This window comes from Alosa sapidissima, chromosome 16, assembly GCF_018492685.1.
Source record: "Alosa sapidissima isolate fAloSap1 chromosome 16, fAloSap1.pri, whole genome shotgun sequence".
NCBI classification, from domain to species: domain Eukaryota; kingdom Metazoa; phylum Chordata; class Actinopteri; order Clupeiformes; family Clupeidae; genus Alosa; species Alosa sapidissima.
This window is the reverse complement of record NC_055972.1, coordinates 13,424,526-13,496,614: the sequence shown is the minus strand read 5'-3', so window position 1 is coordinate 13,496,614 and position 72,089 is coordinate 13,424,526.

The window sequence follows — 72,089 nt, the reverse complement described above, 5'->3', positions numbered from 1 at the left end:
GTTGTCCCTGGCGCCCCCTGTACACCTCAATTAGCGCTCTCCCCCTCCCCTGTCTGATCTGGAGCTGAGTCTAAACAAAGATGTGACCTCTGCGAGACAAATAGGTGGAGGGAGCCTTTGACCTAATTATGCTGCGAGTCGCCATCTCAGGGGGGACTGCGTAACGGTGACCCTGTGGCGGAGGAGAAATGTACTTTCTGTGAGATGCGGTGTGTTGCCTTTTTCTGTCTCAAGGTGGATGCATAACTTGAGATGAGAACAGTGACCCAGTTAAACAAGCCTTACAAAACAAAGGCAAAAAGTGTTTGTTAGTATTGGTTGGTATATTCCAAAAACAGACATGATGTGAGAATAGGAAGATAGAACTGAAGATGAAGTGACACAAAGAGGAGGAGAAAGAGGAGATGAAGTCCTCAGTGTGGACCACCGACATTTTAAGGTAACATGATGTTCTCACAACCACTCCACCCTCTTTTCAACCCACGGTATCTCACTTTGATTTATCAGCCCATAATAACTAAAGAAGTCCGGCTCGCTGGAGGCTACTATTCATGTGCAGGCCAGGACAACTAGCATGCCAGTAGCATGATGATTCTCGATCACTCAGAGCTACATTGTGCCATTACTGTGGACAAGTCAAGGCCATTAACGTGACGCTGAACTGAATTATGGGTCATCTGTCATGGGGGCCCGGGTGTTTCGGCTCCTGTGATGGTGAGGGATGAAGGTCCCCTGCTCTCTCCAATGAGGCGTCCAGAGAGATGCCCCGAGACAAACGACCCGTAAGCACAGACGCACCTTTCATGTCTGACAGCGAGGACTGACCCGAGGTATCACTGACCCATCCTCCCTCTACAGATTGATCCATATTTCTCCCCATGAAGGGGGGTGTAGGGAGGGGTAAACACAGAAGGGTCTGGAGAGCCAAGGGCATTTCCTACCCTCCCCTGGCTTAATGAACATAATTAGAGGGGTCCAATGTGATGTGAGATAAGACATCAGACACACACAAATGGAAAAGACTCTCGTTATGACACAATGACACAAGGGTAAGGACATGCTCATTGTATTGAACTCACAACAAGAATTATAGGTTTTTGATGAGAGTGTTTACCCGCTTTACCTGCATGTCTGCTCAGGGTGTCTACCCCCATAATTATTCTAATGATAATGGAAGCCTGAGACTGTGTTAGTGAATGCTTTTGAATAAAACAAACTTGTCATAGTATCCAAGGAAAAAAGACATGGTTTAAAAGAAAAAAGAAAGAAAAAAAGAGATTTTTTTGGACATATTACATTTTGTAATGCGGGAGAATGAAAGGGCATTATCTGCCTAAAACGCTCATGTTTGATTTATTAATTTATTTACAGATTTTTCCCAGGTATCATTTTTCATCCTGTCAGTACGGGCGTTTGGCATGAAAATATTCCACGGCGTTCCGGGCCCCCTTGGCGCAGGCCTTGGGAAACCTGATTGCGCAGGAAGCCACATTAACTAATGCGCTTGCTTCCCTGGAAAAGAACAGCAGCTCCTATATGTCCCAGAGGTTTGGCCGGACCCCATGCTGTCGCTGGTTTCCATTAGTCTGCTGGCCGGCTCACCCTGACGCGGTCTTGGCACCTTCGGGCCTGACGCAAAGTCAGAAATGGCCAGATGTTGATGGCAAGGGCCCAGGTGAAACGCACGACGAAGCAAAAGAGCTGGACCCAAAACATATCTGACCCACGATACAGTACATCTCCCCACCCCACCCACCGTCCAAAAAACAAAACAAAAACACTCCTGCTCTTTTTCAGTCCCGTGGAGCCTGTTTTGCTCTGAGGTGTTCTGAACAGTCCTCCTGCTCAGGCCTTTTAAAAGAACCCATCATGCAAATTTGGCGGCTGTCTTCTCCTCCTGTTTCTTCCCTTCTTCCCCTTTTTTTCTCTCTCTCTTTCTTTTCCTACCTCCCTTCCTCTCCCTTCCTCCCTCTATCTCTCTCTCCCCCCCCCCCCATCTCTCTTTCTACTGTGGTGATGACGGCCTTCCAGCTCCAGGCAGGGAAAGTAGGCCAGAATTACTTTTGCTTGGTTATCCCCAATGAAGCGTGTCTGGGAGATTCTCTGTGCAGGAGCGCACAGTCTGCACAAGCATGGGTCCAAGAGCAGGCCAGATGGAGCGGCAGTTTTGGGCCAGCAGGTATTTTTCTACTTTTGCTTTCGCCTTTTGTCTAATTCCTGTACCGTGTTCTGGGCTTGAATTAATGCTTGAGTTGCCAACATGAGAGTGTCTACTCTAATAAGTAGCACATGAAAGGAGGAAAAATGGATAAACAAGATAAATTCTATAAGTACGGTTGTCAACAGGAGCAAACGAACATACTTGATGCACGGTAGACAGAAATCATGTTCAGTAGCATGCATTCCAATCACTTTAAACAAACAATGGCTGGCTGCTACTGTGCTACTGTTGGCCATTGTTCTACTGTCATATGCCCTTTCAGACACTTTTATGTTTGTGTTTCTCTTTGTCTTTCTGCTGAGATGACTCTACAGCATATTGAACCAATGTCTTGCGTTCCCATGACGGTAAAACCGTGTCCTGCCGATTCTCCCTGCCAATACCCCCCCCCTTCTCTCCAAACGTCATGGCTGAGGGACTTGTTACAATTAAAGCCCAAACTGCCTGATGGTTATTTTTCTATTGGTCGGGGAGATGCTGTTGTCCCTGTGTCATTTTCTGAATGAGTTGATGGGGTTCGACCCAATGGGGGATGGCACGTCTTCAAGCTGAAGGGTACAACACTGATCGCCTTAGTCTTAATTGTTGTCTTAATTAGTTTGCAGAGGTGCTTACAGCTGGCGGCAAAGGCTGTGTGTGTGTGTGTGTGTTGCCTCTGCGATTTGTTTTCCCTGCCTGGAGTGGAGACCACAGTGAGATGTGAGCTTTGAAAGGCATCCACAGAGACGTGGTCATGCCAAGTTTCTGCCAGCCTGATCCCGCCCCTCCCTCTCAGTTCAACCCCCTGCCTCTCTCCCTCTTTTTCTCTCTTTCTCTATACACCTCCTCTTCCATCCACCACCCATTCCTCCCTCTCTCTCTTCTCTCTCTCTCTCTATCTCTTTCTCTACACACCTCCTCTTCCATCCACCACCCATTCCTCCCTCTCTCTCTTCTCCCTCTCTCTCTCTCTCTCTCTCTCTCTCTCTTTCTCTACACACCTCCTCTTCCATCCACCACCCATTCCTCCCTCTCCCTCTCTTTCTCTCTCCTCTCTGCTGTCAGCTCAGACCTTTTTCTCTGCACTTCTATCTTGCCCATCTAATTCCTTCTGTCTTCCACCCTGTCTTCGATCATCTCTCCTCTGCCTGTGATCTCCACTCACTTTCTTTTCTCGTCTTTTTAGCAGACGCATTCTTCAAAAAACCCATTTCCAAAATATCCTTTGATGACCCAAAAGTAATTTTGAAGCCAAACCCGAAGAAAATGAAAATCTTCAGGAAATCGCTACTTTGCAATCCAAAAATACCAAATACCGAAAAACTCTCACCAAATGCAACTCCTGGGAACTCTTCGGATGTTGTCCAGAGGCTCTTGCATTCTCTGCTTTAGCAGTGGTTCTGCACAACCGCCTCATGTTAAAGGTTGGCTATGATGATGTTTGCCTGAGTGAACCTCGTATGATTAGGCCTGAGAGAACAGAGAGAGAGGGAGAGAGAGAGAGAGAGAGAAGAGAGAAAGAGAGACTCTTTCGTGCCCCACTCTCTGCAGCTGTCCCTCATTATGCTTTGCAGCAGCTCTGATTGTTTCCCTGTGTGAGAACAGGTTCAACCAGGAGAGGAAACATTATCCCTTCCCATCCCCTTCGCTACAATCACCTCCAGCCCCCCCCCCCCCCCCCCTTCCCTCCTATCCCACGAAATAATCATTAAAGTCATGGAGCTGAGATATTTTCCCCCTTGTTGCAAACAGAGCCTGTCCGGCATACTGTGTTTCAGCTCTCCAGGACTACTGGACTTGGCTCAGAGTGATAGCAACCCAACAACACACCGGTCCGACTGCAGTAATCAATCATCATATTCGCTGGCAGACTCGTGTAGCTCAGCATGTTTAAATATCGCTTTCAACACAGAACAATAACAATAGCTGTGTGCACACAATATTTTTTAACGCAGGGAGGGAAATATTTGCGGAACAAAAACCCCAAGAGGGGGTTACCTCCAGGCGAGCACACCAGCGCAGCCCACACCACAGCAGCTGAGCCGTGGGGGATTGCATACTGAGCCAATTTGGGTTGCTTTGCATCGCATCCAGCCCCATGCCAGTGCATATCTCCTGTTCCTTTTCCTTTCCTGCACAATTATTAGAAATGACAGAGAAGCTGATTGCTGGCTCTTGAGGTTTACAGGGCAAGCAGGGGCAGTGGGGGGAAGTTAGGAGGGCGGTGGGGTTGGGGTTGGGGTGGTTGTGGGGGAGACGGATCTAACTCTCTGTGGTTCCCCAAGCTGCTGCGCAGACCTGTAACCTGACACAGCAGAGGGAAGAGGATGAGGAGGGACGAGGAGACGAGAGGGTGGGTTGGTGAGGAAGAGTGGTTACATCAGCCGTAGCAATGCGTTTTCTTTTCTTCCTCTTTTATTCCTCCCTCGCTTTCTCTCTCTGCGGTGATTAATTAGCCGTTGTTTTTTACCCCATCTTTTTTTGTTGCATGCCTGTTTGCATGAGGATGATCGCCCCCACCCCCCCACCTTTACCCTTCTGCTCGCTCGGATGAGGCGAAGGCAAGCATGGCGGGGTGTAATCACGGCCGCAAGTGGGGCGGAAAACACCTGTTCCAGAGAGAACAGGTGAACAGTCCAGCACATGGCAGCTCTTATGCTGGTGGTGGGGGCCTATGATTCAACTTCCACTATCCATCGAGGCCTCCTCCCATGCCCTCTCTAACCTCCCCTACACACACACATATACACACACACACACACACACACACACACACACACACACACACACACACAGACACCACCTTTTAGTCTCTGCAGCAATCACTAGCATTACTCACTCTCATCCACTCTTCCTCCTCTGATCTCAACATCATCTACCTCCGTCGGGTCCACCCCTCACTCAGCTCTCCCTCTCTCTTTTTCTCTCTCTCTCTCTCCATCCTTCTCTCTCTATCTCTCCATCCTTCTCTCTCTCTCTCCATCCTTCTCTCTATCTCTCGCTGTCGTCACCATTGCACCGCTGCCCAGAAATCAGCCCACAGGCCTGCCTTGAATTAAAGACTAATAGTGGGGGATCTACCTGGCCATCTCCTCACGTCTCCTCTGCCTGTGTTTGTGTTTGCGTGGCCCAGGCGCTCCTCTCCTCAGCGTCGAGGCCAGCAGAGCATGGGTAATGCAGTTAGGATGTTACTGATGCATGAAGCGCCGTGTCTGCTTCTTGTCAAAACCTTGCCACCAAAGTTAATTTGCTTGGACTCAACAGAATTTAGCATTTCTGTAATCAGATAAACAAGGAAGTAGCGTCGTTGCCGGCCGCATTGATACGAGGAAGCAATTACACTTGGCTGGGAATAATTTTACCCTCGCCGCATTACAGTAAACTCCATAAAACAGCCAGCCACTCCCATCCTCTCTCTCTCTTTCTATCTCTCTCTCAACCTCCCTTTCTGTCTTTCTCTTTCTATTTATTGGTGCAGCGATAAGGGGTCGAGTAATAGGAAAGACAGAGACAAACAGACTGAATGAGGGAGATATAGAGGGAGAGGTCACTGTGGACTCCATTAATGAATGTCTGTTTTTGCTTCCATCTTTCAGCATGTGCCATGACTGGCCCTGGCTCCAGCGATAGAGAGGCGTCTGCGGAAAGGGAGAGGAGACGACGGGAGCGAGCGAAGCGCCGAGAGACGGTCGCCAGGTCACCGAGGACACACAGGTACATTCCCCAGGGAGTGTCGCCGCCCAGCATGAGACTGACCAGCAGGTCACAGAAATTTACCAGATGGTCTCAAACAGCGTCGAAATACCAATTCACAGCAAAACAAACACACAAATATGTGTATATAAAAAACAACAACAAAATACAACAAAAAACCGCTAGTCTAGCCGCCGGGGAGAATGCAATCGTATGGCTGTAGGTAAGAGATGACGCATTGTTCTACATGGTGGAGAGGAAGGGCTAAAGATGGTGTGGCCTAGCTCTCCGGTCCTGGCGCTGTATAACATTGTTAGCTGTGACATTCTCAAATGAATCCAGACCCCTGCTCGGCGTAATGAGCCTTTATTGAATCTCGGTATGGGGGAGATTGAACCCACCTGGGTCACAGCCACGGGCCTCCAAACACCTCTTGCCCAGCTCCCCGTGCCTGCCCCCATGGCGTGCAAGGTGGTGGGGGTGGGGGGTGATGTCAATGCCACCCATTCCCGCTATCAGCACAACCCCCGACCCCTGCCAGTCAAGGTCAGAGACAGGCAGAGTTGAGTGATGGTCAGAGAGTGTACCTTTCAAGCAAAAAAAAAAAGCAAGGCCAAAAAGAGGAAGACAAGAAATAAAATAAAAAACAGCAAAAGGAAAAAAAAGTATTTCATTTTCACTCATTTTTTTTTTTTGTGGTGGTGGGGTTCCTGCTGCCTGTCCATCATGTGTGAAGGTGACCTCACCGCTATCAAGCTCAACCCCAGGGACTGTCCGCGTGCTCACCGCTGCTGTGTTGTGGAATTAGAGCACAATATGGCCTGATCAGCACTAAATGAAAGATGAATATATCAGGCAGTAAATGCGCAGTTTCAGCCCTGTGTAATTATTTAGACTCCATTTTGGGTTAATTATTGTCATTAGTATTATGTGTTATAAGTGAGTGGATAATTTAGAGCGGAAAACGGGAGATGTGGGGGGAAAGAGTGCGTATGAGCGCTCTAGGATGAACAGGATGATCATTTAGTTTCTCTTTTTTTGTGTAGTGGAAATTGATGGAATTGATGGGAGAAAACAGCAGGGAAACAGCTGAAGAGGGAACAATTATTTTAATGATCTGACAGACACTGATGCTGTAAATTAGATTTAGGTTTTTGCAGCTCCCCTACTGTTTCTGGGAGAGAAAGAGGGAGAGAGAGAAAAAAAACTATTAGCAGCAAAGGTGTCGGGCCTCAGATCAGATAACTTATCCCTGCTGAGAAGCGAAGTGCTTCACAACTTCACATCTCATGTCACGTGAGAACCAAACGGGTGTGAACTCTGAGTTCTTTTGTAGTCCGACTGCAATTTGTTTGTGTTTTTTTCTCTCTCTTTACTGCACTTTTGCTGCTAAGTCTTAATCAGTTTCAGTCTGGTGGTTATTGTGTGGTGTATAGTAAATATCTAATATGAGGCAGTAAATATAATGATTGTGCGCCGAGAACCCTGCGTATAAAGAGAGCCACGAGGTAATAACAACATCACAAAAACAACCCTGAATATTCACAGAAATGACTTCCAGGCCTGCACAGCTCACAGTAAGTTATTGTTAGGGGGGTCTCGAATTTTGGGCAACTGGGGCTGCTGTTTTTTTTTTTTTTTTTTTTCCCCCTTTGCTTCTTGGAGTAGCATGTAGCGTGTTGCGTTGCATTGCGTTGTAGGATTCCTGCAGGGAACAGGTTAGTCATCGTTCCCCCCTCTGTTCTCGATAGTCTTCGACTAGCAACCACATCACCTGGTCTCAATCGGGCCTGGGCCCCTTCTGTGCTGCATGTGGACCTGCCGCTGTTTTCACACCCGCTAGGTGGTAGAGAAAACCCAGGCCAATGACAAAGAGCGAGGGAGAGAGATGGAGGAACATCTGGAGCAGCCTGGCTGGAGGCGGCCCCAGTCAGATCATATGCCCTTTACCCAGTTCACCTGGCAGCACTCCCAGTGGGATGTGGTGTGTGTGTGTGTGTGTGCACGCGTGCGTGTGTGTGTGCGTACTTTCACTTGTTCGTGCGTGTGTGCAGGGGGGCTGGGGAGGGGGCGGCTTTACTTAAGATGCTGAAAGATTCATTCCATAACATCCTCCCAGTATAAAACAGCGAGAGGAATCTCACAGACCCCAGAGAACAATGACATCAATGGCTCTGAGGCAGCTGTTAAGGGTGCTCTTTGGAGAATGTATGCCTGTCCAAATGTTAAGATTGGTCATCATGTGTCCTGTGGTCAGACATAAAATCCACCACATCAATTTTAAAAATGAAAATTGAAATTTATATTTCTAATGTACCCTATGACCTTTGACATGAGAAGTTACATGTGGTTCTGCTTTGCAATAGTGGTTCCCTCCACTGTGAATCCCCAACTTGCTCCAGTCTTACAAAGCTCATAAACAGCCCTAAAGAAATGAGTTCCTTCACTAAGTTCACAAAGTTCCCCTCCTTTGAACTTCACTTTTTATATACCCAGCCTTTTGCCCTTCCTCAATAAGACCCTTGGTATAAAGCTATGCATACAAAGCATAAATACACTCAAACAATAACACGCTACATTGGCTGTGCAAGTGAGCAGAGTGCCATGGTGTAAAACAGCACGGCTGGCTCTGTTGTTTGACTGAGTGGAGATCAAAAAGTGCATCAGGCGTGGATGCGAGCCTTACAAGAGAGGTGGTGAAGAGAGAGAGAGAGAGAGAGAGAGATCGAAAGAGACAGAGAGAAAGAGAGACAGAGCAAGTGAATGTAAGAGAGATATGAGGGGTGGATGTGAGAGGAACAAGTGAGAGAGTCAAAAGGAATGGAGGGGAAAAGGAGAGAGTAAGTGAGGGAGTTAGGGTGAGCGAGAAAGTTAGAGAAAGAATGAGAGAGTGTGTGTGTGTGTGTGTGTGTGTGTGTGTGTATGAGAGAGAGAGAGAGAGAGAATGGTTAAGGGAGAGAGGGGCTTTGGCCTTTGTGCTCTTCTCTGTCCTCTGGTGCATGTTAGCGTGAGGAAAAGCTTGTTAAAATCCTAATAGGAGCTATCAAAGGCTATTGATTAGCCTTCCCGCTCGGTTTGGGTGACAAAGTGAGCATTAGGGTGTGTGTGTGTGTGTGTATGTGTGTGTTTGTGTGTGTGTGTGTGCCTGCCGTGCACTCCTTCAGGGCAGTGTTTCCTCAAGAGTGCCCAGCACCGTTCCCCCCGAGGGAGGGTGCGTCTGTGTGATGCTCTGCCTGAAGGACCTACTCAGCACCACACACACACACACACACAAACACACACACACGCCAGATAATCCATTTTACAATGGTACAAAGGCAGATCAAACGGCCAGCCCGAGGCCTGCTGTCCTATTGCAGGCCGCTCACCTTCAAATGGTCAGCATGGAGTACCGCCAAAACACACATGGCCACTGTCAGCACACAGACGCACACAGACACATGCACATTCACACGTGTGCACACACACACACACACATACACATGCACACACACATGCATGCACACACACACCCACACACCCACACACACACACACACACAGGTGGATCAATGTCATGTTTTACTTTCTGAATAAGTGTTTTCACCACTAGAGACATACATAGAGAGATACAGTATAGAGATCCAGAAAATATATATAGAGAGACATACATCACTAACCCTAGTGTGAGTGTGTGTGTGTGTGTGTGTGTGTGTGTGTGTATGTGTGTATGTTTGTGTGTATTCATGTGTCCTGAGCACACACTGAAATATAATGCCATTTCTTTAATTATGAATTTTTCTCCCATGGTGGCGATCATTGATCACAGCCTCTGAAAGGGCACCTTGCACTTTCATACAGCAGAAATATTCTTCTTTTATCTGCCAACTCTCCATCTCTGTCAGAGAGGCGACTAAAGCACGCACTGTGGTAATTACATTAAAGGTTACTCTGCAGCAGCAAGGCTAAATCAGATCATCTCGAGTGCATTCTTGAACTGCTCTCTCCTCACTGTGAGAACTTTCTGAGAGTCCGGTGCTAGAGTTCTCTCAGAGTGTCCACCAACCATTCCTACTTGTTTTCCGAACTATAATCTTTTTTTTTTTTTTTAATACAGCATATTTTCATTTGGATGCATAAAAAATGTAAGGCTCGAACAACAAACGTCCTGAGAGGCATGGAGAAAACGAAGAGCAAATCCGGGCAAAGACGAGTGTGTCTAGTACGCCAGGCAGGGCCAATAGAGTACACGAGGAGCTGAATAGCAGATGAAGTTTCCCCCCCTGGTTTAAGTGCATTGCACTCCGAGCAATTTCTTATTTCACTGAATGCCTAAGAAATGCAATAAAGCACGATAGGGTGGAGAACAGGTTATAAAAAGCAAGCTATACATAAAGCATGATAACAACCAAATTAATGGAAGTCCTCATCAAATATTCATGTGATAAACCTCTGTATTGGGCCGCGATACATGGAAATTCACATTCAGAATAGGGTGTTTATGCCTCCATTGTGCAGCTGATCTGAACAGTGTAATTGTACACACAGGGAGGTTTTTGTTGCCCCAGTCCAACTGTTTTGGCTATTTGGAGTCAAAATGCAAAAGCTCCAATCCATACTCACAGACTGCAAATACATACTGCAGTCTGTTGGACTTTTGTGTTGCTGGAGTTTGTGTTATTGTGAGGAAAGGCAGGGTTTTTGCTCTACGTTTGTGAACTCACCGTGCTTGTAGTGAGCACCATTTTTTGATACAAAGACCCATTCATAGCATAAAGTTTTGCAACAATGATATCTGGAGGAGTGACAGGCCACAGAGCAATGTTTGTGAATCAAATTGTTGTGTGATTGAATTTGTTCCTCGTCATTGTGCAATACAGCAGACTTTCCCTTCCCATGTGTCAATGCCACACTGCTGCCTGTGTTTATGGGACTGCTTCCGCCTGCAAGCCTGTGGCCTGTGGGTGTGTGCTGTGTGCATGGTGCTGTGTTAGGGGCATGTGAGTTAATGCTACTCAGGCTCAGAAGACCCGAAACTTCAGAAACACATGAGACATTTATTTATGTTGGTTTAAGTATAATTAAGTCTTTTATGGATTAATAGTATTTACTGTCTATTTGTGTTGTTTTAGTGTGCATTCATTATGGCAAGAATGTGTCTTCCATAGGAGAAGCAGAGATAAAATATATTTAAGATTCACTTAAAGTTAATTCTATTTTGTAAAGATATTCAAGAAGACAGTGAACAAAAACACATTTTCCTTCTAATTACACCATAACCAATATACTTTTTTGTCAATGGGGAAATCACTAAGATTGCTATCTCCCCCTATAAGTAAATCCCTGGGATTGTGGGTGCGAAATAACCCCACCAGTTTCTATTGGCTGCAAGTGTTTTGTGTGAGTGGGTGCAGACTCTGTATTTGTTTTCAGTTTATGGAGCCAGAGCTGTGTTGGAAACCCAGAGTTTTTTTTTTTAGTTCACAGACAGAACGGACCACCAGCAGATCATGGGGAGATATTTGCTGGATGTGTATTGTCTTAGAATTGCTTACTATTCCTTAATCCATCTCATCCCCAGCAAATATGAGCATTCTGATTCTCCCCTCTCTGTTGGTGAGCAGACACTGGAGCCCTAAATCATCACCACACCACACCTCACATCACCTCACTGAAGAAGTTTAGCCGGTTTGGTCTGAGGTGGTTCAAGACGGTTCAGCTAACATTAGTGTGTGTAGTCCCTAAATATGAGTCTGCACTCATTCTGCACTGTCTATTTATCAAATGAGATGTTATGTTATAATTGCAGTGTGGATTCTTTTGAAGATGCCACAGGAATATCGTGCTCCTGTAAAATGTGTCAGTATTAGACATGCAGTTTTTAAACACATCAAAGTGAATTGCTGATGGCCTGAGTGTGCTGTGGTTTAACTGGAGTCCCAGGGGGGCTGCTGAGGAGTACGCGAGTAGGCTCTCACTTGGTGTCGTGACATCACGACCCCTGCGCCACTTTGGAGGATATTCAATTTATTCATGATTTTAACCTTGAATGTGGGGATGATGGTGGTAGGGGTGGGGGGTAAATGGGGTCTGAGCGAGCGTGTGGACACATACAGTACATACACATACACTCACACATGCACTCACACATACACACGCACACATACTCACACACGCACGCATACACGCACACACACGCACACACACACACACACACACACACACACACACACACACACTCACACACACACACACAGTCACACACACATACACACACACACACACACACACACACACAGTCACACACACACACACACACACACACACACACACACACACACACACACACACACAGTCATTTAAATATATTCAAACCACTCAAGTGTTTATTTCCTTTATAGAGGCCATTTTACACCGTTGAGGTGTAGTGGTGCTTACTGAGTTTGCAAGAGTCTAGTCACACTGTTTAGAAGGGATTGATGCAATCTTGACAACATATCATAGCTGTCATATTTACACAGGAAAAGTGAGCTCCATTCCCCGAAGACGGTGTCTTCCAAAACTCAGCTTGCTGTGAGCCTCTGAGCTCGAGCTTGTCGCAACACCCAGGCCGATGTGGGAATAACAGCCGCCAAAGACTCTTTTTGTCATGCATTAAACATATCCAAAATGGCTGGTGTAGATGTCCTGCATTATAAACGGTCAATTCTGGCTGTGAACTAGTTTCATAACAGCCATGCTAAGAGATGGCACTCTGCACCAGACCCCAGCATTGGTAATGCATGGCCAACCTTTATGCACATTCATGCAATGTTTTATATATGATATGGGCCCTTTGCAGTCTGATGAGCAAAATTTAGTTATTAATGATATGCATTGCTCTTAGGGTGTTACATTTTGGCAAACAGCCATAAAATATTTAATTAAGTTTGTTTATGCATTTTGATTTTGCCACCATCTTATTAAGCTTTCAGGGTTGCATGTTTATCAGGGTTGTCCGTCACTAATTGATTATCTGCATGTTGTTTACATGGGGAGATTGGCGGAGGAAGCCCTTAAGGATGCAACCTAAACTATGGGGAAGGTGAGTGATCTGACCATACAGGCAGGAGTCCAGATTTCCAAGTCACTGATAAATAATGATAGACAAACATGATTTGTTATTTGTATTGGCCTGTGGGTGAAAGAGACTGCCTCAGAGATTCTGCCTTCATTTTAGAAGAAGCAAGCGGTGACTATTTTTCACACGGGTCTTCAAAGTCATACAAAGAACCACCCACCCCCGAAACCTGCTGAAAAACATTTAGACTGAGTGATGTCACAATTTTAGTGAACTTCTGACAAGACCAAAGCCTGTAAATTATTTAATGGTGGCTCTACTTTTGTAGAATTATTTAAAGTATCATAATTGCGGCGCAGCTTCCCAGGCCTGAATCCAGGAGAGGGGATTTCTACTGGGACCGATCACAATCACTGACTGGTGTCGTCTTACGGCCTGTGTGTAAAAATACTGCCTTAATGACTGGCAAATTGGTGAAAGGCATTGACCCGAATCAAGAACAAACACAAGACGATATTTTGGTTGAGGGCGAGAGAGACACCCCTGCTAAATTGTCACCATATTGGCCCCTGAACCGTTCGACTTCACAGACAGAGCAAACACGAGAAGGCGGGCGAGGGGAATCAAACGCTACAGAAATGTACCCGCTGGCCTTTACAGCAGTCTTAATTTCCTCACACTTGTTTTTCTCACCATGGGGTTCACTATGCTCAACCCATATTTCATATTTTTCTGCTCTGCCTTAATAAAGATGTCAAACAGTTTCCCCTTAATTTAGCATTACCATAAAACATATTTTAGTTTCACAGTAATGGAAACTTCTTTGTTGTTATGGAAGTGTTGGTTATGATATCTTACAGACCGGCCCGTTACAGTACTTGATTATACAGTTTTCATTTAGTGGTAAACAAAGGACAGTTTTGTACTGTTGAGGTAATGTAATATGGTTGTGCTACTGTAGTTATTGACTTAACATCACAGTTTGCCTACAGTACTTGTCACTTCATAACTAATGTTCATACCTCATCCCCATCATGTTTTTTTTGTCAAAAAATACAATAACATTGTTTGTGCATTTGTCATTGATTGAAGGAAGGGTTGTTACAAGAGTTGTTACAGATGCAACCCTCAGTCTGAAGTGTAGTGAAGGGGATTTCTGTGAGGGAGAGTTATTGACGTTTATGAAATAGGATGGAGACTGTCTGTCTTACACAAAGCATTGGGCCTAACACGTCCCATCCAAAATGCCCATCCAGTGAGGTATCACCCTGGGGGTGGGGGTGGGGTGGGGAGCTGTTTCATGTTCCCCCTATGGGACGAGAGATGGGATTAATTTGTCATCAGCTTGACTGAAGGACTTCACACAGTGGAGATGGAGCCAGAGCCTGCGTTCACTCACTTGCTAATATTGACAAGCTCGCTAATCCGCTCCTGCAGCGACTTGCTGCAAGAGGCAGAACCTTGCGGGTGAAACAGGGTGTGCCAGCTTGCCTCCTGCCAAGGACAACACAGAAATGGGGAACATGAACATCCTCCATACCCCCCCCCCCCCCCCCATCACCCTCACCCCCGTTACCCAAACCTCTTCACCAACACGCACAGCCGACTGCCAGCCAAGCCTGTCAGAGCTCATTAGCCATGTTTTGGAACGTCAGAGATGCTTCATACCTGTCGATCGCACACAACAAGGCGTTCTCTGACATGTCTGCCCATTTCTGTGTTTACCCTCACTCACCCTCTTTACCCTTTTGTTGCCATAGTCACCTTTTTCCCCAGCAGATCCCTCTCATTAGTTCCAGCATTTAAAGACAGCAGGGGGAAAATCCAGATTGAGTGCTCTGTGAGCCCTCATATAAAAACTGTTTACTGAGCCTCCCTTTGCTGAGATGAAGCTGGCGTTAAAAAACGTTAGGTTGCATGCTTGGCCTGGCATGCCGCTTCTTCAGACTGTAATGATTAATGCCTGAAGTGGATAATTGTGTGGGCTTGTTGAAATCACCGCTATATTGTGTTGCTGAAATGTAAATTGCAGTGATTAATACTAGCATGTCTGCTCCGCTATGCTTACATAGGTGCAAATATAGCCTGGGTTTTTGAAAATGCCAAACACGAGAAAATCAGAGGATCACTTTGTATCTCAGAAAAAACTAAGTATTTTCTGTTTGTATTTTGATTGTGTACAGTATTTACAATTAGTTGTTTGTACAGAACAGCGTATGGAGTAATACAATGGAGTTTAATGGTGCAACAGCAGCCAAGAAAACAATCATTTATGTCGTTCTATATCACAACATTTATGTATGAGATGTGACACTTTATGAATGATGGCTTTTAAAGGTGTTTGTACACATTTGTTCAAACAGCATTGTTGGAGTTTCCCTCGGTGGCTGTTCAGAGTTCTCCAGTTTCCCGTGCTTAAGAGGCATGTTTTGTCTGAGGAGCTTTTTAGGAAGTCAAAACAAGGCTCTACTATGAGTTTCTATTGCACAAAAAGTCTTCTGTGGACAGAGCTTCATGGCTGGATGTTCCACGGCTCTCCCTTCTCTTCTCTCATGTTACAGGTTATTCGTAAAGTTGGAAAGAAATCACTTTGGCAGATGCACATAGAAGTTCCAGATATCCTACAGTGGCTTGCCAAGAATCACTGATAAGATTAGCATGTGACATTCAGTAATGCTGCTGTCATAGATGCATTCCTCTCATGAGATCCCTCTCTCTCTCTCTCTCTCTCTCTCTCTCTCTACTCTCTCTTTATTTCTCTCTAAATCTCTCTGCTTGTTCTAATCTCCTTGCCATAGGTGTTTCTGAGCAGGTTGGCACGATGATGAATGATAGCGTGCTAATCAGCAAATCAATTAGAGTGTGACCCAGAAATGGTGGGAGACTGAAGTAATTTCTGCGGATCCGCTCCTCTCCGCGCAGCCCCTGGCGTAAGAAAGCCCGGGCTGAAGTCCTGTGGGGTTTGTGGACGAGCGCGAGCCGTAATAGACCAGAGAGAGCCGGGGACCGAGGAACCACATCAGCTCCCCAGCCAAGAGTCCTAATTATTCACTCAGACTAACCACAGAGGTTTAAGAAAAAAGAGAGAGAAAAACACACACATACTGTACATGAGTGACTGCTACTCTCTTCTCTATCTTTAATGTTAATGCCAGTTTTTATTAACGTAGACATACAGTGTCATGACATGTACACATTAGGTATTAAAGAGGCAATAAAGCATCTGACTGTATTCATTGTATGTATTATATGTGCATTATTACACGGCTCTTCAGAGTGCTGCAGAAAGTTCCATTCACATGAATGGGCCTTCCCAACGTTCGGGCCTATGTTAAATCTATATAAATCACCGGCAAAGTATATAATCACCGCTGTCAATGGCAACAGGTTGAATAACGTCTTTCATATCCCTCCGCAAGAATTCCGTTCACTTATTGCAATGGAATTTCATTGAAAGGGAAAGTAAGCTAGTAAGACGTTGCCACGCAACACCTGAAACTGTCAAGTTCTATCTGTGGCGAACTATTTATTTTGTCAGCGGAAGACACGAAACGGTAGCAAAATCATTTTTAAAGATTCATTGTGTTAGGTTTCTTTTCTCGTTTTGGCAAGTAGCCGTGTAATAAATGGGATAATGTATTGTCCGCTGGTAATTATCAGAAAATAAGTCCCTTCAGGTCGAAGCAAAACCCCTCCCCGCGTTGGGGTTCTGTTCTCCCTGTCGGGACTTATTTTCTGATATTGAAAAGAGTTACTAAAAATGTCTGTCTTTGGTATATTTATGTTCAGCTGTGGGGTTTCCTCAGCTGCTGCTCTCGGTCACTTTGCCACTTTCTCTCTGTCACTCTCTAAAGCGTTTTCCCACTTGAGTGGAGGCATTGAGTTGTATTGTTGCCTGTCTTACTGTATTACCCTCAGCAGTCTTCCCTCTAGGTTGTTGGAGGTGGGTCCTGTTGAGTCATAGCTGCCTTTGTTTAAAGCGCTCTTGGCTTGTTTTGTTATTGTAGTGATTTAATCCATGGTTACCTCTGAGGGTCTAAATGTTTCAACCTAAGACATGCGTGACAGTCCTTTGGAACGGCATTACACATGCCCAGTCAGACCTCTGGCATTGGTTCAATTGGTGAACCTGTAAATACTGGAAACCTAGCAAACCTTTCTCACACACAAATACACACACACACACACACACACACACACACACACACACACACACACACAAATACACACACGCACACACAAATACACACAAATACACACACACACACACACACACACACACACACAAATACACACACGCACACACAAATACACACACACACACACAAATACACACAAATACACACACACACACACACACACACACACACATGCACACACATACAAACATGGACACACACACGCACACACACACACACACACACACACACACAAACACGTATTTCTCCATTTCTCTCCTCAGTATGTTTGCTGTCTCAGTTTCAAGATGATCCACAGACATGCTTCTTTTCTTGTGAAGTCAGCTGTCCATTCTCTCCTTAATTGTACGTGTCAGCCCTCGAGCCTCCTGTAGCATCCATGTAGACTGTGCATGGAAATGTGATGTGTCATTTTTGTCCTATTTAAAAGGTCTTTGACTGTCCAAATCATTGATTCCTGACTTCAGACATAGATTTTTAGGGGGGATTTGGGAGTTGTGCACCTTCCAAATACAAACTGACTGCCTTTACAAAGAACTCGCACACAAGAAAAGAGTTCTTTGTAAAAAAGGGGATAGCCCGAACAGAAGGTGCAGCAAATTGTCAAAAGTTATTGTTGGGTTGTGTTATTATTCTCCCCTAAAAAAGTGAATATGCCACATTGTGGTGTATGAAATTATATTCGAAGAAATAAATGATTAGCCTCAAAAGCCGATTAACAAGGAATGGGCTGCCCATTTGAAGGTGGATATTGTAACAAACGATTTCAATGCACTTGGCCCCACAATGCAATGGAATTCTTTCGCTTTACAGAGAGAGATTCCAAAACAGGGAGGTTTGATCCTCTTTAGTTCTTCTTCCCCTTTGCAGCTACTGTAGCACGGAAGGATTGTCCGTACCATTGTTACCCTCTGGGGAGAGAATCTATTTTTTTTCCCCTCGCAGGGGATGGAAATCCATCCTTGCACAATGCCGCCGACACACTGTCATTAGAGGTGCGAATTCTGGAAGCTTCCGCATTGTCTGGGAGATAATTTAATTGGAAAAGCAAGACAGCGCTGTGCGGCCCCGGTCATCACATTCAAAAACACCCCAGAGCTGGCTGTCCCGAGCTGCCTCTGGCTCTTCCCCAGATTTATCTCACAGCAGGTCCATTTCACACCCCCCCCCCACCACCCCCCCCCCCACACACACCTCCAACCAATCCTGCCCCCCTCCCAACTTTGTTTGCCCCCCTCCTCACCCCAGTCCCCTCAATGGCCCCTTTGTGAGGTGCAGGGGCCAAGGGTAGGCCAAGCCGACCGCGTGGTACCTCTTGTTGTCCTGTGCGGCAGCGCCTGAGCATAGGCCCCCGTACTCGATTACCTGCATGGGCCGCCAACGCAATTAGTCAGCAGAAAATTAAAGGGGGTTGGGGGGATGGTGTGTGTATGGGGGGGTGAGTGTCGGAGGAGTGGACCAATGAGAGGAGAGAGGAGAGAGTATGGACCAATGAGAAGTGAGAGCAGAGAGGCATTCCTTCAGAGTTTGGGCCCATCGTCAAGGAACGCTCTGTTCCCTCCCAGGAGAGCCAGGCACAGTTTGAGTTTGAAAGATACATGTGATGTGGAGGGGGGAAAAATGCATGAAATGTCTGTGCACATTCCTCTGTGATGGCTGTGCCAGGTAACTAGAACAACTCTAGCTGGAAATTAATGCTTTTACCCACACACAAACACACGCACGCACAGACACACACACACACACACACAGACACACACACACACACACACACATACACACTCACACAAACACGGCTGGAAATTAGGTTGGTTTGACAAGCACTTGCATGTCGACAACACACTAGGTTTTGCCTGAAATTTTATTGGGAATTTCCCCAGGTTATAATCCCAAAACATTCTGAACTTCACAACCTCTACTTTTAGCCTTAGAGGGCTGAGCTGTGTGTCTGCACCATCTTGAATTACAGGTCTTTAGAAATGAACACACCTCAAATGATCTGTGTGTGGAAGTTAACAAATATTGGTTTGCCAAACTGCTTTCATTACATGACCAATGTACATTTTTATGGAGTATTAAGGCAAAAGAAAAAAGTTACTAAGAATGAATTACTAGGAAAAGAACAGTGGGCAAATATAAAATAGAGGGCAACATTCCGACGCTCATCTTTGTGTCTTGTTCCAGTGTTGCTGACAGCAGGTGGCTCCTCTACTGCTCCCCAACCCCCCCATAGCCCAATCACCAGGAACGCCACGGCTGTGCTGCAAAGACTGTGTTGTCACGACAACCTGTGAGCTCCGCTCATGGCCACTCTCCAAGCCTGGACAAAAGGCGAAGCTGGTGTGTGTGTTTGTGTGTGAGTGTGTGTATGTGTGTGGGGGGGGGGGGGGGAGTACCCCCCCCCCCCACCACCCCAGTTGCTCTGCTCGAAAAAACGTCCCGCCACCTTTTTGTGCCATCCTCGCCGAGGAGGAGGAAGTGGCTTTCATCTCCATTTCAAGGTGCCCCACCACAAAACGGCCCCCCCGCCCAGGCGAGCCCCTCACACCCAGCGGGGTGTTCCTCCGTCGGCCGACTTGTTTTCCGCTGACAGTCTGAGATGGTATTTGTCACATGCCAGAGGATGTCAAAGTGCCAGTGTGTAATTCAGCTGCGCTTCTCAGAGCGTGGGACCAGACACTGGGGATGCACCAAGAGAGAGAGAGAGAGAGAGGGAGACAGAAAGAGCAAGAGAGAGAGAGGGGGAGAGAGAGAGAGAGAGAGAGAGAGAGAGAGAGAGAGAGAAAGAAGCCTGTCAGTGCAAGCAGTACTGATATGGAGTCTGATTGTGACTGTTATTCCTGGAAGCAGCGTTTACCTGTTTGAACATGTTGTGTTTTACTGACTGCCTAATTTTATATTCGTTATTACATAGTTACATTTACTTCTTATTACAATGTACTTACACAATACATATATGTCATGTAACTTCACTATACTAACTATTAATATGTTTTGACACATACTAAATAAAGAAGTGCTAATGTCATGTCATTGGGTGCCATCAATTCAGTTACAATACAGCTCTTCAGCTCTAGGTGTATTTTAGATCAAAGCCCACAAGCTGAATGGTGATTTTGGAAAAACAAAAATGTCAATAGTGTTTGGAAGTCAACTGCATCACTAAACATCAAAAGCCTCTCTCTCTCTCTCTTGTGGCCCTTTTGTCAGTTTGTCTGACAAAGACCTCAGCCAGTGAAATAGGAGTCTCTGGTGCCATGCTGCTCCGTGGTCCAGGGCTGGCCAATCACAGCCCAGCACCACCACCAGCAGCAGCGGCGGCACTCCGCTCGCCTCTCAGTAGCCGCTGTTGGCGCGCAGACTCAATCAGAGCGGCGCTGGGGCCTTTCAGAGGTGAGCGTGGCACTGACAGACGCCGTGAGAGGGGAACTGGTCTGTGACGCCGGCTCAAAGCCCCCTGCGCAAGCACCCATGAATCATTATCTAACCCGAACCATGTCATTAGGTGGATGAATAGAGAAATATGAGGTCGTGTTTTTTTCCCTTTCCTTTTTAAAGAGAGGTGGAGTGTGTGTGTGTGTGTGTGTTTGTGTGTGTGTGTGTGTGTGTGTGTGTGGAGAGAAGCTGGGGTGGGTGGGGTCTTAAAACATTTAATGAAAATTGGGCGCTCATGATTCCCCTGGTCCTCATTGCACCCTCTCTCTCTCTCTCTTGAAGAAGAAAAAAGAAACAGGGAGGAGGGAAAAAGGAAGGAGTGTTTAATGATTCCAAGTACTCCGGTGTGTTCCAGCTTTAATCAATGAGCTGCACCAACGGGGCGCCAGATCTGCGTGCGGCGGCGTTGCCAGGGCAGTCCTGTACGGCTACCGAGAGTCACCATGGTGAGCGCTCCCATTAGAATGGCCGCTCTCTCAATGTTGAATGTCTGGCTGTAGACACACAGGGCCATTATATAAATCTCCTTTTCAGAATGTCGGGCTTTTTCAGCCAAGGCCCTTTCTGTATGTTTGAAAAAAAGTGAAAATGAAAAAAAAAAAGAAAGAAAACAAAAAGAGAAAGAGAGAGAGAGAGAGAGAGAGAGAGAGAGAGAGAGAGAGAGAGAGAGAGAGAGAGAGGGAGAGAGAGAGAGAGAGAGATCATGGAAGAGTTGTGCCCAGTCCAAATATCACATCTGCTAAAGCACTGAGAAGGAAAGACAAAAAAGACTGGTCAGGAAATGGAGATATCTTTATTGTTTGAGTGGTTTCTGTGTTTTTTTTGCCGTGAGTTTTCATGGGTAGCTTCTGGGAAAGCTTGTGATTGGTCAGTAGCTTTCAGTCGTCTGTCGTCTTACTGGCCGGACTAATGAGGCCTCATGTGATCATATGCGGCAAATGGATGACTGTGATCTCCACTCTCCCTGTTTATGTGATGTGCTTACATTTTTAATGGTCAGTTTAATCCACATAGAATGAGTCTGACCATAAACTTTAGTCATAACCCAGAATAAAATTTGTTCTTTTTAAATGCATGATTAAAAAAATGATGGAATTTGTTGGAACATGAAATGTAGTAAAACAAAAATTGGGGTCTCACTGACGCTCTTTGAAGGTTTTTGCTATTTCAACACCATGGAATATGGAATTTAAGCCAATCAAGGACAGACCGTGTTTCCCTGCTTTCTGAAAGATCGTATTGTGACATTGTATACCAGTATATTGATTAGTTACAGCAAAGGAGCATTTGTTTATTGAATATCAGTCATACATGATATCAGTCAAAATATTCAGCTTTTCCTGAGTCTGGTTTCAATTCTGGATAGTCAAAAAAAAAAAAAAATGTCAGAACTAAAACTGGCTGCATTGTCCAGCAGGGACAATCCAAGCATAATACACTATAAATTCCTGATTTATTGCTTGCTTATAAATGTAGGGTTATAGCTTTGTTTTCTGGTCATCAGACAGAAGTTCTTTTTGGAGAAAAATAATGTTTTTTTAAGAGAGATTTTGAAGGGATTGGTATTTAAAAAAACGGCATGAAGAGCCTCTTTATCTGTCTCTATCTCTCCCTCCCCTGGCTCTTGTTCTCAGAGAGAAAGGGCCAAAGTAAAAGGCGAAGAGCTTTTTCCACTCCTCTACTCATTGATAAAATGTTTCTTCTCCTCATTAAATAATTCAGATAGTTTTCATTGGAGAAGTCCCAGTGGCACCCAGTGAGATTTGCATCCTGATTTATTTGTCATATATCCTTTATATCTTTAAATTCTTTATACATCTCCAGTGGCAGTATGCATCATTTATAGCACCTCTCCATTGGTGTTCGTAGCCGGATCCAAACACATTTTACACTTCTTAGTGCTGCGGTACCTCACTTTATTTCACCTTGAGTGTGTGGGACAGATAAAAAATGCAAGTGCTGTTGTTAATTTTTTTTTCTTTCTCACACTCAAGAATTGTCCCGTCTGTAACTCAGAAAACCAAAGTCTGTGGATCAGAGAGACCAATTACCAGGGCAATAGAAAGAGCGAGCGTCTGTTGGAGAATTTCCTCTGGTCCGGTTCAGTTTAGCTCTGAGCAGAACGTGATCATGGTAATATGCGTAATGTATTCAAACATAACTTTGCCAAAGCAAAAACGACCTCTCATAAAATTGTTTCCTTCTCAAATTGCAGATGATATTTTATACAGTAAGACTCTATCTTGTGGTGAAATTTTACACAGTGATGAGACAATGGTGGAAAGAATCCTCTGGGATAAGGTTGTTACATGGTGAATGCTACAATGCTTTGAACTTGTGTCACACAAAAATCAAGCCATAAGCACTGGGAGGAAGGGTTTGAGATAAATATGTTTGTAATGGTATAGATTTAATATCCAACTTTGGCCAAGGGATTTTTCTCCCTCTCTCTCTCTCTCTCTCTCTCTCTCACTCACTCTTTCTTTTCATTTTTATCTCTTGCCTTCACAGGCAGGGAGTGTGGCATTCCAAAAACCCCCTCACCATTCCGGTACCCTCCAACACTTCTTCTACTCTTCCTCCACCAAATTTTATTGATGTCCCATAAGTCTCTTGGACACTGCAGGGCTTTCCCTCATCCCAACACAGGTTCAAGCTAAAGCACCACACATCTATATGTTTGTGTGTGTGTGTGTGTGTGTGTGTGTGTGTGTGTGTGCGCTGCAATGTGTATGGCATTTTAGCTTCTTCCTTGGATTTGATCATGGGCTTGTGGAGACAGATTGTGGCAGTGGAATGTGCCATTGAGCCTTACAAACCCCATCTGCCTGAGCAACCCAACAGAGGGAGGGAGAGAGGGAGGCATGGAGTGGAGGGAGAGAGAGGGAGAGAGGGAGGCATGGAGTGGAGGGAGAGAGGGAGGTAGGGCGGGCAGTGGGGGTGAAGGCAGTGGGCTGGATGATCGAGTAGCTATTAAAAATAAAGCAGGCAGCGGTGGTGGGCCACCTTACAGATTGTTGTGTGATCAGAGACTTTGGTGGGAGAGCATTTTCAATGTATTGCTCCTTTGTGGTCTACTCTATATTTGTACTGATTATTTTTATATATATATATAGTATTGTGTTATTCTTTTTTCTCACTTCGTATTCAAATTTGTTCACATTTTTCCAACTGCTGACAGTATTCACAAATAGCACCATTCTGTCTTAGATACTTGTTTTTAAAATGACATCTTTTGACAAGTGCACAGAAAGTCATATCACAGCTTTAAATTGAGATATCTGTGTCCATGAATGTGTGTGTGTATGCCCGTGTGTGTGTGTGTATGTATGCCCGCAGTTGTGAATTTTTTGACATCATGCACACTCCACACTAGCATACTCATGTGAATTGGTGCTGCGTGAACCTGATGTAGATTCTCCCCTTGCCTAAAAGTCATGTTGAGCGCCGCCGTGGTGACAGCCTGATAACTAGACTCGGATGGAGGTGTTTCCCTCCCCCCTACACACACACACACACACACACACACACACACACACACACAGACACACACACACACATTTCCCCCATTTGCCATCTCATTCTCACATCACAGGCGCTCGCACTCGCGACAGCGGTGGTAAAACACGGGGAAAACAGTGTCTGGCCACGGCGCACACCAGCACAGCAGCATCCCCAGAGCGGCCGTGCGCCGCTGTAACCGGAGCTGTTGCTATAGCAGACGACAGTAAGGATCTGACAGGACAGGTCACAGATCCTGAAGATCAGGCACATCTCAGAAATTCTGCTCAGCGTGAGAGAGAGAGAGAGAGAGAGAGAGAGAGAGAGAGATGGAGAAAGGGAGAGAGTGAGATAAGTAAAAGTAGAGTGAGAGAGAGAGAGAGAGAGAGAGAGAGAGAGAGAGAGAGAGAGAGAGAGAGAGAGAGAGAGAAAGGAGATGGAGCACAGGGTCCTTCTGTCACGGAACACTGCAGCAGGCAGGAACTAGGTCTGACTGGAGTGTCTTGTTCGGTTATTTTTAATTCATGTGCTACCACCTGGTTAATGGAATTTTTTGGTCTGCCCACTCTGTCAGCCTGAAACACGCCGTGTTTCAAATGATCCTGCCTCCACCAAATGCACAAAAATTATTCATGGGCCCTACATTACCGCCCGCTTATAATATAATAGGAATATTAAAGAAGGCAAATGTCAGAAAACATTAGAATGCATTGACTGCAACAAAAACATATAATGTAAGTTATTGGAGAAAAGTTCAGATTTTAAGAAGGCTGACTAGTTCTAGAGATTCTTGTTATGGTTCTCTTCCCCAAAGTCAAGAAAAAATCACTTCACTCATTCTTCAGTTTCCCATTATATTGTCTTCCCTAAATAGGTTTATGATGTTCAAGATGGGTGTTGCGCTTTGATCCTTTTAAAATGTATCAACATAACAGTGCACATTTTTCATGACATTTTTGGAAATGCCTTATGTTCTACTGATTGTGCTGTGTTGCCAAGTTGGTTTGTAAACTCTAAAAAAGTGGTACACAATAGATATCTTTAAACTCATTTAGATATCACCGTTAGTTATCATACATTACATGACACAAATATGTTGGTTAATTATGTAAACATTTCCTATTTCAGTGTAATCACAGCTATCATTTCCTGGATAATTGGAGACAGCCAGTACATCCTGTGGATACTCCAAGGGGTAACCCAGGTGAAGTCTGTTGCCAGCTACCTCTAACTGTCTGTTACAAGGCCTTACATGCTGTTAACAGATTGCTTGTAGAAGTAATCACTTTGTTGTCGGTTTGAGTGATCCTATCATATTAAGATTTGGTTCAGGCATATTAAACAAAAGAGCTCTTTTTTATCTTTAATATATCTCCTGTGCGATCCGCACCAGATTTGAATAAATCAAGTGGCATGTTAATGGGTGCAGTCTGACATCACGCTTGGCATTTTTTTGGAGTGCTCGCCAAGCTTTAGATCAGAGACGCCAGGGATCCTAATCATCAGCCGTAAATTAAAAAGATTTTAATAGCGATAGCTCGCATAGGCCCCCCACTCACCGATCCAAGATCAAGGTCTCACTCATGACAGGACAGTGTTTCACCACATTATTACTGAAGGAATGAGCTGTTTTGGAGGGTTGGGGGAGGGAGGATGGGGTTTGATGTGTGTGTATTTGTGTGTGTGTGTGTGTGTGTGTGTGTGTGTGTGTGTGTGTGTGTGTGTGTGTGCGTGCGTGTGGAGGCAAGCAGGGCTTAATCGATAAACTTAACTGAGATGTAGTGTTATCTTGATCAAGACCGAAAATGAGCGGGAAATCTGAGCGCCGGTGAGATAAACTTATCTGTCCAAGCAATTAAAAAGCAATCTCATCTCGATCGGGTGATCAGGCCTGAACGCACGCTCCACTCCTCAACACAGCACAAAAAAACAGACATGCAGAGAAAACACCAGCATCCCTCAAAAGTGAGTGTGACTTTGAATGCGGAAAATTACTGCGTCAGTCATGCTCAGATGAGGGGACAGATCCACACCTACAGAACGCTCAGGAACTTTGGCTCTTTTTAACAAGCCCCTTGACAAAAGATTTGTTTGTTGAAGGGAGTAAAATCTGTTTCAGAGATTAAACACTAATACATGTTTGGTGGATTGGTCTTTTGATGAAAGCTCTGTGCCCCAGATCCTTACACAAAGCCAAGGGAAAGGAGGGCAAGCTTTCAACTTACCCGCTCAAATGGAAGACAAGTTCAATGTAATATTAAAATCGAAAAGTCAACAAACTTGACACGGCTATTTACAAATAAAACCCCCGTAAAGTCTTCTGAGGAATGCAAGTAAGAGGATTATACAGAGTTTAGTCGGCGAGGTGACTCGCTTGAAACATTTACATCTAATTGTCATTGTTCCCTCTTTCACGTGTGGAAGACTAGTCATGTTAGCCTGAATGAGTCAAGACACCAACTATAAAAACATATTCCATGATCCTGTGTTTTAGATTCAAGCAGCTTATCTGGATAATTGTTCATTCACCATCACCACCAAGAAAAAAAAAACACCTTTTCTTTCAATCAAGTAATGACACACATGAGATTGTAGCCCCCTTGATAAAATGTGAAATAAAAACACCCCAAAGAAAAGCATTTGATTAAAAAACAGTGTCCTCCAGCACTTTAATAGGCGCATGTGTACTGGGGGAAGTGAGGCATAGCATGGCATAGAGAGTGGCGATGAGAGATGGAGGAGGGAGATGGAGGTGATTAGCCGACACACTGTCAGGTAGGCTCCAACAGACCCAGCTCAACAGATTGGGCTCAGCAGGGATGGGCCACTGGGCCACCGGTTGGCATAGCACGCTGAATACCCACCGCAGTGCCAGGGACTGCAGTATGCAAGGAAGACTTCAGGTGCAGTGCAGTGTGCTTATGTGTAAGTGTTTGGTTGAAAGGTGTTCTGATATCGCAATGTTATACAGTATGGTGCTATTATATGTAGAAGGGTCATGGGAGGATAGAGGTTCTACTGTATGTGTATTGGAGAGTTCGGTTTGTGCTACTTGGCTTTTGGGTGTTGTGTGAGCATGCGAGGGGTTTTATCTTGTGTCTGAGTGAGTGCAAGTATGTGTGTGTGTATGTGCTTGTGTGTGGCAGAGAAACATGCTGTGTAGCAGCCCTGGCCCCAAGATGTCTACCTCTTGTCTGCAGTGGCAGCTATGGAGGCTAGGAGGAAGGTTGTGAGGAGGGGTGGATGAGTGTATATGTATGTGGGTGTGTGTATGTTTATGTGTGTGTGTGTTGGGGGGGGGGGGGGGGGGTGAAGAAAAGATGGCAGATTTTTTACCTGAAGGCAAACACGGGCGGAGGAACCCATGGGTTCGTCGGGGGAAGCGCGCGGCTTGCCGCAGTTCCAGGAAGCACATCTCCACCGATATTCATTATTCATCGGCCCTCACAATTAACTCCTGTAATGCTATTTCTGTGCACGCCCGGGCCGGGATGGCACTTGTGTCAGAGAATACACAAACTGCTTCTCCGCTTTATTTATTTATTTGCCTATTTATTCATTCCGTTAAGCTCGGAAACTATGTAATGCACAGAAAATCTTACTGTTGTAGCTCTTTCATGCACTTAATTATTTAGCTAGGGTTTAAGGGGAAATTCATCAGCGACTTTGTTGTGAGCTAATGCATAGAATGGATACATTCGCTACTGCACAACGTGTACACCATCAGAGCATCCTGACTCATGACAGTGTGCAACCTTCACTCAAATGTCTGCCTGTAATTTAACTGAAGTAGAGTTGCATGCACCTGAGGGAGTTAGAGAGTATCATTTTCAAAGCAACTAGAGTGCTATGGCCTCTTTCAGTGCTTTTGAGGCAGATTGTGGTGCACAAGCTCCAAGTAGAAGCCAGCTGAAGACTGAATCTGGATCAGTTCAAGTGACTCCGGGACAGATGAGGGCTCTATGTGTCCTGGTGTTTGTCTACTGCTGGTTGGGTGTCACTCGGCCAATGCTTTCCCTGGATGGATTTTTACCATTGACAGGCTCATGCCCACGGCTTTTAAACCATTCACATCCCTGTCTGTGTGTCTGTCTGAAGAGAGAGAGAGAGAGAGCGAGCGAGAGAGAGAGAGATAGTGAAATAGTGGCTTGATCTTGTTTTATTTCTGTTTCAGACAGGCACTGGACGCTGGCCAGACCCCCACCCCCCCTCCTCCTCTCTGAGGCTCCCATGTGTGCTGAGCTGAGTGTGCCTATCCACCGTACACACTCTCCGCCTGTCACCGAGCCCAAACACATCGCGGCACAAGCACCTAGCCGTTACTTTAGACAGCGCTGCTCAGATTTGTCTCTCCCCCTCCTCTCTCTATTTCCCTTTCTTTCTTTCCTTTCTTCATTTCTTTTTTTTCTTTACTGGCGAGTTGTTCTTTCGGTTTTGCTAACGTCCAGGCCCCCCCTCCCCCTCCCCGTCTTGCGTCTTTACAAGATTCTGGACTTTTGAGTGTTCACCGGTTATGACGCGATCTTCATATAATCCTCCATTTTCTTTGCTGCTCATAAAGTGGTCTGTAATGGTAATAGCTGATGAAACAGCTCAGTACTTTCCTCTCCTGTCTTACTGATGCTGCCGGCTCAGGAACGTTACACAGCCTTAAAGCCACCTTGCTTGAAAGGACAGTTTTCTCATTACGCCCCCCCCCCCCCCCCCCCCCCAAAAAAAAAGAAAAAGAAAAACGGTGTGTGTAAAAATATTTTTAGTCCACTCAGACGGGCGGAGAAACACAAGCTCTCCCAGCAAGTATCGTGTTTCCCTTCCTCGTGTGCAAATCCTGAAGTTATGGGAATGACATAATTCACTGCAAATTGGCAAAGCTGCCATCTTCAAAAGAAGGAAGGTCTGTAGTCTGGTTGACTTAATTCACTGCCAGATGACTCGCCTCTGCAGTGTTTCTTTCCTTCATTCTTTTTTCCTTCTTCTATTTTTTTTTTTTTATCCCAGAGATCAATACTTCTTAGAAAACTTCTTCATGGAGTTTGTGTGCCTTGAGGCCACTGGTGTTTTTCTCCATGGAGGCAAAGAGAAAATTTTGTTTTTGCACTCAGCCCCCATTTCCTGTTTTTTTTCCCCTCATCACTTTTTTCATCCCGGGATTGTTTTATCTTAATAAAGGCTAATTTAATGCAATGGCAATTTGTGTCTGCTATCTCCGATCTTCTTTGATATCCTGGATGTCTGGCAGCAAAATAGATTTCCTTGATATAGACAAATATGATGCACTATTTCCTGCATGCACAGTGACTTCTCAATGAATATGACAAAGTGGTTTGTGTCCTGCTCTTTGTAACACTAAACTGTTACAAAAAAACGTAGCCTTGCTGGTTGTCCTAATTACATGAACACAAGCTGTTTTTTTTCAGTTGATTTAAAAATGTAAACCTTCATCTGCTTGCTAATTTAAAGAGATCATTTCTCATTAGGCAGGGTAGTGAGTCACATTCAAATACAGAACATGCTAACCAAACAATTGATAAATCTACTCTTTTAATTATTCTGTCTCTTAACAGTGGATGTGAGGAGTACTTTAAATCAATGTGAGAAACTTTGATAAAACCACAAATCCATTATCAAATGAATTTAGAATCTCAAGTATTTTTCTGTATATAATATATAAAAGCCTCTGTTCTTTTTCTTCTCATTGGACTCGGACCGGTCAGATCCTGTCGGAGCGTAAATGTTCTGCATATACAGTACATGTTGCTTTACAAGTTTTGCACTTGTGTAGAACATGTTCGCCTTGCAGCGTCCGAGCGTCTGCCCGGCCTTATTAGTATGGACAAACACACCATCACCTGAGTGAGCTCACCGCTGGCGTTACGGGTAACGAGCGCATCACAGAGCACACCTAGTTAAAGGTGGCCTTCAGGCTCAGGTTATCAGAGTAATTGGGGAGATCTACTCAGCGTATGTGTGTGTGTGTGTAGTAGTGGTGGTTGTATTCAGCCTCCACTGATATCTAGTGAGGATGTGAAGACCCTACTGGTCCTTCTGCCGTTACCCCCCTCACGTCCGGAGTCCACCTGTGGTAAAGGGCAGGTGAAGGTACTGAAGGCCCAGGTGAGGAAGGTCCCGGTGGATGCAGGATGTGGTGTCGCTGGGTTAAACAGGGTCTTACAGTACCAACCCCCAAGCTGGCACACATCAAGGTGCCCTTAGAGAAAGAGAGAGAGGTGGATAGAGAGAAAGAAACAGATGAATAGAGAGCGAGAGAGAGAGAGAGAGAGAGATGGGAACAATTAAGCTGTGTGGTGTCTGTAAAAGAAAAGCATTTTGTACCACTGAGGCCGTATCAGGAACGGGGGATTCCTTTCCTGAAAGGAAGAGTATTGAGATGTGGAGTGCTTTCCTCTGGCCTTGAAGTGGCCCTGGAAGGCAGTGTGTGTATGTCTGTGTTTGTGTGCATGTGTGTGTGTATGTGTGTGTTGCCAAACACATTACATGGCTGAACACTGATGCAGGCTGACGGTAGTGGCGAGTTTGTGAGCATGAGCGTGAGAGTGAGTGTGTGTGAGGGGAATGGGGGGGGAAGCGACCAGCAAATGATATTCATTGAACTTAAACGTCTGGGCCCGGCCGGCCGCTGGCACACAGAGTGCTGGTGTCATGTTCCATTATGACACGAAGATGACAAGGAAGGAGACAACTCGGGGGAAAGAGGAGCAGCGTCAGCGCTCGAGAATGTGTGTGTGTGTGTGAGACTGTGTTTGAGGCTGTGTTTGTTTGAATGTGTGTGTTTGCCTGTGTGTGTGTCTGTGCCTTGAGGCCCGTGAGGCTTTATAAAAGATGTGGATCTTGGGACAAAGACAGACAGAAAGGAATAACTGACTCACTAAGGAAAGCATTGCACAGATTTTTTATCTTCAGTCAGGATCCTTAATGATGCTCTGTTCATTAAGTCCAGTACTATCAAGAAATTTTTTGACATTGTTCTCTCTATTAACGAAAAAAATAGTTTCCTAATTCACTGCTGTACATTCCTCTGCCCTCATCATTAGTGTGTGTGTGTGTGTGTGTGTGTGTTTGTGTGGGGGGTTATTCTGTTCTTTATGTTTGTGCCTAAAGAACCTGATTTTCTTTTCACGCTCTGCTGCTGACGAGGCTCTGTGTGTGTAGTGTCAACAGAGGCAGTGGCTCGAAGCGTGACCACATCTGCTGTGAGGCCTTCCGGCTCATGATGGCATAATCCCCCGGCTCATGGTGCGTCACATCGAAGGGTTCCGTAGTCGAGCGCCGCCTCGGCTGGGTTGGTCGGTCAGGGGCCCGGGCAACATGTGCACTTCCGCGGGGGGGCCTGTGCGACTAGGGTTCGGAGACGAGGACAGAGGGCCATTGTTCCACGTCGAAAGAGTGGCTAGAAAAAAGAAAACAAGTAAAATTACGTAAATTAAGAACGACAGTAGGCTTCTGAAAGAAAGAAAGAAAGAAAGAAAGATAGAAAGAAAGGCAGACAAAAAGAAAGAAAGTTGGTGGGAGGGAGAGAAGTCATTACCCAGATGACACAGCTAAAGCATTTTGCATTTTTGTTTGTCTACTAAAACAAAAGACACTTTTATGAGACATGGCTGAATGGCAGCAATCAGCCTGTGCAGAGGGGGACAGCTGTGAGTCTCTATAGAGACGAACTCGCCATCTCCATCATTGTCTGTCCACACCTCCATGCTGCAGATGCGAGACAAAGGCTTATTATCCTGCGTCACCTTGCCCTGTCACTGGCATTATGGAGACGCTTTCATAAGGGGGAGGCTTGGCAGAGATAGCGAGAGAGGAAAAAAGTCAACATGGCGGAACAGGTGCATTGTTTGGGGAGCGTGTTCTGTCCACCGCAGACAATGATGAAATGAATGAGCTTGTCGCTCATCTGCTTGGCATCGCAGATACACACCGTGTCTCTCAATCTACCCTGGCTGGCACACTCACTCTCTGGCCTTGTATTCCACGTTGCTTTGGCATGTAGGACTGGATGTATAACTGCACATGCTTGTATTGAACATGAACACTTGAAGAAACGTTGTTTTGAATAGGATTTTATGTCCTTTTCATGCACGTTTGGACATTCTTCAAAAAATTGGTATTTCTGGGATTTTTTCTGCTTTGTACAAATTCATGTGTGTGTATTTAAACACGAGAGGTGGGAAAGAGTTCCTTTGAATTACTTTTTGTTGTGGTCTCTTTTGAGTACAAACGGATATTTTACAGATATCCCTTTGCATTGTCTCGGCGAAGCGAAAAGTAAGCAGTTGAAACTCAGTTTAACTTTGGGTTGCGCGGCTTCCCGCCACTTTGACCTCCACGGCCCGTCTCCCCACTGGATGTCAGCGAGGTGAATCCAGCGGTTTTGTCCTCTACTGGCTCTCCTTCCTCCCCCCCCTTTTCCCTCCCTCACCTCTCTCCCTTTCTCTCTCTCTCTTTCTCTCTCATACGTTCCCCAGCTGCTGCTAACATCTGTGCTGCCTGCTCGCCGGCGTGCGCCCCGCTCCCTCCGATCTTGCCTGCCCTCTCTGATGGGCATGAATAAGGGAGAGAACAATCTGGAGGTTCTGTTGCAGCTCCTGCGCCTGCTGGGATCCGGGACTTATCAATTATGAATCTGCTGAGATTACATGGTTTCTTTTTTTACTCCCTTGTCCTTTTTCCTTTTCCTCACTCTCTGTATTTTCTTTCTTTCTTTCTCTATTCTCTATTTCTTTTTCTCCATTCTTTCTGTTATCTCTGTCTTTTTCACCTTTTGCACTTCAGTGGCTGTAAAACCCAGCTCTGATCAGTAGCCTCTCAGACCCATGTGAGCCCTATTGTGCGTGCCGGCTCAGCGTTTCTCACCGGCTCTGGGCTTCGGTGTTTAACTCTGCTGAGCCTGCTGCCACTGCAGCCAGATGATGCCAGGCGTCCACTCCGAAGCTGTGACTCTGGCACGCCACACTTCATTCATTTGGAATGAGGCTAATATTTCAGACAACTGGGGGCAGTCAGTTCTCACTCTCTCCCTCTCTCTCATACACAAAGCTTTCCAAATGGTTGCTGGAGCCAGTGGATGTTAATAAGGTGCGAAACAGATAATGACTTTATGATTGGATAATTAGACGAATGTGCGTAATTGGTGATTTCTCCCCCTCTCTGCCAAACCCTCTCTCTCACGCTATTTCTTTGTAATTCCATTGGGCAGTTGGAGAACCAGGAAGACTCCCCACCGTCTCGACCAAAACTGTTTATTGGATAGCGCGTTTGGATGTCACTGCCACAAGCCTACATAGTAAATTCTCCACATTTTGGGAGATTCATTAACCTCACCCAGTACTTTCTAGCAGGTGTCCTCTCAGTAGGCTTCCATGTGAGGTTTGGTAATTGGTGGCTGAAGTCTTTACACACTTTGTACTTTGGAAGGTAATTTTACATCTGAACCCAAGCAGTAACGTGCCATTTATTTTCTCTCTGTACTATGATTGCGGTCAATAAAAATGTGACACACTAACATAATGATTGCGCTATTGCAGCTAAATCTTGTAAATTTGGGGGCTATAAACACAGTTTTCCAGTGAGAGGTTCAGTTTGAGCTGAGAGTTGGACACCCTCCTGGTTTTCCTAACGGGGCCGTTGCACTGCAGCGTCAACAGAAACAACTGCTGAAATGTAGTTGTCGTGGACACCCGTCCCAGCTCTGGTCAGTAGCCTCTCTGACCCCATGTGAGTCCCTGTGTTTGAGCCCTATTGTGTGTGCCTGCTCAGCGGTTCTCCTTGGCTCTGGGCTTTGGTGACAGAGTCCACTGAACCTGCTGCCCCTGCCAGGCGTCCACTCCAAAACTGTGACTCTGGCATGCTATACTTCATTCATTTGAAATGAGGCTAATATTTCAGACAACTGGGGGCAGTCATTTCCCTCTCTCTCTCTGAATGCATGTAAGGACAGAGTGGCTGGAGCACTTGTGAGTGAGTGAGGACTGGGGTCCATGAGCCAGCAAGGATTGAGATCTTTATAGTTTCTTTTTCCCATCTTTTTGCTCCTTGGTATTTAGTGTGTCTGTTTGTTCTGGATCTTGTGGTGTTTTTATTTGTGTTAGAGTAAGCTCATATGTAGCCTACCTGGGCAACTGCTTACTCCGGTTGGAACATGGCTGTCCCAGGTAGAAGTTTGCTCCCACAGCAGCATAGATTTGTTCGGCATGTACTGTAGGCTACCGCCCCTTTGCTGTCGTCACGAGGCTGAAAACATGCTAGCACTGTGCTATTGAGTCAATGTGGCAAAATCGCTAGCAAATACACTTCACACAAGCTTGTCTCTGAACACAATGATTTCAAGGATTTATGTTTACCTACTGTAACTGTCCAGTGTATATCATCAGCTCAATATTCCAATGTTGAGGACAGTTTTGTCTGGTGGACATTCAACGTTAGCTTCCTTAGCTTGCTAACTACCTAGTGCTAACTACTAGTTGAAAACATTAGGTGGCTGGTAATTCTTACGTAATTAGTTGAAAACATTAGGTGGTGGGTAGATTTATTTATTGCTGGATCGAATCCAGTTTCATTAGCCTAGAAATCTAGACACACCCTAGCGGCAGCAAATGTAATTTGCAGCCAGGGTTGTCTAGCAACTCTCCGTTGGCTTGCAAGCTGGAAAAATTAAAATCAGGTCAATCACATCATGTATAGAGTCGGCGATGGTTCTGCGTGAATTCTCTGCTACTTGAAAACAATGAAGATGGATGCTGCTGCTGGCGACCAGCGGTCTTTGAATCGCGATTCAAGTTAAGATTTTTTTCAATTGGCAAAAGTTTGATCAACTACCCAACTAACTCCACTGGTGGGAAAATGCATGGGACTCATGAGTTGTAGCGCTATCCTATTGCGTGCAGAGGAAATTTGAAAGACAACCGTTTATCCCGCCCCTCGGAGCAGTGGCAATGGTAAGTTCCCAGACCCTTGATGTGGGTCTGGGTTAGGGTTATGGGGGTTAAGGGCTTTATGATAATGAGCTATGACATGGATCATCGGCAACGACCAGACACCAATTCCAGTTCCTACAAAACATTTGTTCTGTTTAGTGTTTGCAATAATGAGGATGGGTTGCAACGAGGATGAGAGGTCAAGTTAGTATTTGTAGTAATTTAATACAAAAAATGTTTTGTTTTTTATACGGCTGAATAATAATTAAGTTATGGATAGTAGCGAAACTTTCCGAGGTAGTTTCCAGATGCTCTCTCAATGGGGTCATCCCTATGTTCCCCGCAGTGCGTTACCTTGTTCTTCTTCTTGCTAGTGCATTACCTTATGCATCTGGTTGGTGATTGGCTGCAACAGTTTGTTATAGTATGTTTTTATGGTCCAGGCTGGACCAAATTGTTTTTGTTGCCGTTTCTGGAGACTGGGCTGAGCACAGAGTGTATTCAGTGTATTCAGGGCACAGGCAGCTAGTGGATGGTGAGGTGATGTTTGCTGTATGTGACAAAAAATGTTTTAGCTTAGAAACCGCGTAACATCGCTTAGAGCACCTTTAAGTTCAGGGGTTCCTTTCTAGAAAAGCTAGCTTGGTTGTTGCTAAACCACCATGGTACAACACAACTTTTGCTCAAACAACAACCTACTTACTACTGCGTCTAGAGAGCGACATTGGTCGGTCGAAAATAGCATGTTCCGTCATTTAAAACACAGCCCAGTGTTAATGACGTCATGCTATAAGTTGAGGGTTAAAAATGAGTCTACCAAGATTGCGATGGAAGTTAGCCAATGACCCTTTCTAGAAACAAACCTCATATTTGTGATTGATCAATGGAAATGATAGCTTAAGCGAAACTTCTGCTGGGAAGACTCGTAATGTAGCCTTTCTTACTCCACCCATGCATTCATGGAGCCAATCTTAGCCTTTGCTTGCATTTTTGGGAAAACCCTGCAATCTACGACATTCACTTATTCAATCAGTGCTAGCCTATAGTGATTTAGCGGGCGATTCAACTGTTCCACCTAACACTTCTTTCTGCTACTCAGTATGCCGACTTTGACGTTCCCTCCACCACCCCAGCCACCACTCCCAGCAGTCCACGTCCATCGGACGCAGCACGCCAACTGCATCATCTCAACCACCGCCATTAGTTGGTCCCCGTTGGACGGATCAGAGACGGGGCTTACTCCAAAGACTGTTATCTATTCTGGACACTTTATTATGCTTACATGTATATCCAAGCTATTCCTTCTCATATTAAATTGTTAATTGATTCTATTCTGTCTACTGAGTCTTTCTGGTAGAGGGCAATTCCACGCAAAACTGTCACATCCATAATGCCAACTAAATACCACGGCATTGTGTTGGCGTCATGGATGTGACATTTTTGCGCGGAATTTCCCTAGAACTACTGATCCTAAAAACACCAAATCCATGAATGACGGTTCTAACTACCTACGGAAGTTAGCCAACGACCCTTTCTAGAATTGAACATGGGCAATATTGCATTGCTGAAAGACAATTGATAATTGTAAAGTTTTTTTTTTTCCATTTTTGAAAGGACTATAAAAACAAAAAACAAAACAAAACAAATGTTTATTCTTGGTTTTGAATATTGTAAGAAGGCACAGTTAATCAATTGCATTTAAGATATGGCAAAAATGTCTGTCTACAGTATATCAGTAGAAATAGAACAGGGTTGTGATTATGATGCTGTGATTGTTCAATTAAGACTGATAAGGTTATAATATTGGATTTTAATTTCAACAAGTCTATATCCTCATCCCCAGGCTATACCGGGTCCGCAACAAAGTGTAACAAGGAGGCTACACCTGGCACATAACTGAAGCGTTCTGTTCGCGCCGTGTCTGCTGCCACATGTTGCTGCCATCAATGGAACTGGCTACACCAGATGTGATGTTCGAAAAATTAGACCAATTAGACCCCTTCCCCTTTTTTTGTTGGTTGTAATTTTAAGGATCTGACATATATATTTTTTGTAATATAGTGTGTACAATTTTAAATTCTCCCTCTCTCATACACAGAGGTTGCCTCCAAATGGCTGCTGGAGCCAGTAGATGTTTATAAGGTGCGAGACCGATAATGACTTTATGATTGGATAATTAGACAAATGCCGGTAATTGGCTATTTCTCCCCCTCTCTCCCGATCCCTCCTTCTCTCACGCTATTTCTTTGTAGTGCCATTGGGCGGTTGGAGAACCAGGAAGACTCCCCACTGTCTTGAACACGGCTGTTTATTGGCCAGTGCATGTTTGGATGTCACCACCACACACCTACATTGTAAATTCTCGCCATTTTGGGAGATTCATTAACTCACCCAGTACTTTCTAGCAGGTGTCCTCTCAGTAGGCTTCCATGTGAGGTTTGGTAATTGGTGGCTTAAGTCTGTACTTTGGAGGGTGATTTTACATCTGAACCAAGGCAGTAACGTGCCATTTATTTTCTCTCTGTACTATGATTGCGGTCAATAAAAATGTGACACACTAACATAATGATTGCGTCGTTTCAGCTAAATCTTGTAAATTCATCGGCTTTAAACGCAGTATAAATGGAGAACTAAATGAAAGTGTTTTTTTTCTTTCAACAAGAGGTTCAGTTGGAGCTGATAGTTGGACAACCTCCTGGTTTTCTTCACGGGGCCGTTGCACTGCTGCGTCGACAGAAACAGCTGGTGAAATGTAGTTGTCATGGACACCAGACTACTGTATATGATTTCCCGAGAAGTCTTGTTTAATACCTAACACACAAAAATCAATGTCAGCACAATATTTCTTGCATTAGTTACACATTAAAAGCCTTTGTAAGTCATTAAATGTGGTTGTCTTGGTACTTAAAACAACATCAATATTGTTTATAGGGCATGAATTCTATCATTACTTTACTAATTGCAGTCACAATAGATTTCATGTGTTTTCATACTTTTATGAGGGAGGGTGTGTGTTTTTGGGGGCTTTCTTTTAGTTTCTTTCTTTTTTGGGTGGGGTGGGGGGGGGGGTGCAGGCATCTTGGCAGACAGCACCGAGTCCTGCTGCTTTAAAAGATGCTTCTTAATCCGTTGGAAAATTACTCTCCAGCTAACGAGTTCCCCCTTCTCTCTAGCAGCTCCAGACATCATTAGGGCTGGCTATGGCCTGGGGCGGCACATGAACCTTTTCTTCAAACTGTACACTTTATCCATAATTCAGCTCCCCTCGCTAAATTATTCAAGCAAATAGTGGGGGGAAAATAATGGAGTTTGCCTGAATCTTACTTACACATAAAACAATTTTAATGTTGATTTCAGATTTTGAAGTCGTGGTTGTGGGTGCATGGGGTGGTGGGATGGGGGTGGGTGGTAATGGAGGTAAGTAGCACACACACACACACACACACACACACACACACACTCACTCACATTTCCCTTGTCCTGACCTCAGCGGGGGAGTCTGCTTCTCTGCCCATAAACACATTATCAAAGAATGAGCCTGCTGAATAAATGATGACCAAAACCAGAGGCCTGACCCACACCTCCAGCTCCTGTGAGCGCCTGCCGCTGCTGCCTGTGCTGCCGCTGCCTGGGAGCAGGACCTCACATACACACACGCCTTATATTACCCACTGACAAATGCCTGCTGTTTAGCATGCTACCCCTTTTTTTTTTTAAATAAAGAGCTTCAGCGCCTTTAAACTCCCTCTACTGACACACACACACACACACACAAAGGAGAACTTTAATGAAATCTTTTTGAATAATAAACTTACAGCTGCATCACTTTAAATTCATAGGATTCATTTCATTTTAAGCAAAGCACCCATTTACAGTTTGACTTTCTAAACAGAGTTCTGTAAACACGCGCTGCTTAAGCCATGAGCATCCTACACTCTGTTGGTGTGTGGTGAGTGTTGTGCTGTGCTGTGCTGCGTTGGGCTCTGGGATCTTAATAAGCTAATAAGAGCTCCATGCTATCATTGCCACTCCAGGCCAGGGGGAGTTAAGAGCAGAATATGCAGCTGGAAAGGGAGCAGGCTCTTTAAGCTGTTTGCATCATTGAAGTGGACCTCTGGGATGTCTTTTTTCATGATCTGGTTTCACAAACACACATGGGGCAACACAGACGCGCTTGCGCACGCGCACACATACACACACACACCATGCCCACACTGACACATTTATACACACACATATACAGACCATGAGTGTAAACAGGCAGAGGGGCAGACACACACACACACATACTGTACACTCTCACACACAGACATAAATGCAAACAAACAGAACACACACAAATACTTGACACGTGCAGTTATGTTTGTTTTCTTTAATTAATTCTGGTGCTGGCCCTTGAGTGAATGAGGCAGGCAGAGGCTGCGAGGTCTGAAAGACCCAGACGGCATCTCTGTCAGGCACTCGGATATTATGACAAAAGGGCTCAATCAGTGTTAATTGCTCACTTGTCAGGAGCACTCTGTTCAATTATTTAGTCCCTCGAGCAAAGCTTATATGGAATTCACTGGTGTCTCGAAAAAAACGTATGAATTCCCCAAGTGTGACATTGATAAGTGAAACACACACACATATTACCTCCTAATTCTTTACTCTTGAGATAATGGATAAGTGTCCTCCTCCGAGTCTTCAGGCCCCTGGAGTTTCATGCTGTGTCTTGTCCTCTGGCAGGATGGAGTGCAGGAGTCATTTCTGTGGGCAGGGATGGGGAATGGAGGATGGGTTGTGTGGCCACGACAGCCTCTAACTAATGGCCATCTGTGTGAGGCAATAATGAAAAATCTCACTCATGTATGGCGATGCTGGCTCGTTAGCCTTCACGCGGCGAAGCAAAATAAAACAGATGATGGCTGGAGTTTTGTGTGTGTGTGTGTGTGTGTGACAGAGAGAGAGAGAGAGAGAGAGAGAGAGAGAGGTAAGGAGAGAGAGAACGATTTTTGTTAATCTCTCCCTGAAGGACGGACTGTATCTCATCCAAGAGCAGCGCATATCTCCCAGGATCACTGTGTGTGATTGATGATGCTGGGCTATTTTTGCACACACATATGCACACAGATACAGAGAGATGCATCCACTTGATTTCACATACTTGGACACAGGAACACACATGCAGGCTTTCATTTTGGCATGGGACACTGTGTACACATCCTTACCCTTGTTTGTGTGCACACAGTTGAAAGTGAGCACAACCCAAATATGACAGTTTTTACAAACTTTTCATCATTTCTTAAAGCAACACTTTGCCATTTTTACCTTAAAAGAAGCGCTTTAAACTCATTTTGATGATACTTTGATTAATAATAGGGAGAATGGCATCTCGTACACTTCTGAGTGTCTCTCTTGCTCAGTCTTTCTCTCCCTTCCTCTTTCTTCCCCTCCCTTCCTCTATCTCCCTCACTCTCTCTCTCTTCCCCCTTCCCTCCCTTTCTCCCTCTCTCTCTCTGGCTCCTCCCTGCCTTTGCCTGGGTGTTTCACGTGCAGTGCCATATCATAATGTTTCACACATGGGAACAGCTGTGCTGGAGCCGTCCGCCTTCGTCCACAATTTTGTTTTTTTCACAGGGATGGAAATCAAAGCACTCGTGTCCTGGCAGAGGCAAGGGCAGGACAAGGGTGGTGGTGGAAGTGGGTGTGGTAGCAGCGGCAGAGGTGGCGGAGGTGGTGGCGCCAGCGAGGCAGTGAGATAGTGTCCAGAGATAGAGGTATGAAAGCCCCCGAACGCCATAGCTAATTTGACACATATCCCAGAATCCCTTTCGCGCCGTCTGCCACCATCAACACGTTCGGCCCGCGCCGTCCTCACCATGGAAATTATTCCGCGGGGGCCTGGCGCAAGCCCTGGGCTGTCCGAGACGCGTTTTTCCTAATGGACGTGGAAAATGTGAGCGGGGTCTCTCCCCTCTGTTGTGGTGAGGAGGGGGGAGGATCGAGGTTGGGGGGAAGGGGGCTCATTTGAAGCCACAGCATGGGAGTTTGTTATGTGTTCAGAGACAAAAATTGGATGCATATGAGAGTTTTTTTTGTTCCCTCAACAGCGTCATTGGATGGATATTCTTTTTTTTTTGGTTTCTCGTTTCTTTTCTTTGTGTGGCTGTCTCTTTTTGCTCTTGATTCTTACTTGATCCACTGAAGTCACACATCATCCCCCCCCCACCACACACACACAGTGGTTGTCATAACGTGCTTGAAAAAGGACTTGTGGGTCTCTTCCTCTGACTGAGCAACAGGGGATCAATTTAGACAAATACTAGAAAAATGGATGATTTTTTTGTACTTTTGGTAGATGACTTCAACTGGAGCAGAAATATTCATTCACACAGTAATGACCATGAACATGTGCTACACACTTAAGACTGAGATATGTAGGTGTGTCTTCAAAAGTGACTGCAGGTTTTTAGTTTTTTTCAACTAGCATTTTGAAAAATTAGCTAAATCAGTGAAGTAACATACCTAAAGAGGCCGACGCAAACATACATATTGAAAAACTGAGTCTAGGAGTAAACAATCACAGCACATTGAAAACTTCTCTTGACATGTTCAGATGCAACCTCCCCAGCAACACTTCTTCTGTTTGGTTTAGCAACTTTCTCCTTAATTAGCACAGAATGTTAGCGATGATGCCAAACGAAGCGGATAAGTGTTAGGCGGTACGCAGACACCAGAGAAGAGGAGATGATGGTATGATGGTGATAGTGGTGGTGGCGGTGGTAGGGATATCATTTACACAATGAGGGGCTGTGCGGATATATTTACGGCAGCGGCAGACTGACAGGTGATTAAGAGCGTTTCTCCAGCTTGGGCCCGTCTAAATGCGGAGTTGTTCCATGAATCCGGCTCTGTGTGCTTTGAGGAGGCGTGCGCTGGACTCTGTTATGAATAACAGTAATTGTTCGAGGACTCGCTCGCTTGTGTACCCCCTCCCTCCACCCCACCCAACACACACTCTTTCCCTGCTGCCCACCAAACCCCCACCCCATTTGCCAAACCCCTTTGTGCCGTTGCCAGCTGGCACCTGCTCCCCCCGCTAGTGTCACATGACACTACAGCTGTGTCCACATGTTCGACGGGCAGCACATCGGCTTGGATAATGCCCGCTTTTGATCAGCCCCCTCGGACTTTCTCCCGCTCTCTCTCTCTCCCTCTCTCTCTTTTTTCCAAATGATCTCATCATATTACCCCAGATTGCTACCTATTACCGACCGATACTTATTTAGCAATTTAGTGCGAAAATTGCCCAGCTCTGGGGCTAATTTCAGTGGTGACATTTCTCCACACTGCCCCTACATCGACAGCGAATGACACAGGGTAATTAATGCTGAATGAACCTTGGACTCTCTTTCTCTGTGTGTGTGTGTGTGTCTGTATGGATGTGTGTGTTTGAGCACAGACAGTGGAAGCAAACAGAGTGTGTGAATGTAGAGGAATGCATGTGCATTTACATATGAACGTATCACACTCGCTGATTCCTGGGAGAAATATATATGTCTGTATTCGTACAGTTTATGTGTATGTGGGTTTGTATGACTTTGATTTTAAAATGCAATAGATTGTAATACAAATGAGAATGTTTCCCCCGTGATGAACAGTTGTGAGTTGGACACCTTCCTGGTTTGACTTCAATGGGCTGTTGCAACACTGTGATGACAGTAACAACTGGCTGAACACAGTTGTCATGGACACCAGACTACTGTGCATAATTCCTCCAGATAATTCTTGTTTTACTTAGAAAACCAAGATGAATGTAGGGTAAAATGTGTTTTTCATTCCCATAACAGTAGTGTGAGTGTGTGCGTGTGTGTATGTTTGCGTTCACGGGTGTGTGTGTGTGTGTAAAAGTGCTTGATTATGTCTTAAGATTGGACCCCAGATATGAATTCCTTTTCAGTGATACATCATTCTCCAACCCAGCATGTTACTTTGTGCCAGTGTTCATAACAACACATACTGCATCAAAGCAGCAAAAATGCACAGTGTTTGAAGACTGAAATAACTGAACTAGCTACACATTGTTATGTAATTATATCCATCGCTAACACTAAACACACACACACGCACATGCACAGGCACTCACATTCACACTCACACGTCCATCCTCTGACACAAAAGGCCATGCTCCCTGTTAGGAGAGCATTACGTGAATTAATTGTGGAGCCTTTGTGTGTGGATGCTCTCTGTCAGAGAACTACAATCACTCATTTGTAAGCTCACGCAGGACATTGTTGCCTGTCTAAAAACTGCCTCTGTCAGTGATCGTCTGTCTTGGCACGGCTATGCAGTGGGAGCTTGGAGTGGAATGATACACTGAACATTTTCTTGGCGTGCCACCGTGTAATGTTCCAATGGATTCACAGAATAATAGAGAAAAAATATTTCAATTTAGGAATTGGATTTGACATGAGGTACCAGTCCATAATTTGAATTCAATTACGCTATTAAATGCATTAGGTGCTATTTAGCAACAACAACAAGCAAAAGGAAATAGCAGAAGCAATGGAGGCTTTGTTCTCTGTGGCTATAAAGCCAAACACAAAAGGTTACATTTTGTGAGTTCTTTGGACTGAGAGTAAGAGGGGGGAACCATTGCCAAGACAAAGATGTCCGAAGACTGCAGGCCTCCAGACTTTTCTCCAAAGTGTTTATGTACAAAACAATAGACCAAAACCCCCAAGAACCAACAGAACAACAAGTTCCTGTGAATTATGAACCGATAGCGTTTACGAGCCGACCTCATAGATTTACGGTAAAGGAAGTCCGGATGAGGTAGAGTAATAGGAAAAAGAAAATGAGATCACAACGTTTAACTATGCGGGCTATTAACCACACAAAAACAGAAGCTGAGTTGGCCAAAAATAACTTCGGCGCCATCCAAGGCTTAAATATGGCACATCGATTTGACCAGTGCGCTTATTCTGTGACTGTTTATCTCAAGTCTGTGAAGGAAATCACAACACTCTTTTATTTTACTGTGAGCATATCATCCTTTCGAAAGGATGAAGAGCTTGAAACGTCTCGCATGTTAAGAGTCATCCCCGATCTCGAAAAAGAAGACAAGTGGAGGCTTCTGGCAGGCTGTTTGGGGGCAACGAAATAAATAGATAATATAAAAGAAAAACAACAATCCCTTTTTATTAGATAGATAGCTCTTTGCATTAGCCAAAGAAAACAAAGAGAGAGAAAGAAAGAGAGAGAGAGAGAGCAAAGGGGAAGAAAAAAGAATATGATCAGTTGAATTATTGCTTAATGATGAGCAATTTGGTCAGGCCTCAAAGGCCACAGCTGTGGCAGGAGCCTGGAGGATTGGGCTTTGATGAGGTACGACTGGGTCATTTATCGGAAGATGCTCCCCAGGAAAGGTGCTCCAACCAAAACATATATGCATAATGGAGGAATAATGGAATTTATAATCATTTGTTTGGGCCTGGCCACAGAATACAGGGGGGAATTAGGAAGTGGAGGGGGTGCAGGGGCGTGGGTGCCTCTCCACTGCTGTCTCCAGACTACATGCACCTCTGCCATAACAAGATTAGAATTTAAACTATGGGAGCACGCCAGTCTTTTCTCTCAGGCTAGATAAAATATTAAAATGGGCCATGGCTTTTCACAGGCCTGAAAGCAGACCCCCCCCCCCCCCCACACACACACTCCCTCTCTCTCTCCCATGGTCTTTCTCGCCTCTGTGAGACATTCTCTCCCTCAGACATATGCCTGTCAATCAAAGTGATTGACATGGAACAAGCCAGGGAACAGAGCGGGCCACCTGAGCAGTTTGTTTTACACCGAGCCGCTGTTTGCCGTGACGGGCAGGAGGAAAAATACCACAGCCCCTCTCCCTCTCCTGCCATGTTCCAAGGGTCCTGCACTGGACAGCCTGGGAGGTCAGTGTGTGCAGAGCCCCATCAGCTGTGAGCAGTGCAAGTGGTGAGAAAAGCTTCAGATGTATTTGATGCATTATGGATGCTGACCAGTCAATAACCTCTGTTTTTTTATACCTCGTCTATCGACAGCACAGCCAAGATAAAATATATATAAACGTAAAATACCAGTGGAATTTGATAATGAGTGATGAGTGCTCTCCAACGCGTTTAGTTTTGTTCATATTTAAAGATGTTCAACATTATGTCTGATTCCACGTTGCAGGGAATTAATTTTTTTGAAAGGCTTCATCAGAAAGCAGTGTGTGATCTGTCTCACACCAGCAGTGAGTCTCTGACAGTCACACTCTACACTCTTTCACACTATGGAAGAAAAAATAAATATATTTAAGTTTATTTCAGTTACTGTATGTGTGTGGATCACTATATGCTTAATAATCTTTCCCTACATGTATATGTATGTACTATGTATTGGTAGAGATAGTACTGACTGACAGGTGGAGCTTCATGTTCATGTTCATGTTACTACCTGTGGCTAATTGGCAAGATATACCACCCTAGAATGTTTAGGTATTTGAATGTCGTATCTAGCCATACACCATTTCACATGATGTAATATTTGTAGGTTATTGGGGGCCAAGCAGCGAAGCTGCGTAGGCACCCTATGTGTTTCTACATTTGGTAACACTTTACTTGACAGTATCGACACAAGAGTGACATGACCCTGTCATGAACACATGACACTGTAATGACACATGAATCCTAACCTCTAACCTTAACCCTAATCCCTATCCCTAACTTCTTAAGACAAAAACCGAATGACACTTAATAACAGAAGCGTTATGTCATAAACGTTTATGACTTGTTTATGACACGTTCATGACAGTGTCATGTAGGGGTGTAACGGTTCATGTATTCGTATTGAACCGAAACGGTACGGGTGTCACGGTTCGGTGCATGAATTTACACGGAAAATACACGGTATAAAAATACATAAAACTTGTGTGCGGATTAATTAATGTAATGCGCAAATACTGTTAAGTACGAGAGTGACGAGAGTTCTTTAGCGACACCTAACGCTAATCTGTAGCCTCGCATTAGCTCTGAAGCTCTGATTGGCGCCTATGTTATTTTTTTGTCAGGTCGTCGGTCGAGTCAGTCAGAGATAGCAGCACTAAGCGAGTGGTGGCGACCCACAAGAGTTGGAGGATCCGCTGATCTTGAGATCGCAAGTTTGAGAACTTCAGTTACAGTAGTACAGGCGAGAGAGTGGTGGATAAGATGAAACTGTGTGTCGGCATTGTTCAGCAGTTGTTGGGTATGTGAGTGAAAATATATCGAACATGCTACACATATTCGAAGCCGTCACCCAGATAGATAGGCTACCAATCACTGAAACGAGAAAAAAAAACTTCCCCTGCGCTTCACCAAAAGAAAGTGTCAACGCTAACCAGGCTAATAAACAAACCATGCTACGGTGAGTTACGTCAAAGGGCAAAGTCACGTGACTTCTAGTTGTAGTCTGTTTATGAAATGAAAGGAGCAATTTCGTTTTTTAAAAAAGGCAAAATAGTGTGATATTTTCACAGTTAGTAGATTATTACTGTACACACACTGAAAAATATTGAGGCAAATTGTGTAAACACGGATGTTGAAGGTCTTGCTTAAGTGGATTTAAAAAAATCATTATTCTATGTAATTTGCACTTTCAGAAATAAGAGATGCTGTAGGCCTATTTTCAGTTTTATAGCTGATTGTCTGACTGATTTTTTTGTTTACAAGTGTACTGTTTAGCCTACATCTTACACACTTCAGGCTGTTGCAGATAGCTCAGGGAAAAGACTGTATGACACTAGGTGGTACAGCCTGAGACATGCACAATAATAAAAAAAAAATGTTTTCTGCATTTTTGTTTTGCTTTTCCCTCCATTGTACCGAACTCGTACTGAACCGTGATGTCCGAATCGAGGTATGAACCGAACCGTGACTTCTGTGTACCGTTACACCCCTAGTGTCATGTCACTCTTATGTCGACACTGTCAGGTAAAGTGTAACCCTACGTTTTCTTCCCTATTATTATTATTCCTCCATAGGAGTCTATGGCAGGCAATAGAACTGTCTGGTAAAAAGTTGTGACATTTGGCACACTCATTGGGGACAGTCTCATAATTAATTTAACCAAATTTCATATTGGCACATCGAGCGCTCTAGCGCCACCAACTGGTCAAAGTTGGACATGCATTGACACACGTAACTTTTGACTCGGTATGCCCGATTTTCAAAAATTAGCTAAAAAGTTTTCACAGGTCACAAAGTTTGTCTGATTTTCATGAAACTACACACAGATGATCTATGAAGCCTCACAAAAGTTATTCCATTGCGTATTCATTTTTTAAAGAGTTTGCCTGTCGCAACCAATCGAAACCGACGGAGAAGCCGCCAAACAGAAAGTGAGCTCATGTCTCAGCAACCCTTTCATGTATCATAACCAAACTTAAAACCAGAGGCGGACAGAGTACACAGCTTCATTACTTGAGTAAAAGTACAGATACCCTTTGCTAAATTTTACTCAAGTACAAGTAAAAGTACAACAGTCAGATGTCTACTTAAGTAAAAGTACTTGTTTTTAAAAGTACTTGAGTATCAAGAGTACAAGAGTAGCCTACATTTTCTAAATATTGCATTACTACTGCCACAGTGCTTACATTTATGTACAGAAACGTCCTACATGGAGTTATGAAAAATGTTAATGGTAATACCTTGGAGAATGTAAAAGGAATTGAAAGTAAAATCAAGTCATTTTCATATTTTTACCATGTTGCCAGGGATGGGCAGTATTTCTAATACATGTATTTAAAATATGTATATCAAATACAAAATACTATTTTGTAATTGAAACACTTGAAGCGAAAACTATCATTAACTTGTTCAGAAAATTGAAATAGTCTGGCGAGGTGGGGCCACAGGTTGGCACATTCCCGGGATGAACCTGCTGCGTGTCTTCATTCATTGTTTTGTCCATGGTTTGTCTCTTATCTAAATCTGACCATTGAGTTGACTTGACTTGAAAGCTGAAGGTGATTGCTGATAGGCTGTCCCAATCAGTGGCGCCTGCACAATCCGCACAAACACGTTTGAGAGGGAAACAACAAATTGAGGGTTTCCGAGATTTTTTTCTCTCCTTTTTTTAGAAGTAGTAACGGGTACTCACGGTTATGAATAGAAATGTAGTGGAGTAAAGAGTACAATATTTGCCTCTCAAATGTACTTGAGTAAAGTCATGAGTACTCCCCAAAAATGATACTTGAGTAAAGTGCAGATCCCTCAAAATTGTACTCAAGTAAATGTACTGCGTTACTGTCCGGCTCTGCTTAAAACATGGATTCATGACCCCATCAGGAGGACACTTAAGAAGTTTGGTGACCTTTAACCTCTAGGGGGCATTGCAATTAGCAAAATTATGTTTTGGCTTGTAACTGTTGATGTGTTTGGAATTAAAACTTACTAATGGTGTCTGGTAATACCGTGGGATATTCTAAAGCCGACACATGCCACACATTTCACACATTTTGTCTTATCTTCACCAAAATGGCACAGATAATCTTCAGTCCATGCCCTATACATGCATTACTTTCTGGAATAATAGTCCAAAGCGTTCACGTGTAACAGCCAATCGAAATTGGTGGCAAAGCCGCCAAACAGGAAGTGAGCTCATATCTCAGTAACTCTTCATGAAAACCAAACTTGACGCATGGACCTCATGACCCCATTAGGAGGACACTGAAGATATTTGGTGACCTTTGAACGGTAGGGGGCGCTGCAATTAGCAAAAATGCATTTTGGCCTGTAACTTTTCATGTGTTTGGAATTAAAACTTACTAATGGTGTCTGGTGATACTTTGGGAGGTCCTCAGGCAGACACAAGCCAACTTAATCCATTCAACATAATTGATTCCGTAGCCATCTTGAATTTGGTCCGAAATGGAAAAACATTTTCACAGGTCAGATTTTGTCTGTTTGGCATTAAACTTGTCTCAGACGATCTTCAGATTAAGCCTTACACATGTCTTGAGTTTTTGCAGCCATATTCAAAAGCATTCACCCATCACAGCCAATCGAATTCAGCGGTGAAGCTGCCAAACAGGAACTGACCCTATATCAGCCAATCATATGTCTGATGTAACAGCTAGTTTTGTCACAATACCAAAATTATGACTTTGATACGATACCTGCCATAAATATCACGATGCTCGGTACTGAAACGATACTACGGCGAAATCCTAAGATATCTGGAAAAGAAAGGACTCATACCTCCTCCAAGTGTATTGAGTCATTTGTGTGGAATTTGGTGCACTTTTGTAGTGTGCAGTTCAATTCTGGGTTCTAAACTTCCTACATAATTATTATTTTTATAGTCAGTAAAATAGTAGGCCTACTTTGTGTGATTAAGTCCTTTATTGTTTGTTATAGTTAATTTACATTGTGTTGTGTTTTGGCAATAAAGTAGCTTTAAATAGCCAAACTAGGCTAGATCTTTAATCTTTAGGCCATCTGATGTACAGTATAGGCTACCCTAGGCCTTCCCGTGTTCATGGGATTACTTTGACAGTTGCAAAGGGAAAAATGTGAGGATAGTCTTCTTTGCGCCCAGTGTACAAGTACGACGTTCCAACCACTCAAGTCTTCGTCAGATAGGCTTACAACATTACCTGCTGCAATATATCTGTGTGCATTCCTACATTAGCCTACGTCTATTTCTTTGATAACATGATTTGCTACCACGTAACAATAAGTCACTATTATTATTAGGACTCAACACGCTTTGGCGGTAGGTTATTATACTGTATGCTGTGGGCTTTAATTAGCAAGTTTGCAAATTGCAGTCTACATGCCATGACAAATATTACCAGTAGTACTGACCGAACATGAAATAGATTGTTTAGCCTACAAGTTATGGTAATGTTATTCTGGCGTGAACATTGCGCTTTCATCACGTTAGCACCCTATGGTTAGCCTACAGCTCATTATGTCTCGTCAAAAATCATTGATGAAGGAAGGTTTGCTTTATCCCAGAGAACCATACTCGTTTCACGCTGCTTTTAAATGACTTTGAAACATATTTTACAAACGGGCCTCTGTGTACATGATGGCTTGCCTTCACTATTCGCGATGTATCCGAAAAATACTGCTTGCAGCTATATTTAAATATTATTTTTTCTATTATTAGATCTAATGCTCGACTTAGATCAGCAGAGGTGTTCTTGAAGCCTCTGTTTGGTAGGTTGACCATGGATAAGCCACTGCTGTGTGTGTCATAGGTGGATTTCTTTATACGAGACTTCCGGCAGTTAGAACTGGGGTTGTTCAGCCTAGGTCTCTAGTTGTGTGGTCTGATGGGTCTTTGCATCCACTTTTCACCTTGGCAAGAACAGGGTTTCTTCTCAAGGCTGCCTTTGGCTTTTGGAGTGGAGTCCACCTTGGTCCATTTCCTTATGGGTCTTGTAGGGAATGAACTGACATCAGTGGCTTTCCCTGCCATCTTCTTAGAACCATGTGGTCTTTTACAGGGGTTAAGCTTGGCCATACAAACCCTTCATTCTGTTGTGTTTCCTGCAAGGATCTGTATTCTTTTGGAAGGATTCTCTCTGTTCTCATTTCCTTTTCCCACCTGTCAATGTGCTGCTGTGATCATAAAAACTCAACTGAGCAAATGGGTTGCAGTCCAGGCCCTTGCGGGTGACCCTCGTAGCCTCCTCTCTCTGCCTCTAGACCTCTCGCTTCATAGCCTCCCTCTCTGCCCTCTGTAAGAGAGAGACTGGCCTACAGACTTCCTGGCAGTGGACAGACCGTTGCCCCACTGGAGAAGCTTGATTAAGGTCATCAGGAAGTCCAGAGAGCTGATTGGATGTGGATGCTGTGGGCGAGTACAAGCTTACAGGCAGCTACTTTGAACTGTGAACCGATCCTCCTCCACCGAGGTCAACTGCGGCTCAAGATGCGACATGATGGGGAAATGTATGCGGTCAGCAAACACACTGCTCTCCAGGCCCTTCTTGCTGACTCTTGCAGACTTATTTCTCTGCCTCTCGCTTCATAGCCTTACCATAGGCGTCTTACATACTCGATGTAGCTCGGTCGGGTATGACTCGATGTCATACCCGACCAGCAGCGCGACAATGTCACATCAAAATGACGTATATCTTGCTGGTGCACCATGATTTTGGCCAGGTCGCACCAGGTTGTGCGCCACTCTATTTTTTTCAGCTGAGCGCGCCAAAGCGGAAACTGGAAGATGGACTAGTTCGAGGAAAAGCAAGACTTGCAGTTCGGAGGACTGTTTTGTTACAGTCATGAATTTTTAATGGTTTGCTGATTTATTTTCAACCAAAGGATATCTGCTAAGACCTGAACAAAAGCTCAGCTAGCTAGCCAGCTAGCTAAAATGTTTAAATTATTAAAATATCCCTCGGGATGAATAAAGTATCTATCTATCTGTCTGTCTGTCTATCTATCTATCTATCTATCTGCACACATCTTGGAAATTAGTAATGATGGTAGTTGCGAATAGCAGCAACTGAAGTCTGAAGTATCATCACAGAGGCTAGCTTTTATATTTTACTGTCTCTTTGGCTTTTACTCATAGACAGTAAAAGAAATGGACGAACAGACTCAGTCGTTTTCAATGGGAGGGCACTGACGCAAATTGAAAGGTTTTTCAGTTGGCTTCCCATCGTACGGCGCAGACTCGCACTTAACTTCGTGACGTTAGCCATCGAACTGAATCTTGTAACTCGTATGGTAGATGGTTCACACAGAAATTCTTCTCACACTTACTTCACCTTCAAAGTTATCAACGTTAAACATTTATTTATGTATTATTATTACTGTAATATCATCCTCACAAGTGATATCAAATCGTGTTAATGTTGAAACTACCAGACATGATCATCTTCAAACACAATCATAGTAAAACAAAAGTTATAGGCTAATCGTCTTTCCACTTTTCCGACCTACTGTCAATCCATCGAAAACCTCTGAAATGATTAACGTTAGTGCCGTTTTTCTTTTAATTAGGTTTACTTGCCTCTATGTAATGCTTTACCATAGCATACAATGGTATTGTAGGCTACATTGTTTTGTTCATGAGTTTCCGTGCTGGCTGGACTTAGCACTACTGTGCGACAGAAAGACGCAGGCATAATTGCATCAAATTACGTCACGTCAAGTTAGCTTTCCTACAACCGGACATGCTAACTATTCTTCTTACAGGAACCCAACATTGCATACGAGGTAGTTGAGCCTGTTTTGTCTTCTATTGTTAATGTAGATAATACAGACGCTACAATGTCGGCACAGGATACATGTTACATGAAGTTATAGGATTTCAAAAAAATCCTAAATGAATTGGCGTACTATGGGGTTAGCATGGAGTTGATAATCACAGCTCCATGGGTGGTTCAACTTCCGCGAATTCGCCTGGCCCCTTGCTGTTACTGCCATTGATATCAATGCTACTGACAGCTTCTTCTACTGTCTAAAGTAGGTAGCGGCAGCAAGCATTTGCATGCATTTGAAGTACAGAAACTTTAACATTGGATAAAGTCAAGTTTAAAGTTATTCTTACAAAAAATGATTGATGTAAATATTCAGCTTTGTGGGGATATCTGTAGCAAAGATTTGTAGCCTATTCATCTGTAATATATCCCTGCATAGGCATATAATTAACATAAACAGGGTGATAAAACACAAAAAGCAATCCCAAATGCAATGCTACCGCGTATTTTCTAATTCTAAGGTGGTATACCTTGTCAAAAATCACTATGAAACTTATTCCCCTCGAATGGTAACGATTCACCGAATTTAAGGGGTTTTGCTGGAGGACTAAGGTATGAGACTGCTGTGGCTCTGGGCAAGATGACACACATACAAACACACACACTTCCGTGTAGCTGCTGGATGCTGAGGACAGAGCTGACCATAGCTTTGTGTTTGAGGTTAAGAGCTTGTACAGGGTCACTCAGGCTGACATTCTACATGTGTCTCCCATCTTCTCAACGCATGAGATTCTTGAGATTCTTGTTGTTTGGACTGCTGGTCAGATGTCAGTGGGTTACGGGGTGGGAAATTTTTTCTTGTGGGGATTTATGAAAGAGTGCCTACTCAGACAACTTGAGTGGGTTACATGAACCTGGTGTTTGGTAAGTCTGGATCAAAATGAAACAACTCAGCCATCACAGCAAAGCTTATTGTTGTCTCAAGAGTATTAACTGTACTGCCAAGTGTGCCACACTTACTGTACATAACACACTTATCAGCTACAATATCACTAAACACTCAGAAATATTATTCAACTCTATAATAGAAATATTTGTCCTAATAATGATACCGGGAAGAGTACAGCTCAGGTCAGAAGTATGGTCAGATAAGGTTTTAATGTCAGGATCATTTTCTCACTGTCTCTGCTGAAAATAAAATAAATACAATTAAAAGAATGCAAAACAAGACTAACAAGAGTGTTCACTAAGTTTGAATTGCCACAAGAGGGAGCTAGGATGGTGCCTATGCGTAGGGGCAGACATGTGGCTTGGTGTGGGGTTGGGGGGGCTTTGATGAGACCTCCTCAAGTCATCCTCATGGGGTACAGAGGTCTCTTTCAAAACTATGTATGTGTCCGTTGATGAAGATACCACTATGGAGGCCAATTGATACTGTGGCTGTCGTGTTCAACATATGACTTGAAGTGACACAAATACACTAAAGAAGTCTGCAAAGACGGCGTAAAGTATTGAGAATGTGTGACACAATAGAATTATTAAAAATGTCTGATCTGTAGAGCATTAGTATGACTGGAAGATGGAATGCGCTGGTGATTCTGTGACCTACTGTGATCAAAAAGAGGAACAGAGATGAAGAGCTAGCTTTTGAGGGGGATGATATGAGCAGATGTGTTGAGATTTAACCTATCAAACAAATCGTTTGTTATGACAGAGAATATGCACAATGCGCATGTGGTATACTAGATTCATCAATGGGGCACTGGAATCAGTCTGGAATGTATTATAGTGTAACATCAAATCACAGACTCGGAGCACAGCTTATCTACCGTTACTGATCTCACATGAATGGGAAGAGTGACTTCTAATCTCGGAGGAGTATCAGATTTCTGTGCCGCAGAAACAATTTTAGTTTTTTTTTTCTTTCTTTCTTTTCTCTCCCCTCCACCCCCTCCCCTGGAAGTGAACTGAGGCGCTCTGCTGATAAGCCATCAAACCATCAAAGTGAGTCATCAGTTTAGATATCCAGGCACTTTCACTAAAAATCATGTTCCATTTCAGAGATCCCCCCTTATAGAGAGAGCGAGAGAGAGAAAGAGAGAGAGGCTTTCCCCCCTTCTTTCTTCGTCTGACTCTAATTTCGATGCTAAATTGTACCCTGATGTCACGCCGCAGCTCCTTGTTTCGTGTGTAATCGCAGAGGAATCTGGGCCGCCGCTGCCAGAAAGCTGTTCAGCAGGTGCACAGTGCAGCAGCGCTGGCCCCCAGATAGAGATGTCCCTTTACCACCACCACAACGCCAAGATCCCCTCCCCTCTCCCCAGCCCAACTCCCCCAGTCTTACCTCTCAATAATCACCAACATGGCAATGACACAACTGCCGGTTCCCCCTTACACTGGCCACCCTCCTGATTCCCGAAACTTTCTGCCAGAGTCAGCAGTCGTAACTTCTACAGATGAAAATACATGTTCTTGTAGTTTAATACTCCTGCCATCAGTGCAGCCATCGGTTGTGTTCAACAGCCATATTCGCTGTCTGTCATTGTATAAAGCCTGCCTGATGCCGGACAAATAGTTAGATAGATAGATAGATAGATAGATACTTCATTGATCCCCAGGGGAGAGATTTGTGTTTTGTGTAGTTGTGATTTGTTCCTGAGTTTTAGGGGGATTTTGGAAATTGCTGTGAATTGGAGGATGGCAAGAGGGCCGGAGATGGGTAGAGTAAAGGGCCGTTCTCGTTAATATGAATGACGACATTCACACATAAACTATAACGATAAGGACATGAAGAACGATATTGTTGGGGATCACTTTCAGAGCGATTTTGAGAACGATTAAAAGCTAGCAGCCAATCAGAACCCATCACATTTTAGCCATCACATTCATTAACACACAGAGAGGCTTTGCTTATTGTTGGTCAGTGTGGACGCTTTTATCGTTATGGTTATAGTTATCGTTATAGCTATTGTTCCTGGTGTGAACGGACTTTAAAAACACTCATCAAACCAATTACTTATATTTCGTAATAATTAATATCGTCTGAAAATTCAGATTTGGTGTGAAAGAGCCTCAATAGTGAAACAAGAGTGCAGAGTGCAATATCTATCAATTACCAAAGTTAATTCAACGTTAATCAATGTTTTATATCTAGCCGGCCCCATGTTTGGGGGTGTGTTTGCCGTAAAGCATTTTCTAAACTACAATCTGACTACATTTTCGAGGCGCTATTGGATACTTCCGCTGAGTCACATCCGGATTTACCTGGACCAGGTCCAGAAAGTTGCATATTCGTTTTTTTCCACGGAGAAGCGATAGGGGGAGACGAAGCACCCACCAAACGACCCAGAAAGTGTTGTAGAACCATCAGAACGACTCTCAACCTGCATAATTAAGGTAATTTTTGGCAAAAATTGTTGCATAGTGCTTCTTTAAATTAGCTTTAGTTAGCTTTAGTCTGTACTTTGTCCATTATTCAAATGTGTACCTGATAGGCTACTTCAAAGAATGTCCATTTGATGTCCATTTAATATGTAGATGCTGGCTAGCGTTAGTTTTTAACCTCATAGACTACTAGTAGTGTCATTACATTACACCTATCCTACAATATCTTTGGCTTAAGGATAGCTAATTAAACCTGGAGATTTCTTGCTAGCCTATAATTTGCTCACCCCCATGCAGCCAGTTTCCAATTGCCACTCGTTTTGTGATAGACTTTTATAGATTTACAGTTAGAATGGCCCTGGGTTCCATAACTGTGCTATTGATGTAAGAGTCAGAAGCCAATGCTGCATATTTTCTTTAGGTAGCCAAAGTACTGTAAGCAATGTGTGTGTGTGAAAATAAATGGATAGAATGTGACTTGTGTAGCGTAATGTAACAAATACAATTTTTCTGTGAATTTACTCAAACAAGAGTAAACAATATACGAAAACTACTCTTAAGCAATTTATTGTGTTATATCACTTAAGTACAGCTAATAGCTGGTTGGCTGAGGAAGAGTTATAGATCGCTTGTTGGGGCCTATGGCCCATAATCCTCTCCTGAGGATACGTTGTGACGCTGCTTAATGAATAGTCTCTAATGGAACTCTTGTGTATGTTTTTCATCCTGTGGGAAGGAGATTAGCACCAGTGTCATATTTGGAGGGGATGCCAACTGACAAGCTTGGGCCCTTCGCCTTGCACGCAACAGAAACTTTTTTCGTTTTTTTCTGTCTTACTTTATTTTTCTTTTTCCAGACACGAGTACAGACTCAACTGAACACTAGAGAGTGTTAATCTGTTTTTTTTTTTTGAAGGTGGCAATGAAGTTATTTCAAGCACCTCCTGTCAGGGGGATGATAGCACCCTGTGTGTGTGTGTGTGTGTATGTGTCTCTCTTAGTGTGTGTGTGTCTGTAGGGGTGTGTGTGTGTGGGGGGGGGGGGCTTGTAGGCATGGCTTTGTTTGTGGCGCTATGTGGAAGGCCACAACTCGGAGAAGTAGAAGGAAACAAAAGGAGATTCACAGAGATGGCCAATGGAAGGTTTTGTCATGAAGGTGCTTTTTTGATATTATCCCAAATGTCCCCAACACACACACACGCACACACACACACACACACACAGACACACAGACACACGCACACAGAGACACACACACATACACGTACACGTGCGCGCGCACACACACACACCTCCACCCTTCCCTCTTCATTCTGTCATTCTGTTGCTGGGTTTTGTCTACTGCCAAACAGTCAAGATCTGGTGGATCATGTCCTGGAGAGAGATGACGTTCATAGAGTGAAGAAGAACAGCAGAGAGACAGAGAGAGAGGGAGACAGAGAGAGAGAGAGAGAGAGACATAATGGGGGGGGGGGGGGTGCTTTCACCAAAGGGCGGCTTAGTGGTGTCAAACTCAGGAAACAGATTTTTTAGATTCAGAGGAGGTTGGACAAGGGAGTTTGAGATGGGGTTTGGGGGTGGTGATGCCGGAGACGTTTGAACGTTCAGGCACTCCACACCAATGCTATCCATGGTGTGTATGTATCGTGTGTGTGTGTGTGTGTGTGTGTGTTGGAGCTACGTTTGAGTGTGTGAGGGCTGAAGCTGGCAGTGGGCAAAGCGAGGCGAGACTGGGCAGGCTCCGACCCTCGGCCCCCGGGATGCGTCGCGCCTGCCAAAGTGCCCTGGCAAGGCAGAAGGATCCGCGGGAGCAGAAGAGGCTCTTTGTGCTCACCTCACAGTAAAAATCCTGGCCTACCTCGTCTTGCTTACCCCTTTTCTACTCACACACACACACACACACACACACACGCGCTGTGTAAGGGGGAAACGGAATGGCTAGCAGTGGGCTAGTAATGGGCTATGGGCTAGCAGATGAGTAGTGGTGGGCTATCCATTAGTGAGGCATGATCGTGGTTAAAGCCTTTGGGAAAAACAGATGTAGAAATCTGTGTAGTGAATATTCTATTTATTTTTTTTTCTGGATGTGAAGGGAATATTTTCCTGGAATTTAACAACACAGATTTCTGTTTTCATAAACACACACACACACACACACACACACACACACATACACACGTAAGTTTTGAGGCATGCACCTTACACCCCTCTCTTTATCTGTCGTGTCCTTGTCGGTGTTCGGACTCCCTCAGCCTGCTGTTTTTGTGGCGGGTGTTGTCTGGCCTTTGGGTCTCCGTCAGTCCCTGAAGCCGGAGTCAGCTGTCCAACAACGCTTCTCAGCTCATTAAATCAAATCCCTCTGACCGCACAGAAGAATTTAAATTAGAGCCTGCATTTGATGTGCGGTCCGTCCAAACGACCCTTATGCCCACCCCCCCCCAACCCCTCTGTTTCAACCCCCAACTCCTCAACTCTACCCCCCCCCCCCCCCCCACACACACACACACACACAACCCCCATCCTGGCCCAATGCATGAGGCAAGGCCCGCTTGCAGTCTGGGTGGTAAACGGGTTGTTTAAGGCATTGACGGGTGAAGGTCTTCGAGGCCTGACCTTGGGGAACTTAGCTGAAACTGTATATGTGTAAATCCAGTGCAAATCCCACAGACCTTTTTTTTTTCTTTTCGTTTTTTTTTTTTAACAGCTCAACTCCCTTCAGAAACCGGATCACAGCACTGTTTACAAGACCTCATGATTCATTTCGGATAAGAGGGCTTGACAAGGCTGGGCGCAGGACGCTATTTGAAAAGTTGGTAACCCAAACTCGCAGAAAAAAAAGGCGCTTGCTCAAAGACTTTTAATGAGGACATGAGGTAAGAGGTATGAAATAATTGGGCTTTATCCTTCTTATTTACCTTAGTCTTGACTGGGCTGCAAAGACGTGTGATGGCTTTGGGGGAAGAAGCGATGTGGGGGGGGGGGGGAGAGTTTTCTTGGTCTGGCTAGGAGCTTTTTCCTCTGAGGCCTCCAAAGAATTGATGGTAAGTAATGTAAACAGATTACAAATCAGGCAAAATCAGATGCGCACAGAGCTAACGCACGAATCAGTGTAAACTGTTTGCACTCAAATCAACACAAACATGTTTGAACTGTGTCAGTTTGTATTATAAAATGAAAGACTCATTTTTCCGTTTGGAAAAACTAGGGTGTTTGGCAGCTTTTTAGTTGTTTGCTGTTGTAAAATAGCACTCTTTACCACACTCCCTTTTTTCCCCACAGAGGATGTATTAAAGTCCCCACTTCATCTCTGGCAGTGCCTTACAGTAAGGTTTATTTGTTGCAATCCGTATATCGCGGTCAATCTGTCTGTTGACCCTCTGGTTATTTATGTTGAGCCAATCTGATTAAATAATCAAAAGCACTCCAATTTCCCAATCAGTATTCCATGTCCACAGAATGAAGTCCGCACAGCTCTCATTAGATTCCAGCGTGATGAAATCAGGCTCAGATTCAACTTGTATCTGGGGAGTTGACCAAAATCGCGCTCAGTTGGCTCAAAACGGTGTGGGTTTGTGCACACAGGAAGGCTGGAAAAGATTCCTCCTGCTGCCTGGTGCTCCGAGGATCTGAGAGAGAGGCGGCCAGGGTGGGGTTGTGTGTGTGTGGGGGGGTTGCTGTAAGTACAGCAGCCACTGCTTAAAAGGAGCGACCGCATCTAAAAGAAGCATCCCACCTCCCCGGCCCCCTTCCTTTGGTACCAACCCCCACGAGCCTCGGTCATCCTGCATCCAGCACTCGCTGTCTCTGTATCGGGTTTTGTCAGGGATTTACCTCCTCAATCCCCCAAATCAACAGAGGATAGATGCCCATTGTGTTTAATCAAAGCACTTCCTCTCCATAATCCCTCAATTTGAACAGGAAGAAAGGCAAAGTGAAGGGGAAATGTTCTGGTTGGAGCACACCAAGGCCCCATATTAGACAGTCTCATTTGGATTTTGCCAAAAGCCATTGCCAAGGCCTGAGCTTCTCTTCGTTTTGTTGATCTTTTATTTATCTATTTTTTTGGTTGATTTTTTTTTTTGTCAGTCTGAATGTGATATCCTTATTTTGTGTCATCACTGATGGGTTCATACAATTGTGCACATAATTGTGCATAGGAAGACCACATAAGATGCTTGGAAATGTGTGTATTACTGTATTCCAATTACTGTATGTGCATACGATACACAGTATACATAGGCACATCGTAACAACACAAACACACACATGCACACACACACACACACACACACACACACACACAGATGCACACACACACTCCACATAGACATGCACAGATACAGTATGTACACACACACAAACACACACATCCTGGCATACTAGACTCTGCAAGCGTTAAAACCATCCGGCTGGGTAGAGGGACTGATCCTCTTGGATTCTCGTTGTTGACACTTTTCCCCCATAATCCCCCGAGAGACCACTGATCTGACCTGTGTAATTTTTTCCCCCCAAAAGTAGCCGATTAGATTTTTTCTTTTTTTTTTTTTGCCGATTAGACCAGCAACTCCAGACATCTTTTCTACTGAACATGGAGTATTGCCTACCCACTCTGTTTGAGGGCAGAAACACAGGAATGGAGTCCAATCTCCAGAGCTATCAGACAGGCTGATGGTAGCTGAGAGTAATGTGTAGGGCTGGCGGTAGCTGGCAGGGAGAGTGTGGAGTGGTGTAGGTTCACAAGTTCACACGGCAAGGATTCCTGGAGGAGCCATCAGCCCCTCGCGTTGAGACTTAGCTGCAGAGCTGCTGGGCCCAGGTCCAGCCTCGTCCAGCTATCAACCAATCTCATTCGCTCTCTTTTTTCTCTCTCCCTCTCTTTTCACCTCTGCTTCTCTCTCTCTCTTTCTCTCTCTCTCTCTCTCTCTTTTGCTCGTTCTCTCTCATGTCCAGATCAGCAGACTGACGGCCACTGTGGGTATCTGTACCCTTCCTGCTGGGTAATATCCAAAACACCTTGTATACACCCCCTCTTTTACACACCTGCACACACAGACACACACACACAAACACACACACACACACACAAACACACACACACACACACACACACACACACACACACACACACACACACACACACACACACAGTGCTGACTTTACTGACTGAATCCACTGTTTTTTGAAGAAAATGTGCAGGATGAGATAGATAGATGCTTTTTGTTGATGGGTAGTGTTTTTGATTTAACTTATGCTGCTATTTAGTTCCTATTACATTTGAGTATTTATCGAAACTTAGCAAGATGCAAAAAATACCATCTTTTTTTTAACGCAACTTATATTATTATTAATATATATGGTGAAGACGTATAATCTTCTCAGGGTCTAAACCCCTGATGACCCACACATTAACACTTGCCTTCTCTCCCAGCAACCCTCACACACAGCCAGTATTCCATCGATCTCCCTTCTACTCAAACAGTCAAGTAACATGAACAATCCAAACATACTGTGCAGTGTAAGTTTTGATGTGGCTTGTGGCCTGAAGTAAATGTTTCCAACTCGGAGAGACAAAACAAATGAGAGTGGTGGTCTGGATCGAGGTCCCAAAGAGGTTTGCCTGGTCTTTGGGAGACTCTCTTTTTTCCCACCCCAAACTCTTTTTTCTGTGTCTCTGGCTCTTTCCCTCCCTCTCTCTCCCTCTCTTTCTCTCTTTCTCTTCCTCACCAGCTGGTGAGCCTCACTATCCGGTTCCATCCCCACCCTTCTGGACCTGGGCTGTGGTCAGTCTTTCCATTGCAAGGCTGCTTCCTTCGAGATGAAAAAGAAAATCATGAAAACGATTTTGTGTGAAAAGAACTGTAAGCATGAAAAATCAACTGTGAGCATGGAAAATCAACTGAAGTGTTTGAAACTGCATCTCAGTAAATGTGTGTTCTGTCAAATAATGCAATATACAGTAGAAGAATATAGTACATATGACATATACATACACACACACACACACACACACATACTGTATATATATTTCATGTAGCAATAATGGTTACTATCTTCCTCACTGACATTTATAACAATGGAGTAAAAGCTCCATGACAAAAATTCAGTTTGTCCACTACAGGCCCTTGTACTGATACTATCCCCTCTGTGAGGCAACACATATGGACAGGGGGACGGGGCAATATAGTTAAATGTGTGTGCAGTGTGTGGAAATATTCTTCTTGTACAGCAGTGGCCATCAGCGCAGCATCTCCCTCCGACCAGGGTGTGGGCGTCCAAGACCGAGAGTTTAAACAGATCTCTTATTCTGACAGCGTTCAGCATATAATGTTTCGCTGAGTTTTTAGTAGCCGTGACAAACCATTTTTGGTCCAATAATTACATTATCCTTTGCTGTTGTTCATATGTCAAAAGTCTAGAGACCTATTGACAAGTGATAATTTGAAACCCATGTTTTAAATTAGCAAGGACTGTGACGAGCAGTCATCCTTCAGGGTTGTTGGTCTAACTGGAGCACGATTCTATGTAGTTCAAGGTTCAAGTGTTTTTTTTTTTTTTATGGAGGCTTGATACACAGTAAGTGCCCTTGTGTCCAGCAAATGTTTAAAATGTCTCCGCTGTCATCACCGAATTTACTGGACGGTTTTAATCCCGGTAATTAATTTGGGTTTTATAGGTGATTTACGGTTTTGGAGAAATTAATTTCCATGGAGGGGCTCACCTGTGTAAGGGGAACCTTTGGGTCGTAAACAAAACGCTTTCCCGGCTGGCACCGGCCCATCTCGGGGAGCCAGGCGTCCACACGGGCCCGCCTGTTGACCCGCTAGGCCAGATTTGACTCAGTTTGCCTTTTTTTCCACCAGCAACAGGATCAGCTGTAAATACCATCCCACCCTAACAGTTCTCTCCCTCACTCCCTTCCTCTCTCTCTCTCTCTCTCGTTCTTACCCTCTCTTCTTTTTGCGTTTGCATGGCTTATTCTGACCCCCACCCCCACCCCTCCCCTTCCCACCCCCTGTCTTTTCACATGCCCCCCTCCCCCTTCCCTCAGTGGGACCTGCAAATGGCCCAATCCCTTTCTCAGCCATTGGTTCCTAACCCAGATCAAATGTTAGGGTTTAAAAAACCAAAGTTTGATGTGGATGAGCAACTGCCTTTAAAACACTTTAATCCCTAATGCTGTAATGTATTTAATTTCACACCCTCTGATGGCGTTGCCCTCTTTTAGGATTACAGAGGCAAGGGGGCTGGGATGGGTGTGTGTGTGTATGTGTGGGTGTGTGTTAGAGGGTGGTGGGATGTGAGTGTGTTGGGCGAGGAGGGGTGGGGTGGTGGGGGGGGGGGCACTGAAGCTCTTTGTATGTAAAAAGGAGGAGACAAATCTGGGTGCTCTAAAGCTACTGAGCCTTTCGCCAGCACTGGATCCATAGTCAGGGGCGAAGAATGGCACTCTATAATTTGGATGCACGCTGTATTCAAATGGGGGGCAAAGAGAGCGCTTTGGAGTCCGAGAGGTGCCGCTCTAATATCTGCATTGTCACGACCCATGCCTTAAAAAAGCCTGGCAAATCCCATTGCGAGCGTGTGACTGTGGAGCATCATAAAGTTAAGGACCAATATAATTGTGGCCTTTATTAGATGTGAATGGGCTCAGGCACGCCCGCTGTGGACGGGATATTAGACGCAGTGAGTCCACACGAGGAGCGCATACACAGCCTTTTTTCTATCGTCACTTAATATCCAATTTATGGGCCTCGAGGACTTTGGCCAGCGGGGCTTAGTGAAGTTGAAATGCAGAAATCTTCAGCGTTAGACGGAATTAAGGCCAAGTTCCTTCTATTTTCCTCTGTTAGCCAAAAGTTTGTGGGTTTTAAAGAAATATGAAACTGTTTTTTTTTTTTTCAGTTTTCCTTAGCCCAATCCATCTGGTTAATGGATGCCACTGAAAGCAACAAATAATTCATCCTGAAATGAAAACCGATATGCGGTAGTTATGTTTAATAGTTCGTGAGGAGCTATACTTTGAAAAATGACTCAACAAAAAATACCTTTCATTACTAAGAAAAAAACCACTGTGTACATACCATGCTACATTTTAAAGAAATGCTTAAGTGGGGTTGTATTCTCTTTTCACTGATCTCTTCATCCATCCCTGGGATCCCCTGCTTTCTCTCTCTCTCTATTTATTTTCTCTTTCACTTCCCCTCCTCTTACCCCCTCTCTCCCTCATGGAAGCAAACCCCCTTCTCTCCTCCCAAAAAACATGATACAATCACTGCCAGTGGATATATTTGCTCATAACAAGGGCTTAGCCATACCTCCCCAAATCAGAATATATGGTGATTTATACGCTAAGCACCAGGGATTGTGTTACCCTGCTGGTTTTAAGCATTTTACACTTTAGTAAACTCAACCCAAGGCTCTCCGTCATCTCCACTAGTAAAATCCTCAAGTGTGACCCTGGCCTCTGCCGCCCTATTAAAGACACAAATATACAAGAAGCTGCAGCACCCGCTGCAGCCTGATCAAGAGAAGAAGCAGAGCGGCCCAATTTGTCTTGACTTGGCTCCAGGACTTGATGAGGATGCCCAATATCGGAATAGTTCCATAGCTTAGTCACTGCCTTCCCAGGGATTGTTTAATTTAACCATTCCCCATTGTGGTGAAAATGGCAGAATTTGGTGCATGTTAAAAAGGCCTGTGGTATGTTGTGGATGGGTGAAGGGGGGTTTCTGTATCAGTGCCTCGAGGTTTGGTTTCTGGCTATGTAACCGTGTTTACTGTATAAGTGGTTAATTACGGCTTTGTTTATATGCCTGAATGTCTGACATACTCCCATGTTTGACATTTTTTAGCTTTGGCATCACTCATTGTTTACATGAGAACATGGGCTAATTGATAACACAACACGACTATGGTGCGTCTCTGAGTAAATCTGTTATTTGAATCAGGGGATTGCAATTAGATTAGATAAATTACAGGGCTTTAATAATGTTTGTCAAACAAATCCAGATTAATTCTGCTAATTTCTTTTCTTCAAACATGGCCGTTTAGAGTCGCCTCTCTCATGAAAGCAAACAATGGCAGCTTCAGAGAACTCCTCTCAGATGAACAAATTAGTTTGCAGATTACCAAAATATCAGCCATGCATTTTCATTACAAGAGGGCCTTCTATGAGGCATTGAGATGTGTGTGTGTGTGTGGATGTGTGTGTGGATTTGAAAATCAATACTTTTATGATTTATTTGCATTCGCCAAAAGGTCAAGCAGAGCGCACAGAAGTCGTAAAGTGAGCCCTAATCTCATTATTCCAGCATTTTTTCCTGCCCGGACCCTGCCGCTGTCTGGAAAGCCGGAATGATGTATTGGGCACAGTCAATAGCTGATCTATAATGACTGTGTTGTTGCGCTTTCACTTTAGGATAATTTATTTCCCCGCTAATCAATAACTAATCTGGGGCATAGTCAGATGAGATGAAATAAGCACTAAATGATGAGGCCAAGGAGCGAGTGGGGCTTGGCTCGGGGATCTGCTTTGGCCGCTCTCACGCAAAAGTAGATTTGGATTTATGAGTGGCAGATGCTAACTTTTCAAGAGAGAGAGAAAGAAAGAAAGTGCTGGAGAGATATCGTCATGTGCACATTGTCTATTATTAGATCTAGGCATTCAGATCAGCAGGGTTGTTTCAAAATGTTACCTTGTACTCCTTACGAATCCATGATTGCTAATTTAGTAACCAAATTGATGGATTGTCAAGTCATCCAAGAGAATCTTTGGCCTGCTGAGGAACTCGGTGTAGTCACCTGCTGCTAGTGCTATTGTATCACCCTTAATCTTCCTAATAGGTCATTTTAGTCTCCTCATTGACCTCTACCTGCTCCTGAGAGAAATAGAAAAAGTGAGGAGATTGTGATGAAAAAGGATGAGAGAGAGAGAGCGAGGAGGGGGGGGGGGGGTTGATAGAAGGAGAGGGCAATGGTTGGGTGCTGTTAATTCTTCCATATCTAAGCCTCTTTGCCGAAAACTCCCTTTGTCTTCAAAGTCCAAGTCATTAAGGCCTAATCCTATCACTCCACCTAATCTGAAGTCGTGGAAACACAGTCCAGCTTTTCCTCAAACTGCCTTTTGTTTGCGTCCCCAAAAAAAGAGAAAGAAAAAAAGAAAAAAGAAAGTGGCGCTTTGGTCAAGAGAGCAGCCGAGGCCTCTTGCCTTCCCCCTCCAGAGCTCCTCTCTGAACCCTGCACACAAAACCCTCCTAATAAAGTGCCATTAGGGGAATCTGCTCCTGCTCTTGTCAACAGACTCAATGCATTGTCAGCTTTGTGAGTGGCAAAGCATGTTTGTCAGGACCCCCGCTCACCCCTCGAACAGCAAGTGGTGGAGGGCAGGGCAGGGGAGAGGAGAGGAGAGAAGCCTGTCCGCCATTAACACACTTGAGTTTAGATCACACGGAGGCGGTCGCGGCGGCACAACACCCTGGCGTGAGGCACTACGGCGTGGCGCAACGCGGACGCTGCCAAACCCACAAGAGAGGGATTTATGAGGGAATTTCCAGCAAGGTCTCATGGTGAGGACAATTCCTCTTCAGTTTTTTTTTATTCATTTCAACCCCCCCCCCCCGCTCACACACACCCCGACAAATGTGAATTGATCAGAGAATGAAACCATTAAAGAAGACTTGCTTATTAAGCGTTGGTATTTTAATTTTGACTGAAGCACGAGTGCTGTTTGTTCATCCTGCAGCCTGGTTACAGAGGCTTGTTAGAAGGTTTCTGCATTATGTGCATGGACACCGTGTGATGGTGAAACAGATACAGAGTGAGAGAGGGCCAAACTATTAGAAGTCTTGTTTCTGATAAACTGTTCTAAGTCAAGTATTCCATTTCAATGTTGCCCTATGTGTTGTAGGATGGTGTGGTATCAGTGGAGGGAAAGTGTGTGTGTGTGTATGTGTTTTGGGGGGGGGGGGCTAAGGGGGGCATTTTCTTCGACACAGCTGGGGCTTAATCCATGTAACTTTCATAAACATGTCCGAGCAGCTGGGTGATTTATACGGGACTTCTCCAGCGAGCAAAAAAAAAAAAACCTAGGCCATGTATCGACGCCGTTCCATAACCAGACGCTCTCTATTCTGGCCCCGATCGACAGAAAAATTACTCCAGGAGTCCACTCCACTCGCTCACAAGAGTGGCCAATGGTCATTTCACAAATATTTGTTTCCATTCCCGGAGCAATACATTTGGAGCGCAGAGGCCAGTGCTGGAAAGGAGAGCCGTGAATTAAATGGGAATATCTTGTTCATCTCGGCCGTCCGAACAAAGTGCATTCCACAGTGCGCTCCAAGCTGCCATTAGAACAACCGTGGTCAACATTTATATTAAGTAGTGATGACATCACTCTCTTTCTACTTTAAACCTGATTACAACTCTAAAGGATGTTTGGGTTTGTCGGTAAAACCTTACATGCTTAATATACACATGAACACACGTCCCCACGAGCAAAGCACACACTGACGCACGCACACGCACACACACACACACACACACACACACACACACCTAGTCACCCCATTATACCAGCAAGCCCCATGCTTTTTCTTTTATCTTTGCTGGATTGGCAAATGAAAACCACGTGCAGTTCAAGTGCAATTACGGTGCAGTAAATCGGTAGAACAACAAGAGCGCGGTTTAACTGTGCTGTAAACTCAGGTACGAGTCTTTGTGGAGGGAGCTCGGGTTGCAGCGGCAATGTCAAATAAGCGCTCGTCTGGAACTCGTGATGAAGCCCAATCGAGGCGGACGTGGTCTCCGGGAGGACACAAAGCGTCGTCACTGCCGCCCCCCTCGTCAGCCGCCAAGGGTCAAGGGTCAATCTCTAAAATGTTTACACACTGCCCTGTGATGTGAACTCTCTGGTGGCAGGGGCACGAGCCCCAGCAAGTTCAAAACGACGCCAAAATGTGTATTTTTGTTGTCGTGGGTTTGAACTTGGATGAGTGGTGCTGGTGTGTTTATACGGCACCGTCTCTGTTAGTCAAGATCAGTCTGTGCATGTGTGTGTGTGTGTGTGTGTGTGTGTGCGTGTGTGTTTGTTCCATGTGTTGTGAGGAAATGTGGATAAGAGTACTAAATACTACATATGTTCTCTAAATTTATACACACACACACACACACACAGGATCAGATATGTATTCATTATTCATGAAATATAATGTCTAACAAACAAATATATTAATACAGATATTATAAGTGCTATTTGTACAGATTTGTATATTTTAACTCACTTTTTGCTAACACCTAAAAATAATGTGAGACTGACAAAGTACTCACAAACTGCCATGACGACACACTATCGCTCCAATGCTACAATAATCCATCCAGAGGTGGGCCCATTCACATAAAATGCCACAGATAGGCACAGATGTGTCGGCTCCTTATCTCAACCACACAAAAGCCAAATCAATCAGATAGAACCACAAAATGTAAATCAAACGGGTAGGATAACAAAAGGTAAATCAGGAGGAAACAAAGTGTCTTTGTTACGGCAGGACGATTAATATCTGAAGCATGTACCATTGTTCAGAGTTGTGTCACCGCTGGCCGTAATGATATCTTAAATTAATGAAGTGATGAAATCGCTCAGGGAGAGCGGTGTGATTTAGCGGAGTGCTTTTAGCTGATGCAAAGAGCCATTCCTTCAGATAAATCATCCTGTGGGAGCCAGAGGAAATGAATGCTATCTCTGCCCAAGTTTACAGTTCAATTAGCCAAGCGCAAGGACACGGGTACATTGTAATTCACCTAAGCTGGTGTTGGAGAGAACGAGAGAGGGGCATGAAAGAAAAAAAAAAAACATGAGGAAGAGAGAGAGGGAGAGAGAGAAGGAGGGAGAGAGTGTACCTGCTCTCTTCCTCAGCTCATGTATATCCATTAACACGGGTATGTGTGTGTCTGAATAATACAGTGGGCTGTGGATAAAAATACTCTCCCATAAATACCCTGCAACATATATCACAGTGAGGAGCCGCTATATGTAATCTTTAACTACACAATCTCTATGCATTGAGTTATTATATCATTCGCTTCAGGTGTGTGTGCAAAAGGTGTCCTATTATCAGTATTATATAGTAGAGTTTTATGGCTAGTTGAGGCTCAAAAACATCTTCATCTATCTCTTTAATTTTAAACATAAAATAAATATCACCTTTTTGCATGTTTCCATTTTATTTTCATCAATATATGAATGTACAAAAACTATCCACACACACAAAAAACTTGATCCGCGCCTTGTCTTTACCTAAAGCAGTCCTCGAGTGTGCCATGTCTGTGACCTTCTGCTGCCCTCACCTTGTTTAACTCTGTGTGGGAGATAGGATGGCCCTGGTAACCGATGCCGCAGCCTCCCCTCCGAATGTCACTAATTCAATTCAGTCCTGCGTGTGTGCCGCTGCCCTGCTCCTGAACTGGGGCCGGCTCCCTCCCCAGCGCCCGCCACATGCTCTCCACGTTATCATGCCCATCACGGCAAATCCCAAGCAGAACCATCACCGAGTCGGGGAAAAAAAAAAACCTAGAGGTTTCAAATGCAAAGTGATGCCCCTTGGTGCATGTGTATTGAGAAGTTCTTACCCCGAAAAGATCGAGCAATCCACTCCATTTAAGTGCAGAAAATATTTTATTGGTCTGCGTTTGTAACATAAATTCACAGGTTGATTGTCTTCACCCAATTTTGTCACCACTAATAGTGTTAATGCTGCAGATTGAAACTGAGGCACTGACCAGTTGCTGAAGTGTGACCTGCTTTGAAGTCCTGCGCTTTAATTGCCCACATTAGGTGCAGTGTGTTCCCTCAAAGCCGTGAAACCATTTGTGCCTTGAACTTAACTCAAAGGAATCCGCTATCTCAAACACACTCTGTGCCATATTACGAACACCACCAACAGCGGCAACACATCTGTCACCAAATACATTAGCGGGGAATGTTGGCATTTGAGGGCCCTAATGCCATTTTGTAAAAGGAATGAACTACAAATGGTGTAACAAACAATATCAAATCAAAGCAAGTTAGCAGACAGAATTGTAAAAAGTGCAATGTGTGTCTTCCTCACATAAAACAAATGACATTTAAAAACAAGTGTACTTTCTTGAAACTAGATGCCTACACAGGTCCCGCAAGAGGGGTGGGAAAGACCCCCAGCGAGCCTTGTGCTCAGGGGACAGGGGCCGGTCGGCCTTCTTTCGCCCCCTGGCCGGGACCCTCTCTACCCCCGGTGTGGGTTTCCTTTGGGGACGCGGCGAGACCCTCAGCGTCGGATCCCATTCAGGCCATTGTTAGCCGGGAGGGTCTGCAATCAAAGTGCCGAGTGTTTGGGTCAGGAGTCTCTGTGATTCTGCTTTACCCCAGGGCAGTGGAGAAAGCCCAGGGGACGCAGCCCGCCGGCCTGCCTACTACCAGCAGACAAAAGCCTGAGGACTTTCACTTCACTCGGAGGCCGTGCTGTTCATGCTTCCAAAGGCCCAGCCCTTTTTTCTGGTTAATGTCAGTGTACTAACAAAAAATTGTTTTAAACAATAAAAAAGTCAGATTAAGACAGACAATGAGTCATAATACACTTTAGATTAATTTAAAAAGATGTTCCCTCTCTTTGCCTGTGCACCCGATCAACTTGATGATAGTTTGGCTCTAGGCACTGCTATTAGATTAGTTGTTATGCCTTAAGTCCATGTTAGCTTAGGTAATGGACATCATTCTTCATCTGTGGCAACAGATCAAGACTAGTGCTGCAAAAGTAACAGACTGGCAGCAAAGGGATACGAATCTGTTCCAGAGCAGGCAACAATTCCGGTGAACAGTACAAACAAACTTTCAGATTGGGTTTATTTTGTTTGGTTTTATTTTCACACTTCCGTGTTTGTTTTTGTTGGCAGTGACATTCATTGAGAGGTGCAAAGGCTGTTTGAGGAGAGTGTGTATTCTTGAGTTCACGCGCTGTTGTGTGTTTAACTGTAGCTCCTGTCCTTATGGCTTCATCAGACCCCCCCCCCCCCCCTTTCACAGTTGGCCTGTTTGCACTGTGAAGATGGGGCTGGGTTGGGTGGTGGAGGGTTGGGGGTGGCACACCCACCCTTTGGTGACCAGACCATCATGTCCACCCCTGGCAGGTCATTTATTATGTGAGCAGGTGTCAGGATGATTGTGTGTTTGTTCTAGCAGCAGCCCTCCCCTAATTCCAGAATGCATGACCACATTCTGTTCCATTCAGAGGACAGAGATTCAGAGAAAGAGAGAGGAAGAGCGTGTGAGAGAAAAGGGAGACAGAGAGAGAGAGAGAGAGAGAGAGAGAGAGGAGAGAGAGTATGTGAGGCCTTTGCTGTGATAAGAAAAGACTGGGATCCACCTCCCCTTGAGATGCACAGACACCAGCACACACCGCACGCATCTATCTCTGTCAGATATGTGTGTGTGTGTGTCTGTGTGAGGAGGACAGGCTGAGGCCCTCATTAGAGTCGGCCTACGACGATGTGAGGCCTAGCTAAACCCCCCACCCCCCACACCCATCCGTGCAGGGAAATGTAGGTCTTCACACATCTACTGCAAAATGCTCTATCACTCTCACCCTGCTCTTTCTCTCTCTCTCTTTCTCGCTCTCCCTTTTTCTTTCTCGGAGGTGCTGATCAATTCACAGCCTCCCTGGGAGGTGCGAGACTCATCCTCTGCACTTTGTGATTGCCCCCCACGTGACACGGTCCTGGCACTCCACTCCTCCATCTCCCCTCTCCTCTCCATCACCCTCTCCCTCTGTCTTTCCCTCACCGAAATCCCTCGGTTTTTTCTTTTTGCCCATGGTCAGTCACTTCACTTTTCACCTCTTGGGTCCAGCAGCCTTAACCTGGCAGACGACAAATGCGGCCAGATGAAATCACACTAATCTGCCATACCCCCCCCCCCCCCCACCCCTCTTCACCCCCGTGTGGCTCCTATCCCATTAGCACACCTGAAATAATAGCCAAAGTGACAAATGCTGCGGCGCTTGCTGCAGCCGAAAGGGTGAGCGAGGGGAGTGAGAGAAGGGGAGCGCTGCTGCTGCCACATTCATCCATGGATTCAGAATCACACAATCACCTTGGCAGTGTGCTGCAAACGTTCAATTCCACAGTCTAGTGACTTGAGGCCTGATGTGAAAATTGAGTGGCAGCATTTAGGGCTATTTTAGATCTTTCCCTGCTATATGTGTGTGTGGCTCCCATTTATCTGCAAACACCTACATCCACACCAAATTGGTCAGAACAGGAAAAAGAGGCAAAAAACATATTATTAAGCAATGGAAAAAATAAGGAATCTACATATATCAACATAATTAACCACAAATAAAATGTTCGTAATCATTGATATACAGGAGAATTCATATGTAATTTATCACTCCAAGTGAGTTTTGCCCTTGTCAATATTTTCGGTAGCCTACACAATATTTTACTCTGTGTGTTAAAACTTCCAAAATTGTTTT